The 71,524-nt window shown below is 39.1% G+C and overlaps 3 protein-coding genes across 11 annotated transcripts in view; all 3 read right to left on the bottom strand.

The window, feature by feature from the left end:
* Positions 1 to 12,604: 12,604 nt before the first annotated feature.
* Positions 12,605 to 14,833, bottom strand: LOC127631892 (potassium voltage-gated channel subfamily E member 4-like). The gene is made up of 2 exons (XM_052110288.1): positions 14,736 to 14,833; positions 12,605 to 14,368 (listed from the first exon to the last, which is right to left on the bottom strand). The coding sequence occupies exon 2, from the start codon at positions 14,346 to 14,348 to the stop codon at positions 13,794 to 13,796; it is 555 nt and encodes a 184-aa protein (XP_051966248.1). The 5' UTR covers positions 14,349 to 14,368; positions 14,736 to 14,833; the 3' UTR covers positions 12,605 to 13,793.
* A 1,495-nt stretch (positions 14,834 to 16,328) lies between these two features.
* On the bottom strand, positions 16,329 to 52,579 carry LOC127631882 (fatty acid CoA ligase Acsl3-like). Of its 3 annotated transcripts, none has more exons than XM_052110276.1 (15): positions 52,365 to 52,579; positions 45,913 to 46,391; positions 41,856 to 42,033; positions 37,509 to 37,618; positions 36,052 to 36,190; positions 34,205 to 34,355; positions 33,936 to 34,059; positions 31,281 to 31,352; positions 28,713 to 28,852; positions 28,185 to 28,357; positions 24,469 to 24,543; positions 23,684 to 23,875; positions 23,272 to 23,386; positions 20,269 to 20,426; positions 16,329 to 18,001 (listed from the first exon to the last, which is right to left on the bottom strand). In XM_052110276.1, exons 2-15 carry the CDS (start codon positions 46,267 to 46,269, stop codon positions 17,844 to 17,846), a joined length of 2,142 nt encoding a protein of 713 aa, XP_051966236.1. In that variant the 5' UTR covers positions 46,270 to 46,391; positions 52,365 to 52,579; the 3' UTR covers positions 16,329 to 17,843. The 3 variants fall into 3 exon arrangements, with proteins under 3 accessions (XP_051966236.1, XP_051966237.1, XP_051966238.1); XM_052110277.1 differs by having other exon boundaries at positions 52,398 to 52,579; XM_052110278.1 differs by lacking the exon at positions 52,365 to 52,579 and adding an exon at positions 48,928 to 49,048.
* Positions 52,580 to 61,341: 8,762 nt separating this feature from the next.
* Positions 61,342 to 71,524, bottom strand: part of LOC127631743 (sodium/calcium exchanger 2-like) — a 97,177-nt gene continuing 86,994 nt past the window's right edge. For 2 of the 7 annotated variants that reach the window (XM_052110033.1, XM_052110037.1), the window contains exons 7-13: positions 69,915 to 70,291; positions 68,113 to 68,216; positions 65,694 to 65,711; positions 64,806 to 64,930; positions 62,698 to 62,797; positions 62,313 to 62,591; positions 61,342 to 61,718 (exon numbers count right to left, since the gene is read on the bottom strand). In XM_052110033.1, coding sequence (XP_051965993.1) covers positions 61,342 to 61,718; positions 62,313 to 62,591; positions 62,698 to 62,797; positions 64,806 to 64,930; positions 65,694 to 65,711; positions 68,113 to 68,216; positions 69,915 to 70,291 — 1,380 coding nt within the window. Of the gene's footprint in view, positions 61,719 to 62,312; positions 62,592 to 62,697; positions 62,798 to 64,805; positions 64,931 to 65,693; positions 65,712 to 67,448; positions 67,476 to 68,098; positions 68,217 to 69,914; positions 70,292 to 71,524 lie in introns of all 7 variants that reach the window. The other 5 variants (XM_052110035.1, XM_052110040.1, XM_052110036.1 and 2 more) reach the window with 5 other exon arrangements.

The following is a 71,524-nucleotide window of genomic DNA, read 5'->3' as shown; positions in this document are numbered from 1 at the left end:
TCCACGGACACATCGAGATGAAATAGAAATACAGTGATGCAATAAGGTTCTACTCATAAATGGTAAATGGTCTGCACTTATATAGCACTTTTTTAACCTTAGCGGTATTCAAAGTGCTTTACACTGTGACACATTCACCCATTCACACACCAATGGCGGCAGAGCTGCCATGCAAGGCGCTATCCTGCCATTGGGAGCAACTTGGGGTTCAGTGTCTTGCCCAAGAACACTTCGGCATGTGGAGTCATGTGGGCCGGGATCTCATCGTGTTTATTTCCTTGCCTGTGGCAAAACACATTTACACACACACGCACACAATTCATACGCAAGAAGGATCACAGAATCAGTCAACAGTTTATGTTATATTTATTATGTTACTAACAAATATGAAACATTATGTGCCAATATTCTCATCATTTGTAGTGGCAAACTGAGCTCTTGAGAGTTGTTTACACTGGTAGGATATTATTTTGTGCTTGTTTGAGGGTAAATGCATGGGTGAATCTCACAAAAACACCATTGTGTTAATGCAATGAACCACGGTTTTACTACAGTGATGTGGTAAAGATGCTTTTTGTTGCTATTTACACTTCGAAAAATCGGTTTTATCTGGACATCAAACACACACACACACACACACAGTTGTGTTTCCATGTTTTATGGGGACTTTCCATAGACATAATGGTTTTTATACTGTACAAACTTTATATTCTATCCCCTAAACCTAACCCTACCCCTAAACCTAACCCTCACAGAAAACTTTCTGCATTTTTACATTTTCAAAAAACATAATTTAGTATGATTTATAAGCTGTTTTCCTCATGGGGACCGACAAAATGTCCCCACAAGGTAAAAAGTTCGGGTTTTACTATCCTTATGGGGACATTTGGTCCCCACAAAGTGATAAATACATGCTCACACACACACACACACACACATTTCCAGTCCATCAGAGTGAATGGATGTGTTACGCATCTGCATGAATTTGAGTAAAAAATGCCAGTAAGACTATTTCCTCCTGGATAAAATTGTGTATGCATATATTTTGTATCTCTACATATGCTGTATAGTAAGTCAGCATGAACAACCCAACATAAATATGTAGTAATTTCTTTCCTCTCTTCCTGATGGTGCGTTTTGTTGAGTAGGGTTTTGTGTAGTTGGGTTGTGTACAGTATGTGTGTATGTGAAGGTTGTCGGTCTCTGTATAATCTTGAGGAAAATGTAGCAGTCTGTCGTGGGACTCTAAATAGATCAACACACATTACAATTTAATAAACTTCCCCTCCACACACACACACCAGCGGATTATTGCAAAACAGCAAACAATTCCTGTCTTTTCATCTTCCGTTCCTCTCAATTATTGATTACTGTTTTCACCATTTTCATTCTTGAAATGGACTTCACATCCCATGATACCTCCCACGTAGTCATTAAAACCAGACAAGATGTTTCCTGTTTGGGGTTATATATGTTTAATCAGTTAAAATGCTATCAGTGAAATACTACATGCACGTCATAAACGACCAGTGGAGGATGAATAGGGAATGCAATGCATATTTAAAATTGTCATGCCATATACTTTTTTATTTTTTTTTATCATTTTATTATCTTCCCTGAGATCCAATTATAATATAAGTAAAGTTTTCTTTGTGCCAAAACAGTCATAATTTAATAATAAATTATAATTTTCTATCCTGTCTCTGGCCCTCTGTCTGAAACGCTCAGTTTTGAGCTATCTGGCCCTTTTATTACTTCAATGTAAATGCCCACTAGCGTTGTGTAGCACCTCAAATACAGCTATATTTCACAGCTTCACATTATAGTTTATTGTAGAGCGTAGGAGGGCGGGGCCGGGCTGTAACAACGCACGCCTGGTCCCCAATCAGCCTGATGAGGGATAAAGGCGGCGGCTCGAGAGAGAGAATGACATGCAGCTGCTCTGTGTTTATGTTTGTGTGTTTTCCGTTCAGTTTATCATTAAACGATTACTTATATTGCCAAACCGGTTCTTGCCTCCTCCTTTCCCTTAACCCGCTTTACATTTATAAAACCACATTTCAGGGTTAACACATAATGAACACCAAACACATTTTGTGTTGTGCTTCAACTGAGCAAAGCAGAGACACTGGTCTTCACATCACACATCTTCCATGTATATTTAGAACAGTGTAACAGGCGTAAAATGAGCCAAGAGGAGGCGGGAACCGGCTGAACAGTCAAAATAATGCTTGATGAAAATTTTAAAAGACATAAACATAAATGCACAAGGCAGCTGCGTGTGGCTCTCTCTCTCCCAAACTGCCGCATCCGGCTCGGCCTTATCCCTCTCCTCGTCTGATTAGCCAGACTGGGGGGGCGTCTGTGTGGACTCACGGCCCGGCCCTGCTCATCAAAAACAGCCCGTGTTTCTACCAGTCAGTGGCGGCAGAAGCAGGATGAGACCCGTTTTTGAAAGTCGCGCTTGTACCTCTCTCTTAAAACGCACATCAAAACAATCTAAGACATTCATTTAGTGCATGCTTGCTAAAGATCAACAATTAAATATAGCACAGATGGGTGCAAAAACGGTCCATGATGCCTTCAACACAGCGCAGCTAAATGAAATAGGATGGAGATCTCCTTTTTAGAGTTATAACTTGACATTGCATATTTTAAAAGAGGTACAAGATGCATGATAACACTCAAAGCAAAAATAAGTGTTGATGTCTTGCTGAAGAGGCAGTCACATGCTGATGTATTCGGTCCTTGTGACGTCACAAGGTCCACAAATTCCAAACGGGCCATTTCTGTAGGTTGGTTTACATAAATGCTCTTTTTCTATTAAGGAGGAAGTTTTTAGTTCTGAAACCTACAGTATGTTTTTATATTACAATGACCTCTTATATGTCAAAAGATCAAGGAAAACGTGATACGTCAGAATCCAAACCGAATTAATTTGGCTATTCTTTTTCAATGTGCGTGCTTATGCATAACTGCATAACATTTCCCCAGTGTGTTATTGATCAGGCCGAATATCGAGGATGCATAGGATGGTGACTCGTGACATCTGAAGTCCTAGAAGTCATAGCGGCACTACGGTGGTAGACGAAGGACATTTGTCATGTTTTCTCTTAAGAGTTACTTGCCGTAATCATTTTAAAAGTAATAAACACATGGAGGAAACGAATGTGATATAATGCCAGTAGTTCTCTTACTGGGACTTTCAATTGCACAACAGGAGGATTGCAGCAATTTCAAAGCTCGAAAAAGATGGTTCTACGTCCTTGTGTCCTTCCACGTTCGCTCTTCTAAGGTAAGACTGGTCTTTATAAGACCACAAGTCCATCCTCTGCATTCTTGGTATTAAGAGCCACCCATTTACTTCTGCCATTGTTGTTGTTTCTAAACTATTAGACTTATGGATTTAGACCTGGGAACTATAGATTGGGCAAAATATAGTAGTCCCTTAGACTTACATTGAAGGAGTGTCCCAAGCCATATATGGAGAAGACCATACTGTCCTAGATACTTTTGACTTGGACCATTAAAGAACAACCTAACAACCATCAAGGACACCTTAAAAGCCACATAGCAAAGTGATTAAATCCACTCAGAAAACCTTAGCAATGCCCTGGACAGGGCAAGCACCACATAGTTTTACTTTTTGTTCGTATCTTGTCTTCAGATTTGAAGGTAAAGGTGAATAGAAAGTGGTCTTTGTTGAGTCACTTGAAAGTTGCGGCATCAATGTGGAGTAAAATATATTCAAGGCATCATGCACTGAAGATCTTTCAGCTATGTCACACCAGTGCCTCTCATAACGGGGTCACTTTCTTTATCACAACTCAACAGACAAGAGAAACGAAAGTCGACTGTGACCGAGATAAGCCAACAGAAAAATGGACAATAAAAACTGTGTAGCTCCAAGGAGGCCTTGGGGAACAGTAATAGATAAAGCAAGAGTAGAAAGACGATTAACACTTAACTGCAACCAAAATATCTATTTAAAGCAATAGTTCACTAAATAATGAAGATTCTGTCATTATTTACTCATGCTGTTATTTTGTCTAAGTATAAAACAACATTGATAGTGACTACAGTTGTCCAGCCCCAGAAAGGATGAAAAGAAAAAAACACACCAAGAAAGCAATGAAATATAATCCATGTACTCTGAAGCCATCCAATAGGTTTTCATAAAGAACAGTACAAAATTTAAGTCATTATTCACTGATAATGTTCCACTGAAAAGATAACAGCCATACAGGTTTGGAACGATCTGAGTAAATACCATTTTGATTATTTATTTTTATAATTAAGGACATTTATAATTTTTAAAGACAGAATTTTATTTTTGGGTGAACTATTCCTTTAACTCTGACAAATCGATCACAAATGGAGAACTTGGTGACATCCACCTGACCTCTCAAGACCCTGTGGCCTCACAGACAGTGAGATTCACAGGTTATCTCGGGACATAGGGTGGTAGCCCACATAGACAGGAAACAACAGAGAACGTCAGTCTGAGAGAGAGAGAGGATGGAATGAGAGAGAAGTGTGTTTTGCTGCCAGCAATGACTCATAGGTCAAGTGTGTGTGTGTGTGTGTGTGTGTGTGTGTGTGTGTGTGTGTGTGTGTGTGTGTGTGTGTGTGTGTGTGTGTGGAAAATGAATAGTCGAAAGACAAATAGAGAAAGAGTAGAACACAATTGCGAAGGGATATTAACTAAATGACAGTGACAAACAAAATTCAGATTTTTACATTTTCAGAAGAAAATGTGAGTGGTGCAAAACTAAGGTGATCAAATTTCTGAAATGAAAAACATTTCAAGTTCAGCGTTCAATAGGTCATTGCAATTTCATGTGACATTAAAAAAGGGGACAGATCAGATTTTATGTATTTTGACCATTTGAATATGGTAATGTGCTAGTGCATTCGAAGTAGTTTTTCGCATGTTGCTATGTGGTTTTACATGTAGTTTTTAGCATGTTACTAATACCATTGCTAGGGTGATCAAAGTACTTTTTAGCATATTGCTATGCAGTTGCTAGGGTATTCTAAGTAGTTTTAGCATGTTGCTATTCAATTGCTAGGGTGTTCCAAGTAGTTTTTATTATATTGCTGTGCTGTTGCTAGGGTGATCCAAGTAGTTTTTAGCATGTTGATATACCATTGCTAGGGTGTTCTAATACGTTTTTTGCATGATACTATGCAGTTGCTAGGGTGTTCCAAGTAGTTTTTAGCATGTTGCTATGCCATTGCTAGGGTGTTCTAAGTAGTTTATAGCATGTTGCTAATACCATTGCTAGGGTGTTCTAAGTAGATTTTAGCATGTTGCTATGCAGTTGCTAGGGTATTCCAAGTAGTTTTTTAGCATGTTGCTATGCCATTGCTAGGGTGTTCCAAGTAGTTTTTAGCATGTTGCTATGCAATTGCTAGGGTGTTCCAAGTAGTTTTTAGCATGTTGCTATGCCATTGCTAGGGTGATCCAAGTAGTTTTTAGCATGTTGCTAATACCATTGCTAGGGTGTTCCATGTAGTTTTTAGCATGTTGCTATACCATTGCTAGGGTGTTCCAAGTAGTTTTTAGCATGTTGCTATACCATTGCTAGGGTGTTCCAAGTAGTTTTTAGCATGTTGCTATGCCATTGCTAGGGTGTTCCAAGTAGTTTTTAGCATGTTGCTATGCCATTGCTAGGGTGTTCTAAGTAGTTTTTAGCATGTTGCTATACCATTGCTAGGGTGTTCCAAGTAGTTTTTAGCATGTTGCTATGCCATTGCTAGGGTGTTCCAAGTAGTTTTTAGCATGTTGCTATACCATTGCTAGGGTGTTCCAAGTAGTTTTTAGCATGTTGCTATACCATTGCTAGGGTGTTCCAAGTAGTTTTTAGCATGTTGCTATACCATTGCTAGGGAGTTCCAAGTAGTTTTTAGCATGTTGCTATACCATTGCTAGGGTGTTCCAAGTAGTTTTTAGCATGTTGCTATACCATTGCTAGGGTGTTCCAAGTAGTTTTTAGCATGTTGCTATACCATTGCTAGGGTGTTCCAAGTAGTTTTTAGCATGTTGCTATACCATTGCTAGGGTGTTCTAAGTAGTTTTTAGCATGTTGCTATACCATTGCTAGGGTGTTCTAAGTAGTTTTTAGCATGTTGCTATACCATTGCTAGGGTGTTCTAAGTAGTTTATAGCATGTTGCTAGTACCATTGCTAGGGCGTTCTAACTAGATTTTAGCATGTTGCTATGCAGTTGCTAGGGTATTCCAAGTAGTTTTTAGCATATTGCTGTGCAGTTACTAGGGCAATCCAAGCAGATTTTAGCATGTTGCTATGGAGTTGCTAGGGTGTTCTATTTAATTTTAGCATGTTGCAATGTGGTTCCTAGTTGACAAAGTGTTCTGGGTGGTTTTAATTGTGTTGCTGTGCGGTTCCAAAGGTGTTTTGAGGAGGTTAATATTACATTGCTATGCGATAGCTAGGATGTTCAGAGTAGTTTTTAATCATGTTGATGTGGTTTATGGACTGTTCTGAATAGTAGTTTTGTAGTTGATAGGGTTGTCTAAATAGTTTTTACCATGTTGCTATACCACTGCAAGATGCGTTCTAATTAGTTTTGTAGCATGTTGCTATGCGGATGCTAGGTTGTTCTAAGTAGTTTTAGCATGTTGCTATACCATTGCTAGGGTGTTCTGAGTTGTTTTTAGCATGTTGCTATTTGGTAGTTAGGTGGATTGTGGAGCGTGTTACCGCTGAGACCTAGCACATATGGAGGCTTCACTCTATTCTCCATGGCATCCTCACAACACGCCCCACTGAGAGCGAGAACCACATTATAGTGACCACGAGGAGGTTAACCCAACTTGACACTACCCACCCTAGCAACCGGGCCAATTGGTTGCTTAGGAAGCCTGACTGGAGACACATAGCGACTCCCGGTGTGATAGTCAGCGTCTTTACTTACTGAGCTACCCAGGCCCCCATTCTGTGTGGTTTTAATTGTGTTGCTATGCGGTTGCTAAACATAGCAACAAGTCCCAATCCAAAGTCTCCCCAAGGCTTGCCTTGGCTATCAAGTCTAATAACTCTCACGCTTTTGCAAAACACATCTCTCCGGTTAGTCTAGAGTTTTCAGTATACAAGAGATCTTTGCCCCAAGGGCCTCGTTCACAGCAAGAGCAAGAAAACACACTAACTTTAAGACACACACTTTATCATATATGAGATGAGCGGTTTTAATATCCGAGTAAGTGCCTGTGTGTATTGATTGTCTATGCACCACATATCACAAATCTTAGACTTCCTTGTTTTGATTCAAAATCAATAACTATCTCGGTCACACACACACCATTTTACTATTCACAGTTTGCAGTGTTTTTGTCGTCATAGTGACAAAGGCGGGTGGGTTACATCAGTTGGACTGTCACAGGTGTCAGTCAGTCAAACCCTCGGCAACACCAGCTGTCAACATATGTAGCCACAGCAACAGTGCTGTTCTGGGCCTGGCAAATGCATTTCAGCCATAACTTCCAATCAGTAAGAGCACCTAATTATGGTTCATACAAGCTGAATTGGTAACACTTTACAATCATGTTAGAATTACATGTTGCAAACAAGATCATATGCTCAAAGAGAGAAAGCTAAAAAGGCAATGCAACCGTGACTTTCATATATCGGTCTAACTTTACAATATTGTTCATGTTTCTGTGTATTTACATAAGTACTGAGCAGTCTGTCTGTCTGTTGGTTGATGTACTTGCGTAAGTGTGCATTTGTTCATTTGCAAAAAAGATTAGATTTCGTTATGCATACTCTGATTAAATGCTCCTCCTTTGTGTGTGTTTGAGCTATAAATACTCCCAAACGGTGAGTCATCGACTGTTGCACCAATCTTTTCAACCGTGTCCATTCTGGCACTATCTATGCGAGCACACACACAGTACACACAAGCTTAGTCATTTAATCCTAGTCTTACACAGAATTTGGCACGCACACATTTAGACCCACAGAACGCCTTTAGCACAACCCAAACAAAGAATTAATTAGACAAGCTGTTAATTGATGCATTGAAATGAACACATAAATGAAGGACTCCATAACCTCTAAACTACGACTCTCAGCTCACTTTCAATTCTATCAGAATGATTCCAGTGCGGTCCCTGAGCCACAGAGCATAGGGTGTCACTGCAAGACAATCTGTGCAACTGAAGTGCAAATAAGAGATTGAAGAGAATGTGTCCGTTGACATGCTTTGCCTCTTAAAGCACTTGCAAAGCATTTTATTTGTGCTTTAGTGACTGAAATAGAAGAATGTAAAAAGTTTAAATTCTGACATAATGTGGGGCATCCTCAAATGAAAGGTGGAGGAGCACAAGGTCTCTAACATCCACCAGCTCCGTGATGTCGTCATGGAGGAGTGGAAGAGGACTCCAGTGGCAACCTGTGAAGCACTGGTGAACTCCAAGCCCAAGAGGGTTAAAAGCAGTGCTGGAAAATAATGGTGGCCACACAAAATATTGACACTTTGGGCCCAATTTGGACATTTTCACTTAGGGGTGTACTCACTTTTGTTGCCAGCGGTTTAGACATTAATGGCTGTGTATTGAGTTATTTTGAGGGGACAGCAAATTTACACTGTTATACAAGCTGTACACTCACTACTTTACATTGTAGCAAAGTGTCATTTCTTCAGTGTTGTCACATGAAAAGATATAATCAAATATTTACAAAAATGTGAGGGGTGTACTCACTTTTGTGAGAAACTGTATATATCAGTGACCTTGTCCTAACCATCAGTGGAGTAAAAATGTTATGTTAGAAGTAGGCCTGTTACGATTATTAAATAAAAGTCTGATCACGGTTATTTGAGATAACTGCGATTACTGTGCACTTCAAATTCCAATCACCATTTAATGCCCAAATAAAGTGAATTTATACTGAAAATGTCATTAACAGTGTGTTTGTATCTCATTCAGTTGAACTCTGTCACTGAGCCGCAGTGTGGAGAGCACGTGAAGCACTTCTCCAGCCAAACTCCCGAAAATATAAACAAACAAATATAAAATTTGATAGTGAAGCACAACATATAAAACTATAAAATCCACAGACATACAACATGATGAGAATCACGTTGTGTGAGATGACAGAGCAGAGCACTAATCCACTGTGAACCCCGCAGCACATGTAATATATATATATATATCATTAAAATCACAGCATTTCCACTTTAATCTCAGCTTAGCTTTATTTATAAAGCATTTAAAACAACAGAGTTCACCAAAGTGCTTCACAGTAATACAATATAAAACATAACATAACAGACGTGAATGAGATTCCAGACATGACTTAAAAGACTCCAACTGTTTATCCCGAAAAGTGAAGCTTGCGTCAAAAAATACACGTAATGATAAAAGCACAATGCAAAATAAAATCTAGATGCCTGAAATTGAAGAAATTGAATAAAATATATTACAACTGTATAGTCAAATGTAATATTGACTGTAATAATAATAATAATAATAATCATCAAAATATCACAAGCAAGACATGTTGCAAATAAAGGTTTGGTGCAAAAAAATGCAATGACATGTTGACAAGTTATATTTTCACTTGTTAAAAGTTGTAATATTTTATAGATTAGACACCATTTTGATGATTAAATTAAATTAAACTTTAAAAAATGTTCTGGAAAGTTCTGGAAAATATTAATTATCAAGCTATAATTATTAAAATGATTATTAAATAATAACTAAACTGACTAAACTGGTGTGTTCAATAGCACATTATCATATTGTTGCATCATGATACCATGACAACACTAATCAGTACAATCAAATATCAGGACCCTTAGCATTATTATACATGAATCATTATAATGCTGAATATATGGTTTATCATCCATCCATCCATCCATCTTCAACCGCTTATCCGAAGTCGGGTCGCGGGGGCAGCTGCTCCAGCAGGGGGCCCCAAACTTCCCTATCCCGAGCCACATTAACCAGCTCTGACTGGGGGACCCCGAGGCGTTCCCAGGCCAGTGTGGAGATGTAATCTCTCTACCTAGTCCTGGGTCTTCCCCGAGGCCTCCTCCCAGCTGGACGTGCCTGAAACACCTCCCTAGGGAGGCGGCCAGGGGGCATCCTTACCAGATGACCAAACCACCTCAACTGACTCCTTTCGACGCAAAGGAGCAGCGGCTCTACTCTGAGCTCCTCACGGATGTCTGAGCTCCTCAACCTATCTCTAAGGGAGAAGCCCGCCACCCTTCTGAGGAAGCCCATTTCGGCCGCTTATATGGTTTAATACAGTACAATTATTCAAAGGCGTAGATATATGTAGGGATGAAAGGGACATGTTCCTACAAACTTTAAGAAAATCGGAAATGTCCTGACCAACAACGGTCCTTAGTGTAATTATTAATGTGTAAATTATTGTCTTACCTCTTTTGAAAAAATGAGTTTTGCATGCAGTCCAATGGAGGATTGTGCTTATTTGGCCAGTATGCACCCACTTGAGGAAGACACCTTCAAATTTGAATGATTGTGTTGCATGATTGCAAGATGGAAGATTTAAGAGCCAATTCAGTTTTATTTTTATTTATTTTAAGTAGTAAGTATGTGCAAACTTAAAAGCAAGATCAAAGATTCTCTAGTGCACACGCACACATTCACAAACATGCTGGAGACACCTACTCTTGGAGACTGCAGCCTTAACAAGCATCTTGTCATCATGTTCATAGATTTGGATGCAAAGTGAAAAAGTGTTGCTTGTTATACAGAGATTTAGTGCACACGTGCACGCTGTGCAAAAGTTTTAGGCTCATAAGATGTTTCACAAAAGCATTTGTCTTAAGATGGTTATTCATATCTTCAGCTTTAGTGTGTCAATAGGAAATATAAATGTCAGACTCCCTAATTTCTTCCTAATTTAGCAAAGGAAAAAAAAAGATTAGAATAGAAGAACAGAGAGCCCTGCAAACAGATTTGCAAACATGTCTGTATGCACATTTATTATCAATATACTCTTGCTGTTTGTCAACAATTGTCTCATTTATGTCAGAAATAAAGTTGATATTCATGGAGGCATCAGTTATGTTGCATAATTCTAAATGGAACCTTTTTAAACTGACGAGCAAGAAAGCAGGACATTATTATTGATTATGAATAATGACGTTTAGTTACGTATTTAAACTTTAGGTGCTTGATTAGACACACTTCTTTCGGAACACATCCACTCGCACACACACACACACACACACACACACACACACACACACCCCGACCAAAACGCCCCCCTCGCACAGTTGTCTCTACGACATCCGGATATCTGACTGCCACATGTAAATTAAGTACTCCCTTTGGTAGCTGTTGCCATAGAAACTCATTAAAACCAGAGAGACAAATGAAAAATGGCAACCGACCATGAATGTTTAATATTTACCTGTACGTGTATGGCAATCCTGATTCATTTTTCATTTAGTGGAAAGTTGGAGACAGACAAAATGTTCTCCTGATAATATACATTTGATAAATGCAAGCGTTAATGAATCAGTGGAAAGAGTAGGGCTGAGAGTGAGACCGAGAGGAGAGAGAGGGCATGTGTGTCTTTCATTTCCTCCAGGGAGTGTCACACTGACCTCTCTTCCTCTTACAGTCACAATCATTTAATCAACAATAATCAGATATTTGGGAGCATGAGGTCGGGTTGTAAACAGAGACAGATGCATGTGACTCTGCATTGTATACATGTGCTTGTAATGTGTTTTCAGATAAAAAAGGATATGAATATCTGTTTTTCACATGGTTTATAACTCATGACCTCTGACAACAGAGCAAAAAATTGTTCTGGACATTATTCAGATCGGATGTTTTATTTAAGTATATCATTATACTGTGTGTATGTATATCTACAGTACTGTGCAAAGGTTTTAGGCACTTAAGATCAGTATAATATATCAGTATAAGTATATCATTGTCTTTAATTAAACCATGAAGACTAAAAGAATGTGCGTTTTTGTATCGTTGTGTGTGTGTACCGTATTGGCTGGTTTAACATAGCGACAGTTGTTTTTTTAGTTTACTCATCACTTTTAAAGGAATAGTTCACTCAAAGATGAAAGTTCTGCTATTGTATGGCTTCAGAAGACTTGGAATATAGTGCATGACTTATGGACTACTTTTATTGTCCTTTTTGAAGCTTGATAGAGTGAACAAAACAACAGAACTTGTTAATTTCTTTACTATTTCTTTAAAGCAGGAAGTCAGATTGTGTACTTGTTTTAACTTAAGGTTTCATCCGTGAGGCGTGACTCCCAAAATCGTAATATTTTACTTATAGATCATTCCAAATACTCCGACTCATGTCGGATGAACTGAGTTTTTATTGGAAGAATTCCATTCTGACTGAACATGTGAGAACTTTCCACCGCATTCCCTCGGGCGGAAGACGGATCAGTGACACTTTTGCACTAGATGTCATTTCATTGGGATAACAAAGACGGTATGATGATAATGATGTTGTTGTTGGTTGGTTATAGCAAAGTGTACATTTATATATAAGCAGAAAATCAGACCATGTAGCTGATAAAGCCCCCTCTCACTGTTCCAAGCTAAAAATCTAGCTCCTTCCCATTCCAAAGGGGAATACAAGAATGAAAAATGTTTATAAATACAGTGACGCCAAGAGACCTCACACACTCTTTACACATACACCAGGGGGTTCAGCACATATTTTAAGATTCCCTTAAGGGGCCCCTGTGGTCTCTGACTCCCTCGTTTGATAATAGTAGGCAAATGCAAATATTAATAGAAACCAATATATACCAATATACTTTTTAAAGAAACGTTTAATTTTTGCAAAGTGACACAATGAAATAAGATACAACTAAATAGACATGTAGGACAATATATACAGATCGTTATGGTTACGTGCAGGTCTACATGACAACATATAAATATATATACGTTTTTTCAAGTAGTTTCCAGGTTTATCACGACGTTTGTAGCAGTCACATTTGCCTCTGAGTCGAGGGCCGTGTTACATTACCATGGTAACCAAGGTTCTCGCTAAAACAGCCTACGATACTACTGTATTATCGCAGTACATGAATATGGAAACTGCTTCAAACACTGTACAATGCTTTCTGAAATATTTGGTCATTTCTTTTTAAATCACAGTTGTGACCGAGTTACCGTATAGTTTTAAGGTAACAACACTTGTAAAACAGGCAGGGGCGGAGCCAGGAGTTTTTCATGGAGGTGGCCGGACAGGGGCCAGTGATCAGTCTGTGGTGGGTGGTGGGGGTTGTTGGTGTAGAAAGCGGAGGCACGTGGATAATAAAACAGAGGGGATCGGATATAGTGCCACCTGGGACGGAGAGGTGTGGTGCTCACATGTTAAGTCTCCTGTGTGTTGCGGTTATACAGAGATGGTTCCACCTCTAAAAAACTAAATTGTGCCCAAGACACAAAAATGCCCAAAACGGCAATGACAAGTGGGGTGGCCAGGGTTCGTTCCATGGTGGCCACGGCCACCCCTGCCACCCTCTAGCTCCGCCACTGGTAACCGGTATTTTGGTGGGAACTAAATATGGTTACCATGGTAATTATTGGCACAGTCCCTTAAAAAAACAAATCACCATTGTTACTATATTTTAAAATAACTAAACTACATACAATTAATAAGGCATCTCCTTCATATAGCCTACTGGCAGGAACCTTTCCGATATTTTAACTTAGGCCAATGCGTAATAGTCACAGTATTGTATTTGGCGGGAACTATGGTTACCAAGGTAACGTTCTGGCGCGGTGACGAAACCTCAGGACGCTTCTTTGAGGTTTTCCCCTGACGATCCGTCGCTGTTGTGGTCCGAGACGGAGCCTGTCTTCAGCGAGCCCTCGGGTCCTTCACCGGTAACGCCGATGTCCGACTCCTCCTCGATGGCGAAGCGCACGTCTGCGGTGGAGCTGAGAGAACTCACGCTGCTTTGCTCCACCGAGCACAGCGCGCACGCGAGAGGTGCGAAAACCTTCCCGCCCTCGAGCGCGCAGCCAGTGTGCCGGCCGGCGCACAGCATGAACGGCACCGGTGTGGAGCGCAACGTGTGGAGGCTTAAACTTTGCTTATTTTGCCCCGCGCCCCACTCGCGCTGCTCCTCCTCGTGCAGACGCGTGAACGCATTTGAGCGCTTCTTCTCGCGCCGCTCGGTGCGCATGTAAACAAGCATGATCCCGATGAGGAAAACTCCGTAGAAGGACACCACGATGACGATGTACAAATACGCGTTACCGACGCTTCCCCCGGGCGAGGAGACTCCGGTGGTCTGCTGCGGCGAGAGCGCGTCCGGCCCAGTGACGTTGCGCGCCAACTCCATTGCAACAGTAACAGAGTTACCTGTAAAACAGAGAGAACATTTAAAACTTCATCCACTATACAACTAAAAATATTTTAAAAACAATGTAATATTTTTTACGTATAAAATATTTTTAAATCGTTTGTAAATTGTTATTAATGTACTAAGGAAGCAAACCCGGTCCCGTCAGACCTCTTTTTCATTAACATCAACATTTAAGTTTAGAAATGACAATTCTCATTAGTAAATGTACATTCATTTTAAATATTTATTAATAAAATTTGATCCATATGTTTATATTTCTAAAGCATTATATACGTATTTAAAACTATTTTGCATGCACAAATGTAAAAGCGACACGCGCGTGCGAAACGCATGTTAATAATTCGTTCAAACGCGTTTACTCACCGGCTGCTTTCACCTTTGGAGCGCGACAGCTCGTTGCACTTTTATTTGCGGATCTCTCTGGATTGTAACGGGACTGTCAGCTGTGTCCCATTTAAATAACATATCCCATGAGGGCCGTGCATGGACACGCGCCAGGGGGATCTATGACAGATGTTGAGGGAGTCCAGATCCTCACGTCCGTCCCTCACAGCACTTGAGTCCCGGCCAGAGATGCTTCAGTTCACAGCCACATTCTTATGACGTTTAATGGTGTCCAAGTGCGAACCTCTGCCAAATGTGCTAATTTATCATAACATATCCAGACAGTTATGTTAGAACTCTGCAGGCATGCTTTTGGAAACCCACTCTAGGACAGCAAGCCCCTAAGAAAAATCTAGAGCAGCTTGCATGAACCATTTCTATATAGATTGCAGCATTTATTAATTGCATAACATTATTATTAACAATAAAGGTAACATTATTAATGAATGCACTTTAAAAGCTGGGTTAAGCTCAGGGGTGTAGATTCCAGGGGGGGGGGGGGGTGGGGTGGGGGGAATGTAACCCCCCAATAATAAAAACAAGTACAACCCACATGTATAATCTTCTCACTGTAACCCCTCCAATGTTCAAGCCAAATCAACGCCCTTGGATAAGCTCTCCTCTACATCCCACTGACATACTTTTCAAGGGTGTCTGGGTTTTGTTTAAGCCCCCAGTGACAGATTGTTATTGTTAGAATCTACGCCAGCCTCATCTGTCTGGGAATGGTACGTGATGGGTAGGTGTGGCACTGCTGGAGAAAATCTAGAGCCACGGTATGCAAGCTAATGCCTGAACATGCCCGTTAATTAGGCTCGACTAACAGAGAAATGACGTAAAGCTTGTTAAGAACTTGATCAAATCAGGAACTCTTGGGCAGTTCCGTGTCTGACGCCACATTGCAGACACAACAGCATCATATGGGCGATTCTGTGATAAATTAACCATCATATGCATCACATTTTAAATTTATATCGACTATGGTGTTTTTACAATCACAGGTCAAAGCCATAGTTTACCCAATTCATTCATTTACTCACCCTTATGTCCAGGGCTGGACTGCGAAGAGAAATCGGCCTGGGATTTTACTTGGCATTCGGCCCCAAAGCTGTTGAGCGGGGGTGGGAGGGAGGGGAAATATCACGGCACCATTTTGTGGTCCGTTCTGCATAACGCGGCGGCCCATTTTAGCTTATCGCAAACCATTCGTGAACGTTTTGCGGCCGACCCACTGGCCTGCTCCGTTCTGTCGATGGACAGTCCCCCTGATCGGCCCCCAAAGTGCATCGGCCCACCGGGAAAATGCCCGGTGTGCCAGATTACCAGTCATTCCAAACCCAGATGACCTCCTTTCTTATGCTAATAAATTTGATGATACCTTTGGTCCTTTTTAAAGCTTTAAGTCACTATCAACTGCCATTGATTTGAAAAGGCCCAAGGCCCAGTTGCAAGAAACCCTAATTCTAAGCATGTTGCCACTTTGCAACCGGCCCCTGATCCTTAAACATACACCCAAAATGTCATTCATAGATCATATGAGATCATCTAGAATTGAACAACTCTTAACTGGTCTCACAGATTTCTTTATTTCTAAATGAAACAAATAGTTTAACTTGTTCTGATTAAAGTGTACCATCATGAAGCAATAGTGATCTGTGGGGTTAACAAAGAAGAAGCTGACATTATCCTTAAAATCAACTGAGTTCAGACTGTTTAATGCGCATAGAAGAAAGTAGATCTATTATCCTGTCCAGCAGGACATACAGTCAGCCACAGAATCGTCCAATCAGCAAACATGCTAGGAACTTCATACTCAGCATCAGCCAATAAACACTTACATTTGAATAAAACGAATCACAGTAACAATTACTAGAATGATGCTTAAATATAATGATATTCCAAATCACTAGTTCATTTGCATATGCTGGCTACTCAAGTCTGTTTACACTCAGTATTAAATTAAAGGGACAGTGCAGCCAAAAATGAAACTTCTATCATCGTTTACTCACTCTCATGCCATCCCACATGTGTACGACTTACTTTGAAGAATATGTCAGGTGTGTTGGTCCATTCAATGCAAGTGAAATGGGTGTGAAACTGACCAAAATATGATTCCTTTTTTCCTGTACATCTTGCCATTGCAGTCTCTAGGCACGCTCATGATTTCAAGCTCGATTACTCTTCCTACTGGTGTGCTTGATGTACCATCTACCACTAAGTGTAATCAAGCTTGAAATTATAATTGCCAAGGAGACTGCTGATGTCAACATTAATGGTATTAATGTGACTGGAGGAGTTTTATTGGTTACTTTTATGCTGCCTTTATGTGCTTTTGGAGCATCAACATTTTGGTCACCATTGACTTACATTGTACAGACCTACAGAGTGGAGATATTCTTCTAAATTCTTCGTTTGTATTCTGCAGAATTAATAATAATAATAATAATAATATTTCCCTACAATTACATAACGCTTTTCTAGTCACTCAAAGCGATACACATCTGGGACGGCCTGAGAGTGAGTAAACGATGAGAGATTTGTCATTTGGGGGGGGAACTATCCCTTTAAAATTATGAAAAGATCATTGAAAAGTAAAAAAGCGACCCACAACTTGACAGCATTGTCAGTCTCATGGCTTTGAGCAATTCCTGATTTGTTTGGACAGACAAATGCTGGTGAAAACTTTAAAAAAGTGTCATAAACAAAGTTTTAATAGTCTGAAACTTTAAGTGAAAGCATTGGCCACTACTTACTGTATACCTACTACTATTGTTCAAATAGTATATGAAACAGAACCAATTAAACATTTCCAACCTAGAGCAGTCTGGTTTTTTCATACAAGTCTGGAGGAAGTAAGCAAGACAGCTCACATCATTTATAGCAGTATGGCTGGGTATGTAGTGCTGGTTTGTTTGTTGAACATTTTTGGATATCATTTGAAATACTGCCAAATCATCTTGTTTGTACATTGTGACACGTCCTTAGAAATCTCCATCCTGATTGGAGGCTGCTATGGTGAGATGTTACTTTCCTTACAGTCCTGATAAGTGACAGTTTCGTCTGGTTGGAGTCAGCAGTGATTTGGTTCTACTTGGCACCGTACATCCGCTCAATGTCAGTCAGGTAGTGAGATTTAAGCTCCTTGCGTTTGAGTTTAAAAGCATCTGTCACCAGGCCGGTCTCTGGGGTCCAGGGCTCGGCGCTCAAGCAGATCTTACGTGGAATCTCAAACCGCTCTAACTGGGCTGTTAAACACACAGGGGCCGGAAATCCATTATAATCAGAACTGAACTAAAGAGTTGTAAAACAGCATGACATGTATGTGAAAATATATGACATATTGTGTATAATATATAAAGATTTTTGCATAGAAAACCTTGTTGTCATGTTTAAAATAGGAGACTAAATTACTGAACATTGGGGTCAATTTGCTATTAGTGCTCTACATATAACTTATGTGATAGAAATGTCCCAATATTCTCTTTATAAAACTCTGACAATGCAAGAAACACGAATACAGACATGCACACAAAACAAGCCGACCAGCATTTGCATAATTAAATGCATCAAATATGCTCTTTAAATCAATATGAAAGGGCATTTGCAACCCATAATGACAAAAAAAATTTTATGGCCATCATGCAGCAGTTTTTGCACCCATTTGTTTTAAGGAAATAATTTATCTGCTATTTAAAGGTCCTAGATCATATCTAATTTCAAATTGTAATGTTTCGTCAGCCATTGATAGGCTACATCCGATTGAAGAGACTGTAAAGGCCTTTGCACACCAAATGCGACGCGATTATGGGAGGCGAATCGCCGATGACTGGCCCTTTCACATTAAAAGCGAGGCGAGTTATCGTCTTTAGCTCATTCACGACTTTATAAATGTTGGTGCTAATTGACAACCAATTTTACCCCAGTAAGGTAGATGGCACAAAGCACCTTTCAGCAATTTAACTAGCTGATCGAAAAACTTCCCTATCTTCCCTCTAGGCGTGAATGTGCTAACAATGAAAAGGCCATTCTTCTGCATCACATTTGGTGTGATAAGGCCTTTACAGTCTCTACAATCGATTGTAGACAGGCTGACGAAACGTAAACATTTTAAAATCAGAGGGGGCCTGGGTAGTTCAGTGGTAAAGATGCTGGCTACCACCCTTGGAGTTTGAATCCCAGCATGTGATGAGTGACTCCAGCCAGGTCTCCTAAGCAACCAATTTGGCCCGGTTGCTAGGGAGGGTAGAGTCACATGGGGTAACCTCCTCGTGGTCGCTATAATGTGGTTCATTCTCGGTAGGGCGCATGGTGAGTTGAGCGCGGATGCCGCGGTGGATGGCGTGAAGCCTCCACAAGCGTTATGTCTCTATGGCAACGCGATCTAGACGTGCTCTACGTGACCACAAGGACTTAAAAAGCACATTGGAAATTGGGCATTCCAAATTGGGAGAATAATAATTTTTTTAATCAGAGGACCTTTATACAAATCTATACAACCTTATAAAATCTGCCGCCAAAAAAAAAATCAAATGTGGCGCTATGCTGAATAAGATATATTGTGGTGCAGAAGATGTCATTATAGTTCTTTGATTTGAGACAAATGAAATCACGTCATAATAAAATATTTATCTTGACCTGTGTATTTCTTGTCAAAAGCAAGCACGAGACAAGCAATGAACAAAATTTTATCGTTGGCATGGTTTTCATTTCTGTCACGTGGCACTAGGTAGCCCCGCCCACATTAACATTAAAGGCGTTTTTATTGGCTGTGATTGTGTTGCTTTTTGCAGCAATTTCGTTTTCCATTTTGCGCAGGTAGGTGTGATCAGATCTCTTCTGCAATGTTGCATATTGCTTTTGATTGGGCCGTTGGATAATTATCAAGTACATTCAAAATTTAAATTGGTTCTTCGTTTTCTGCGATTGGTCGGACGATTCTCACCAAACCAATCAAGAATGTTTCCTGGTCATATTTACCCCCAAATCAATACAAAGATATGTTTTGCATTAAGATATTGGGGCCTATATTTAGGACCATTAAGATAATTTGCATTGTGACATTATTGTCAGAACACTTAAGCACATTTTACCCCCGAATTCTCATTACCGTAACACATCCGGAAATGTTACTTTTAGTATTCCCATTTGTTTTCAATGATGATTCTCTCTTGCAGCTAAAAAGATGCTGATGTACAATGATATTTTAAAATGACAATCAGTGAAAATGAAAGGCCGTACCAAGGGATACTATGAGGATGTATACATTTATTAAAACATTTTCCACATTGCGGTAATGAAAATATCTTAATGACCATCTTGTTTTGCATTACAACGAAAATTGGGTGGTAAAATTTGCGCAAGTGTTATAAAAAATCTTTATGGCCATAAAAATAGGCTTTATTTTCAATATGAAAAATATATTTGGTTTCTTTTGATTTTGGACAAAAAAAAAAGGACAAGAATATTTTCTTCACTGGTTTCATTAGAATCACCCAATTAGATCATGGGTCACCTGTCAGTGCTGCGTCTGTGATGACCTTAAGCACCTCCTTCTCAATGACAGGGTTGTTACAAAGCTCCTCCCACGAACCTCTGACACACATCCTCTCTGCCAGCGCCTGGAGCTGCTTCTGATTGGGTACCACGAAGCCAATTACAAAAGACTCATCACTGGAAAACAGGAAGAGGAGGGATTAAATACGATCTGATACGGTCAATTGATCATGGCTGGTAAAAACAAATGGTTTAGCTAACAGCTATATTTTAGGATATTTCTGAATGTGATCAATATTTTCAATGTTAAAATACTTTGACAAGTGGATGGCATGATTAAAGATAGAAGAGTAGAAGAGATAATTGTAAGTATAAGTAACTATTACATCGCTGTTTTTCAACTTTTTCTATATAAACATGCGCTAGACGGACATCTTTGCAAGTTGTGCTGCATCTAGTTTTGTAGCACATGAAGAAGGTATTCGGTGTCAAAAAGCCCCTAAGGCACATGTTAGTAAGGCTGTTGAAGGTGTTTTGATTGGTGTAGGTTGTGGTAGAGGTCGACCAATAGTAGATTTTGCTCATACAGATAACTAAGGTGGTGGGAAAGGCCGATAACTGATAAATTGGCTGATAGTTTTTAAAATAGATTTTTTTTATAATTCTTATTCTTTCCATGATATGACGGGCACAGACAAAGAGTCTAAAAAATTAATAAAATCCCAGATGCAGTTTATTGTTCAGCCAAAATCCTAAAAATAACCAGAAACCAATTATTTGGTGCATAAAGCGGGATTTTAAGTATAAACAAGCTTGAAAAACACTCTTATTTTGAAATTACGGAAAATATCGGCATAGGTTTTTGCCAATAACGATAGTTCCAAAAAGCAGCTATCGGCACCGATGAATTGGTCAAACCGAGATATTGTCAACCTCTAAGTTGTAGATTGTGCTTTGTGTATTTTGCATCCATCTCATATTATTATCGTATTTTTCAATAGTTTTCCAGTGTAAACGTGCTAGATGGCTGTTTTTGCCCGCTGTGCTGTGTCTCACAGTGTCTCACAGTTTTTCCAGCATCTCACAGAGCGCCGTGTTCTGTAGACATGACATCTGCATACTGTTCTATATGTTGCACAACGTATAGCTTTTTTAAAGCACCAGAACATGTTAGTTAGGTAGTTGCTAAAGGTGTTTTGGTTGATGTAGGTGTAAATCGTCCTTTGTGTTTTTCGCATCCGCACTGTTTTTCAATCGTTTTTATAAGCAAACATGAGCTAGACAGACATCCTTGACTGTTGTGCCACATCATGCTGTTTTTTCAGTGTCTTGCGCAGGAGCACAGCATATTTTTAAACACCCTGTGAAGTTAAAAAGATGCGTTTTGAGAACTGCATTCTGTTCTATCCACTACGCTGGGTCAAGCTTTAAGCACAATAAGGCATTGGGTGTCAACGGCCTTTATGACACTAGTTAGTTAGTTGTTGTTGATGGTGGTGTTTTGGTAGGTGTAAATCACGCTTTGGTGTTTTTCTATGCAAACATGAGCTGGACGGATATCTTTAACAGTTGTGCCCGTCATGCAGTTTTTTTTTCCCAGTGTGTTGCGCATGTTTTGTCTAAATGGGGCAGTGGTGGCTCAGTGGTTGAGGCTCAGGGTTACTGACCAGAAGGTCGGGGGTTCAAGCTCCAGCACCACCAAGATGCCACTGTTGGGCCCTTGAGCAAGGCACTTAACTCCAGGTTGCTCCGGGGGGATTGTCCCTGTAATAAGTGCACTGTAAGTCGCTTTGGATAAAAGTGTCTGCCAAATGCATAAAATGTAAATGTAAATCTGAGGCCATGGTTCTCAGCAGGTAACCGATGGAGTACGTAATCCGGGTAGGGAAGGAGGTATTGCCCCAAGTGAAGGAGTTCAAGTACCTCAGGGTCTTATTCACGAGTGAGGGGACAATGGAGCGGGAGGTTGGCCAGAGAATCGGGGCAGCGGGGGCGGTATTGCACTCGCTCTATTGCGCCGTTGACACGAAAAGAGAACTGAGCCGGAAGGCAAAGCTCTCAATCTACCGGTCAATTTTTGTTCCTACCCTCACCTATGGTCATGAAGGCTGGGTCATGACCGAAAGAACTAGGTCGCGAGTACAAGCGGCCGAAATGGGTTTCCTCAGAAGGGTGGCGGGCTTCTCCCGTAGAGATAGGGTGAGGAGCTCAGTCATCCGTGAGGAGCTCGGAGTAGAGCCGCTGCTCCTTTGCGTCGAAAGAAGCCAGTTGAGGTGGTTTGGGCATCTGGTAAGGATGCCCCCTGGCCGCCTCCCTAGGGAGGTGTTTCAGTCACGTCCAGCTGGGAGGAGGCCTCAGGGAAGACCCAGGACTAGGTGGAGAGATTACATCTCCACACTGGCCTGGGAACGCCTCGGGGTCCCCCAGTCAGAGCTGGTTAATGTGGCTCGGGATAGGGAAGTTTGGGGCCCCCTGCTGTAGCTGCTGCCCCCGCGACCCGACTTCGAATAAGCGGTTGAAGATGGATGGATGGATGGATGGTGTTCTGCAGAAGCACAGAATTTTTTTGATATGCCCAGTCAGGTTAAAAAGCCGACCTCAAGACACCTGCATTTGGTTTCATTTGAAGCGCAAGGACGCATATGGTATGAACAGCCCCTAAGGTACTTGTTACTAAGGTTGCTGTTAAAGGTGTGTTTTGGTTGGTGTATGTGTAGAGTGTGCTTTATTTCAAGTCTGTCCATGCCAGTTTACAATAGTTTTTCTGTGTAAACGTGCTAGACGGATATCTTTGCCCATTGTGCCACATCTTGCTGTTTTTTTCAGCATCACACATTTTAGACACCGCATTCATTTAAAAAGTATGTCAACATTTATGTCAAAACATGTTTTGAGAAGCTTTGCACTGTCTCAATTTTTTAGCATAAGAACACTTTCGATATGAATGGCTTCGAAGACACTTGTTAGTAAGGTTGTTGTTGTTTTGATTGGTGTAGGTGCAGATTGCGCTTTCAATTGGCACCTGTTGGCATATGCACAGATGTTATCAATGAGAGGGCAGTTTTTCAAGAAGGCCTCCACCTTTCCCAGAGACACGTATTCTCCTGCCTGTAGCTTCACCAGGTCTTTCTTTCGGTCTAATACACACACACATACAAAAACACAAATATACAAATTAGCAGATTCAATCTCTTGTTTGTGGGACAGGAAGTTGCCCTTTCTCTCCCTGCTGGTTGCACACTGTTATCTGCTTGCTTTTAGTTCTTATCGCTGGCTTTACAGGAATAAGTCAACAGTGATAGGTGTCATTTACAGGAAGTACAGTAGTAAAACATGTTATCGTAATGAAGATGGAAGTTCCATTCAGTCACTTCTGACAAATCTTTCTTTACGGTGTTCTGCCCTATATCTCTTTATCAGTCTTGCTCTCTCACCAATAATCTTCAGGCAGCCGTCTCCATGAAACTCCCCGATGTCTCCGGTGCAGAACCATCGCTGGCCTTTCTTGTCCACAAAGAAATCGTCACAGTTCTTCTCCTTTTTCTTGTAGTAACCCATGGTTACATTGGAGCCACCAATCAGAATCTCTCCTCGTGGGCAGGGCTTGTCTGTGGACCGATACCCACCTGGATACAGAATGCATTGTTTGTGATGTCATAAAGCAGCGGAAAAGACTAGACTGTACAGAGTTAAACTGTAGAAATGTTCTTAGCCACATAAACCTTACTAGACAGAACTACTGTACAGTAACATATGCGCTGAAGTAGTTAATTATATATATATATATATATATATATATATAATTGTCGAGTTTATTGCTTTTGCCACTAAACACCACCACTTGCTGTGGTAAAATCACTGTAATGTATGGTGCACTGTAGCTTATTGCTATAATTATAATCATCTAAATGTTTTGGCATGTTGTTGTTTCTAAATAATAAATATGGACTACGTAATTCATGTCTTGTTAATATGTTTTCATATAACAAATGTGAAGTTACGGTGTATTATTTGCAAAACGGTGTTGAATTTCCTTACAAGGTTGTAAATGATCATAACTACTCCTTTTTTATCTTTCTCTCTTTTCTGTTATTATGTTCAGCCTCTTTGCTGTTATAAATGATCGTCGTCCACTCCTAGCTTGATGGATAGATAAACGTCTGTGACAGTGTTTTTACAAGCACAGATAAATGTGAGTGTGTGTGTGTATTATACTGACCCTCTATCCAGTCCTTCAGTTGAATTTCACAGCAAACCAGAGGAGCGCCAACTCTCCCTGTACTGTAATCCCAAACTACACACACACACAGACAATAAGATCACTTAAAACAATATGTGCTTTGCTGAAAGGGCACTGTTATGTAATTTATTCCACTGCAGAAAAAAAACAGATGACTGAATCGGTTTCTTCGATTAAAGTCACCATCTGCTTGAACTCTTCCACCACTGATTCCTCTGAGAACATAAACCTCAATCATTTTACCAGGCAACTTTCTGTCCTCCACAAATGCTCACAAATGTTTTCTTGTTGAGAAACAGAACATGGAGTTTTGACATTAGCCGTGGGTGTCAGTGACCTTGTTTAATTTGACTGGACTGTCGTTAATGTCTCTAATGATGACCTGCCATCATAATTTTGTATGTGTACAGTGTGTTTTCATATTAAAGGAACGTAATACAAGTTAAGCTCAATCAATAGCATTTGTAGCATAATACTGATTACCACAAAAATTTGTTTCGACTCCTTTTCTGGGTTAGAGTGTGGCACATACAATGGAAGTAAATAGGGGCCAAATTTTGAACGTTACAAAAAATATTCACTGTTTCAAAAGTATAGCCACAAGACATGAACAATATGCATGTAAACATGATTTTAGTGTGATAAAATCACTTGCTTGCACTTTCTGTATAAAGTTATAGGCAATTATACGTCTTCGTTGCCATGACGACGTAATCTCAACAAAACCTAAAATCCTCAAACAACTATCAAAATTACGATTTTAACAACTTTACAGCTCACATAATAAATGAGTTGTAAAAGAACAATTAATGTAAGTGCTTTTAGAAAAATTATCATCTCCACATTTCTGCTTTTAAACCCTCCAAAAAATTGGCCCCCATTCACTTCCATTGTAAGTGCCTCACTGGAAGCTTGATTTTTGCTTTTTTATTTTTTTTTTTACAGACGTTTGCTTTCAAATGTCCACACACTTTTGTGCATGAGCCGTTACTCCTTTTACACTTATTAAATGATGTGATTATTAAACCACCAATTTAATTAATTAAATACAGTCTGCATGCGCTGCACGCTTCAGCAATGACGTGAATGTGTGAAGCTGCTTATAAGATGAAAACACAGACTGATCAAAACACATTTGAGCATCACACGCTATCTTTGTTGCAGTAGAGAGCTCACATTTACTGTAATGCACGCAGTGCCTGCAGACTATATAATTATATATAACCAACAGGACGTGCGAAACTACCATCAAATACACAGAACGGAAAAACTTAATGTCAAAATAAAAGCTTGTCGGGAGAATTGAAGAAATTGTGACAATAATAATATTTAATTTTAATAGTAATAATAATAATTATCATCATAATTAAGCAAATATCTCACAAGCAAGAGTGCCATCAAGAGTGCCAAAAAGTGAAGCCAAAACGTCTCGATCGCCCCCCAGTGGCTGGTCCTAGTATAGGTCATAAACCCCGCCTCCCCATGTTATTCAACGGGACGTGAGACCAACTAAACTATTAAATTACACTTCACATATCTTTTTTCCAAAGATAGTTTCTGTCATTTACTGTCGTTTCTATCACGTTGATGTCATTTCAAGTGTTTGTTTTCAAAATAAGTTTGTTTTTAGTTATGTGATGCTATAAAAACACTGCTGTGACATCATGATTGACAGCTGTGATTGACAGGTTCTCTGAGCGAAGTAGTCACTGAAGCACCAACGGAATTTTTTTCGGGATCTTCGGAGGACTGAGGAGATTGGAGCTTTAAATGTAATATCTAAATTTCTATAATTAATTATTTCACACCGTCATAAGTCAAAAGTCAAAAGTGCAGGGGCGTGTGCTCGCGATTGATTCAGCGAGAGTGAGGGCGGGGCCTTGATTTCGCGGCTTTACTTCCTGCTCACTACTGCGCAGGTCTGGTCCCGAAATCGCAACTGCACAGACTCAAGTCCCAAGATGTCAGCGCCATATCGGGACACTGGCGGCTTCAGTTCTCACCAATGGAAAAGAGCGAAGGGGCGTCGGCCATCTTTTTTTACAGTCTATGAGTGCCATTACTGAATAGAAGTTTATCAATCATTTTTATTTATAATAATGTTATAATGTACAGTAATGCTCTGTTTTGCAGCATTTTATTTGACAAGAATAAGACTAGTTTTGTGTTTTAGATTAAGCTGTGAGGATCTTTATTTATTAGACTAAATAAATGCAATACTATGTTGAAAAGTAATTGTTCTATTTTCGTTTGATTAAAGTTGAATGAATTAAATCTTCAAGGAAACATGCAATTTTTTTAATTTATTAGTTACATTTAACTTTGTTAAACAGGCCGAGGGAGTGCGTTCAATAGCATATTACCTTTTTAGTGGTATCGAAATTAGTATCAAGAATCGTGAAATTTTAATGGTATTAGTATTGACTCCTGAAATGTCGGTATCGTGACAACACTACACGAGAACGATCCAACGATGAGAAGAAACGGTAACACTTTTTAATAAATATTTGTTCTATACTTGTAAACATTAGTCAAAGAATGGGGTATTATGACCTAACAATGATTTTAAAAGCATTTCTTTATCTGCATTAATGCTAATTTCTAAATATACTATTGTTCATTGTTAGTTCTTACACCCCGGGTCTGCCGAATGCTCGATTCTGATTGGTTGTCAGACATTAAAAGTGCTTAAAAGCAGCACAAGCCTCCGATACTAGTTCTAAAGTGACGTTTTCGAACTAGCAACGAAGGATTGGGCTGTATCAAAGCAAGACGCTGAATGCGTGGTGGACGAAAGTAGTTCCACTCACAAGAGTGTTTTAGGGACTAAAGATAATTGTGTTAGTATATGCTGAAATGAACATTAACCAAGATGAACTAATTCTAACGAATACAATCTTACTGTAAAGTGCTACTGATAAAACTGCACATAAACTAATGTGTATTACTATGTAGTTGAGTGATGTTTTGAGTTTGCGTTTTGAATCACTTTTATGGTGATTTAATGGCGTTTTTCTTCCTTTCTGGAATTTGACAGCCTAAAGCTGCGTTCACACTGCCAGCTACTTTGTCGCTGCATGTCGCGGTTGAAGTTACGGTGGCGGTTAGGTCGCTAGTGGTGTGTATGCAGTCTAAACAGCACTGTTTCTTTACAATTAATATAACTATTCAAATATTAGGGTCACGTGAGCTCTACCATCTTTTTTTGCATTGGCTGTCGCTCCCAAAAGTCGCTCTTCATTGCATAAAGTTAAACATTTCTCAAATTTGTCGCGTTGCTGGACACGCCCATATCCGGTCGCCAATGGTCGCCATCGCTCGTGTTGCCGGAATTCGGCAGCTCTCATTGAAAATGAATGAGATGAGGTCGTTTCGTCGCTGCGTGTTGCTGGCAGTGTGAACGCAGCTTCGGTCAGCATCAACTTTTCACGTATGTAAAAGAAAAACCTTGACATTTTGCTAAATACCCCCATTTGTGTTCCATAGGAAAAAGTAAAGTAAATGATAACAGAATTATTGTATCTTTTTTTTTTTTTTGGTGAACTATTCCTTTAAGTGTTTAAATTATCATTATTGTGTTTCTAACACCATTTCAGATGTTTATTAGATTAACAGGCGCGCAAGAACAGAATGCAAAAATTTGCATAATAATGTTTGAAATGATAAAGGTGCTGATGCAAAGGTATTAATCTCACGCTGACTGATGGTTCCAGCGCCGCAGGTCTCCGTGAGGCCATAACCTTGACCCACCGGACAGCAGAAACAAATGTTCATGAACCGCTGTGTCGCAGCAGACAGAGGGGCTCCACCTGACAATAACACCCGTAAACGCCCACCTAACAATGCCCGAACCTTCCGGAAGACCAGCCTAGAGAAAGAGCGAAAGAGAGAGAATAAACATGCTAAAAAAGTTTTTAAATGACTTTAGTGCATTTGTTTTGTTCATTTTCAACTTGTTTCCTTTTAAAAGTTTATTGTAAGATCGAGGTGTTGCAAGCCAGACCCGAACCTGCATTACCCGTGCGAGCACCAGAAACCTGTACGGTGACCTCTAGCCCACAGCTTCAAAAGTAAAATGTGAATTTATAATAAAAGTTAACTTTGTGTGTATTCTCAGGAAATAACTGTGTGTGATAGTATGGCAATGAGTGTATAACACACATAGTTATGTGTGTGTGTGTGTGTGTGTTTGTGTGTGTGTGAGAGACAGGAATGGAATATACTTGTCACACAGTGGGGTGGTGTATCCCAAAGCAATCTGTTCCATCTTATAGTTGTAGGCCAATAAAAATAGAGTCCTCCGAAACAGGCTCATTTCTTCCAATTTCAGCATCACATTCTTATAGATCCGATCCATTATTTCCTACACACAGAGAGATAGAGAGAATACATGAGCATAACTGATTACATACGTAAACAGGAGTGCAATTTCTCTGAAGCACACTAAATCACACATATTTTGGGTAATGAGTCCATGTGATGCACAATTTTTGTGTCCGGATCTTAACGTAGAGTATTCAACATCTAATCTATGATGAATATGTTCAAATATAACATGAAAATGAAAAAGTTTATTACTTTTAATTTCAACCTTCCTTTTACCTCTTGGGTATCCTTATTTGTTACAGACTCATTTTGTTGAGTAGATTTATTTTTTGATCCATATTAACCTTAATGACAGGACCAAGGATGAAAATATCAACACCATGTTTTTGGAAATGTACCATTCATATGCCATGCATTATGGACATGTACTATGGTAATTCCATGTTTTGGGGCATGTACCATGGAAATATCATGTTTTATAGACATTTGCCAGGATAATACCATGTTTTTCGGACATGTACCATTCAAATAGCATGTTTCATAGACAAGTACTATGATAATACCATGTTTTACGGACATGTACCATTCAAATAGCATGTTTAATGGACATATACCATGGTAATACCATGTTTTATGGACAAGTACTATGGTAATACCATGTTTTATGGACATGTACTATGGTAATACCATGTTTTATGGACAAGTACTATGGTAATACCATGTTTTATGGACATGTACTATGGTAATACCATGTTTTATGGACAAGTACTATGGTAATACCATGTTTTATGGACATGTACTATGGTAATACCATGTTTTATGGACAAGTACTATGGTAATACCATGTTTTATGGACAAGTACTATGGTAATACCATGTTTTATGGACATGTACTATGGTAATACCATGTTTTATGGACATGTACTATGGTAATACCATGTTTTATGGACAAGTACTATGGTAATACCATGTTTTATGGACAAGTACTATGGTAATACCATGTTTTATGGACATGTACTATGGTAATACCATGTTTTATGGACAAGTACTATGGTAATACCATGTTTCATAGACAAGTACTATGGTAATACCATGTTTTATGGACATGTACCATGGTAATACCATGTTTTATGGACATGTACCATTCAAATGCCATGTTTCATAGACAAGTACCATGGTAATACCATGTTTTATGGACATGTACCATGGTAATACCATGTTTTATGGACATGTACCATTCAAATGCCATGTTTCATAGACAAGTACCATGGTAATACCATGTTTTATGGACATGTACCATGGTAATACCATGTTTTATAGTCAAGTACCATGGTAATACCATTTTTTATGGACATGTACCATGTTTAATGGACATTTACCATGGTAATACCATGTTTTTTCGACATGTACCATTCAAATGCCATGTTTAATGGACATTTACCATGGTAATACCATGTTTTATGGACATGTACCATTCAAATGCCATGTTTTATAGACAAGTACCATGGTAATACCATGTTTTATTGACAAGTACTATGGTAATACCATGTTTTATGGACATGTACCATTCAAGTACCATGTTTTATGGACATGTACCATTCAAATGCCATGTTTCATAGACAAGTACCATGGTAATACCATGTTTTATGGACATGTACCATGGTAATACCATGTTTTTTCAACATGTACCATTCAAATGCCATGTTTCATAGACAAGTACCATTGTAATACCATGTTTTATGGATATGTACATTCAAGTACCATGTTTAATGGACATTTACCATGGTAATACCATGTTTTATGGACATGTACCATTCAAGTACCATGTTTTATGGACATGTACTATGGTAATACCACGTTTTTGGTGTCCCTTGATTTTCATTTAAAGACCTTGAAGTATCATGAAAATGCCATGGTATTAAATATAGCGATCATTCAGTACCATAGTATTTCCATTTTATACCATAACTGTACCATGAGACTACCACAGCATTTTTTTGTAAGGAAAGAGGACACTTTCTAATCGAGTTACTTCTTACATTTTCCATTCAGTGAGATGGAAGGTTGGAAAAGCTTTCTGAATATTTGTTCAACGTTCCCTCAAGATTACTCTGATGTTCTCCCACTATCCATGTCAACTGCTGTGTTTATGCAAGTTTGCTGTGCTGTTTCACTATCGTTCCAATGGGACTTCCACTTCACAACCGCTCCAATACAGTGTCTGTATGTGTGCTTATACATTTACATTATCCTCTGACAAAAAACAAACAAACTTGAAATTAAACATAATAATTGTGTATCTAAAGTTTGTGTGTGTGTCAAAAGGATAGCTACACTGGGCTTTCTCACGTTCTGTTTACAGATTTTAATTGTTCTGGACAATCACATTTGCTGACATTCAACCCCAGAGAGAGAGAGAGAGAGAGAGAGAGAGAGAGAGAGAGAGAGAGAGAGATTCAGTCTTACTGGCACTGCTGCCATTAGAGTCGGCTGCAGGACTGTAGTGTCTCCTTTGCTTCCCTTCTTTATCTTTGTTGACTATAAAGTAAAAACAAAGAAAAGACAATGTATTAAAAGCCTCAAACATATCTGTAAAATTCAGTTCATGAATTGTGTTTTCCATCATCTGGTCCCCAATGTACTAGCATTTTCCATTGTGACATCATCTGACATTAAATGCTCAATTTTTACATCACAGAGCATGATATAATGTCCCGAGTTCTTAATAGAGCACAACAGTCTGGTTCTGGAGGCAAAAATCCCATAATGTTTTCTGTTAGGAAATGGATTATTTACAATAACTCATAAGAGAGAGACTAACCGTGAGCTCAGAGACTGTTAATTGATGGTATATGCTTCTGTTGAAGCCATTGCAGTCTGCTTTATTTAAACTTCATGAAATTGTGTCAAAAAAAGTGCACCAAAAGAGCTCTGGAGCAAACTTCCCACTTGCTCTCTCTCTACTTATATATTCTCAAACTCTCAAACATATTTGTATATATCTACATATTTTAAATTAACATCAAATGCATTGTTTCTATAATTATAATTAACAACTTCAAATCAATAGTTTTATATTTTTTCATCATTTTTTATTTTATTATGTCATTCACATTGCTTAAATGTTCCACACTCAATATAAGTAAAGCTCAATCGACAACATTTGCAGCATAATATTGATAAAATTTATTTCAACTCTTACTTTTTATTTCAATTCCTCCTTCCCTACAAAGCAAAAATGTGGATGACAGTGAGGCACTTACAATGGGAGTGAATGGGGGCCAATTTTATATGTTAAAATACTCACGGTTTCAAAAGTTTAGCCACAAGACGTAAATGACTTGCATCTAAACATGATTTTAGAGTGATAAAATCACCTGCTAACCTTTCCTGTTGTAAAGTTATAGCCAATTTTACATCCTCGTAACCATGACGATGTAATGTCAACAAATCCTAAATACTAAAATGACTGTAAAAATGTCATTTTATACAACATTAAAGCTCAAATAATACATGTTTTAATAGAAGAGTTAATGTAAGTGAAAAAATTGGCCCCATTGACTTCCATTGTAAGTGCCTCACTGTGACCTTGATTTGTAAATAAAAGGAGAGACGAGTCGGAATAAATATTTGTGGTTATTAACATTATGCCACAAATGCTGTTGATTGAGCTTAACTTGTATTGAATATTCCTTTAATAGTCTTGCAGTTCATTCCCACATGAAAGACGTTAAGTACACAGTCTTGTACCGTTGTCTTTCTGTCCGATTTTTAAATACTTTGTTGCTTCAAATCAAAGTTTGTAATGTTGTGATTCACCTCTGTGCTGGTTGGTTTGGTTCATTAAGAATTTTATGAAATATCAATGGAAAAAAATAAGGCAGATGCTATTTATGTGCAAATAATGGTAGATACTAATTGCAATCTGGTTCACATAGTGTCAGATACTATTTGCACCCATATTTAAATACTAACATACAGAATATGGGCATCACTGCAGCATCCGACAGACACACTATGTTAACCCCTACCCCTAAACCTAACCTTACTATAGTAACCATGGTTTCACCATTGATGTTTTGTACATTTACAGTAACCACAAAATTAACCATTGTTACTATATTATCACCATATTACTGTACTCACACCATGGTTAACTCTATTGAAAATATGGTTTCTACCAAGTCATACAGTGATGCAATCTACACACAAGCGATGCCGGGCCGCGGCCGCGGGAACGAGTGCAATCGACCGACCCCGCCTTTGGATCAAACTCTTCTCAGCACTCCTTGACATCCACCGTGACCAAATCACTGTGATGAAATCAACATTTATATACATTTTTAACTATTATTTTTAGTATTTCTTTTTCACCACTTTTGTCCCCAATTTTGAATGCCCAATTCCCAATGCGCACTAAGTCCTCATGGTGGCGTAGTGACTCGCCTCAATCCGGGGTGGTGGACAAATCTCAGTTGCCTCCGCGTCTGAGACCGTCAATCACCGCATATTATCACATGGCTTGTTGAGCGCATTACTGCAGAGACCTAGTGTGTGTGGAGGCTCACGCTATTCTCCGCAGCATCCACGCACAACCCACCACGCGCCCCACCGAGAGCGAGAACCACATTATAGCAACCATGAAGAGGTTACCCCAGCGTGACTATACCCTCCCTAGCAACCGGGCCATTTGGTTGCTTAGGATTCGAACTTCGACTTCAGCATCTTTACTTGCTGAGCTACCCAGGCCCCCTATTTTAAGTAGTATTAAAGGAAATATTAAGAGTGGAAAGAGGAAATAGGATGGGAAAAAGAGTGGGACAAAAGGTGGATTTGAACTGCGGTCGCTAGGACAACAGTACACATTCACACACCGGTTTTACACCCCACACCACTGCAGCGACATCTATTAGGTAGTATTTCGAATATTTCTGTGGTTCCACCAGACTATTGGGGTGCAAACAGACACTCCAAAAAAATTATGGGAAAAAGTACTTCCAGAACCAAGACAGTTGAAAAAGTGGACGGGCACTGTTGCGATCTCTTGGTTGCTTATTTGGGACATCACTAAGCAGTGCTTTCATCTTCAAAGTTCAACATGAGAGAGTGTGTTTGCATCACCTGGTCTGCAAGAGTTTGTGGGGAAGAGTAGCCAATTCTACACCCATGAGCCAAACAAACGATCTCAGCGCTCAACTCTAACACATGAGCCAAAGGAAGGTAACCAATGTACGTGTCATTCTCACTGCAAAAACAAAAATGCAAAGTAAATACAGCAAATGTAATTTTGACTGATGTGAATGCACATGGCTGCACATGCACAGTTGAGTCAGAGGCATGACATGATATAATCACAGGATGCTAGTGTGTCTACGGATAGGTTTCCATACCCGAGGTTGGGAATCCTCTCGGCCACGCCTGTAATTCCTGCAGTTATATTGCTGTGGGAGATCATGACTCCTTTCGGTATTCCTGTAGAGCCACTGGTGTACATTATCACGGCCACATCAGACGCACACGGCGGCTGTCTTTGCCTTGACGCTGTGGAGAGACAGGCATTGAAGTTACTACAAACAAATTACGTAATGTGATCAATGGTGCATTCATGCCATGTCAAAATGACCGTAATTATTCCGACTTGTAAAAATGCTCACGTCTTGGTAGAACTTGTAAACTCTGACTTGAGAGTCGAGACATCATGTAAAAAGAACCAAGTTGGCAAGGGGTCTCAACAGTTAAAGATAGTTTAGATATATTTCCTATTTACATTCCATTTTGTTATAGCCAGTGTTACTTGAAGCGCTTCTTTCTTAAATATTTAGACAGAGCATATAGAGGTGAAGTAATGTACACATTAATAACACACGGGCTGGAGCCTGGGAGGGTTCATTATTGCAAACAATGATATCACTTATTATGCTTATTATTAAGGGGAAAGTGGCTATGAAAATAAAGTTGTATGAGTAACTATGAGGAAGTGAGTGACAGAGGGGGCGGGGTAGTGTTTAAGTAGCAGAACAGAACGTTTTAGCTTTAAATACGAGTGTTCTGTTTGAGGTTTTACAAGATTTTACAACCATAAATGCATAACATGGGAATTAGTGTGTGTACGTTTGTGTGTGAGAGCGTGTTTTGAGTTAGCGGACAATGCGATTTAGTATTAGCATGGTGACACAGAACAGAGAGAGCGAGTAAATGTCATGTCGAGCTGAAGGAGAAGGATCAACTCAATGTCATGTGAAGTCTGAGGCAGTGTGAGAAAACACAACCCCATGCACACGCGCACACACACACACGCACACACACACAAACACACTCTCTCTCTCACACACACACACACACACACACACACACACACTCTCTCACACACACACACACTCATCTCTCTCTCACACACACACACACACACATACATATACACTCACACACACACACACAAACATTCACACACTCACACACACACACACACACACTCACTCTCTCTCTCACACACACACACACACACACACACACACACACTCACTCACTCACTCACTCACTCACTCACTCTCTCTCACTCACTCACTCACACACACACACACACACACACACACACACGCTCTCTCTCTATCTCTCTCACACACACACACACACACACACACACACACACACTCACACAATGTTTTGCAGAGCTACTGTCGCACTACTGGAAAACATAGTTAAGATAGTCACATCAGTACTCCCCACTAGTGTGTGACAAATACTGTTCCTTCCAGCTGTTGAGGGGGTTACTCTTTACTTCACAGAGCATTATAAAGAGGAAGTACACTAGAGAGTGAGAAAGTCAGTGACACCCTGGCCTCAATTTGACACAGATGTGGGATTTCTCATTCACATGACCTGAAGTGCCCTCACACATACACACACACACACACACACACACACACACACACACACACACACACACACACACACACATGTAGTGTTTCCATGTTTTATGGGGACTTTCCATAGACATAATGGTTTTTATACTGTACAAACTTTATATTCTATCCCCTAAACCTAACCCTACCCCTAAACCTAACCCTCACAGAAAACTTTCTGCATTTTTACATTTTCAAAAAACATAATTTAGTATGATTTATAAGCTGTTTTCCTCATGGGGACCGACAAAATGTCCCCACAAGGTCAAACATTTCGGGTTTTACTATCCTTATGGGGACATTTGGTCCCCACAAAGTGATAAATACACGCTCACCATTCTCAGGCTGGGCCCCCAGTCTCTGTACAGCATCCATGCTGTGCACACTGATGCCTCTAGGGTATTCAGAGCAGCCGCTGAGTTTATCATCAACAACAATAATGTGCCGTAACTTTGGAACCTTCAGCAAAATATCCTGTGTGTAAAAATACAAACAGACAAAAACATTAATAAAATAAAAATTCCATATTCCAGGATAACATCTACCTTAAAGGAAAATGAGAATTCTCTCATCATTCAACTCAAACTCATATGACTTTCTTCTGTGGAACACAAAGAAAGGTAGTTTAAAGGATGTATTAGGGGTTTTTGTCCATTCATTGCAAGTCAATGGGGTCCAAAACATTCAAGCTTCAAAATGGACAAAAAGGCAGCATAAAAGTAATCCATACGACTCAAATGGTTTAATTCTTTAAGTCTTCTGAAGTGATACGATCAGTTTGAGTGAGAAACAACAAAATAAATCTGCTCTTATTCATCAAAACGCTTCCCTTCCACCCAGCTCTCCTTTGCATGTACAAGAGGTTTGTTTAGCTGTCCTCGAACTTGATGCTCAACTGACACGTGCATGATACAACCAATCTTATTGCTTCAGAAGACATGGATTAAACCACTCAGTCCTATATATTACTTTAATGCTGACTTATGTCCTTTTTTGGAGCTTGAAACTCTTTTGACCCCATTGACAAAAACATTTGTGATTCACAGAAGTCATTTGAGTTTGCGAAAGCATACACACTATTATTTTACTATAGTATATAGTCTCACTCTTTTTGTCCAGTTTTAAGACACATCAAAAACGTCCATCTAGTGCATGTTCACATGCAAAGACTTCCATCTAGTGCATGTTCACATGCAAAGACGTCCATCTAGTGCATGTTCACATGCAAAGACGTCCATCTAGTGCATGTTCACATGCAAAGACGTCTATCTAGTGCATGTTCACATGCAAAGACGTCTATCTAGTGCATGTTCACATGCAAAGACGTCTATCTAGTGCATGTTCACATGCAAAGACGTCCATCTAGTGCATGTTCACATGCAAAAACCTGTTCAGGGTGAATGGCCCCTGTGACAGGGTGCAGGGCTGGGCCGGGACATGATGCTGCACACCCGGCCCCTAATCAGGCTAATCAAGCCTCCGAGAGGGATAAAGGCCGACTGGAGACTGCAGTGCGAGAGAGAGAGAGATTTACGAGCAGCTGTCCGACACCTTTGTGTGTTTGTCTTTCTGTTTCAGTTTCATTTTAAACTATTATTTATATCGTCAAGCCGGTTCTCGCCACCTCCTTTCCATGAATCCCTTTTACTTCCCTATATTTTTGATGCATGTAGAACCAGTACATTTAAATGTTAATTCAGATTATTACCACATTAAGCATTTTTCATTTTTAGGTTTTCCAGTTTACTTATAATCTGTTTTGACCGCAGAAATAACAGCAGTGTCTGATCACCTTGAGTTTGGTTTCCAGAAGTTCTTTGCTGGTGATAATATAGGAAACTTCAGCTTCATTGAGTCCATGAATAATCGCAGGACCTCCCAGAGTAGAGTAAAGAGTTACCACTGTGACACAAACACACAGATATGAAATACTTGAGAGCTTCTACAAAACATTCACTTGTTCAGAGAAACAAATGAGGTTTTTCCTTTTCAACAAAAACAATAAGAGCAGAAGGTGCAGTGAAGGGGGTCTGTTATGAATGGAAGCCGAAAGACCATGCAATATTATTTTCTCATTAACTATGATCTTGAGACCATGTATTACTTTCTTGAACTGTCTAGATAAGAAAATCAGTTTTTGCAACATATTTTGTGATCAAAAAGAATTCTTTAAAGGGACAGTAAACTATATTTTCATTCTAAATCTAATAACACTCTTCCATCTCATTTGAAAGTCTTCCAACCAAGATGATGGATTAGAAAGTCGACGTTCCAAAATTATGCAAGTTGCAACTTTTGTTATCTTGCGACTAAGACAATGATTAATGGTCTGAAGATAAGACAGAAAAATAAACAAACCTTGGCCTCTCTGGGCCTCTGTAGTTTTGGGTATTTGTGTTGCTTTTCCAAGCACTTGACCAGTCGATGCCAGCAGTGTGCCACGTGCGGAGCGTTTTGATACGGAATATATTTCCGCTGAATTAAGACAATCAAAGCGTCAGAGGGCCTGATATTCCAAGTTTTACAGAATGATGAATCAGCTCATCTTTCCTTGTCAGGAAATAAAAAGGTCACACTGCAGTGACCTCTGATCTTTGAATCTTTGAATCTTTGGGTTGGAGTTTCCCTCTTTTAATCTTATTTGAAATATTTTGGTCTATTTCCTCAATTTTATTGTTACTAGAAACATAGGGATGTTTTGCCCATAATTTCTGTTTTCCAGCTCGTATGCCTTCTCATACAAAAGATAAGCAGAGATAAATTAACAAATAATATATAGGGCTGACAATTGAACAAATTTAAATAAATCTGTTAAAATAATGAACACAATAAATCATGTCCCCGGACCTTAATAAGAAATATTTCAGAGGAGCAATTTAAGCTTGAAGTACCATCTGTTTTCAGCAGGGGGCAGTAAGTGAAACTCCAGCTGTGCAGGGGCGGAGCCAGGAGTTTTTCAAAGGGGTGGCCAGGCAGGAAGGGGGGCAACCTTTGTGTGCACACATGTTAACTTTGTACAGAGATGATTTTACCTCTCAAGAACTAAATTGTGCCCAAAAATTACCAAAGAAATGACTAAAACAGCAATAGCGAGTGGGGTGGCCACGGCCACTCCTGGGCACCCCCTAGCTCCGCCACTGCGGCTGTGGAGACAACAAACCACACTCAGGCTGAGTTCGGAAAGCCATACGACCCATATTACTCTTACTACTTTTTGCCATATCTATATACTGTATGGCAGAAATAGAAAGAGTGGTAGTATGCCTTTCAGATCTCAGACTCAGAACTGCTTGACACTTGTGACAGCACAAGATGAAGACGCATTTTTGCGTTCAAAAACAGCTGGAAGGAGCGCAATTCAAAATGCAGGGATCACGAGACGTGTTTTTCTACGTTTCAAACTACTTTTAACTTGACACAGTGATGTTTATGACACAACACAATTAAAGTGAGACGATCAACTAAAGCAGCGTCCATCTGGTGCATCGGAATGATTATATTTAGAATATAAATGACTGTAAATGTACAATTATTTAAATGTAACTATTTATTGTGTTTAAATATTGTGAAGCGACCTTGAGTTTTAGAAAGGCACAATATAAATAAAACATATTATTATTATTTAATATTTATATATAAACGTCATCGGCTCAATTATTTAAGGGATAACTTATATCGGTTTTGAGCAACATGAGGGTGAAAAAATTCCCATTTTTCTGTAAACTATTCCTTATTATTACGTTGTTAATCTGTAATGATTAATAATGTTATTTTTCATAGATTGTGCTGTTACTCAGTTACTCTGTTTTTTGGGGGGGATGGCAGACACTGATGCCCCTGTCTAGAGAGAATATACTTATAATACATTAGCAAAATAGAATTGCAGAAATAAACACCATTTTCTTTAAAAATACACAAAAATATTTCTAAACAAAAAAATTACAGTATGCATCATCAGTTGCATTGAGAAGGTTGTCAGTAGATTTTGGAATAATTGGAACTACATCATCTGTTAATCGGTCATGCGGGCTTGGGTAGCAATAGATGCATATTATCTTACAATAGTCAAATATTGGCTGATTAATCGGCCTGGCCAATGGTAACATTGTGATAATTGTGAAGTTGTTACACTGTCTCTCTAGTGTGTGTGTGTGTGTGTGTGTGCGCGCGTGCGTGCGTGCGTGCGTGCGCGTGCGTTCTTTTCAATAGGATATACATCAACATGCTTGTCAAGCAATTGCATGGGGTCTTTGATCATCATGAAAATAATGTCACAATGCAACAACAACAAAAAAATCATAATGATGTGGACATTTACTCCATTGTACCTCTCATATACTGAATGCAGTAACACACACACACACACACACACACACACACACACACACACACACAGTTTGTCTGACTTCTGCACCCTGGTGTTTCTGTCTACATCAGATGCTCACGTACTGAATCTCATCCGGTCTAAGTGCATGTGTGGAGCGTGACTGTGCATTCAAATGTAATGTTGCACTTGTTGTGTTGCAAACATGCTTTGTCTCACATGTTCAAGCGTTAATGTGTATGTCAGATGTGTGTATGTATTAGCATACGTTTTTAATGTTTAAGCTTGTTTATATACAGTGGGGATTAAATATCTGTTTATTTGCAGGTTTAAATGTAAAAATCTCAAAGTTTTAGGATTTTTAGAGCTTAAAACAAAGAAATATTATCACATATTTTTGTATTCAAGATTTAGAGACACATTTGCACTAGTGGTCTCAGACTTTTGAATCTTTTGTATGTGTGTGTCTGTTGTTGTTTCCGTGGTGATGTCCTATCTGTTTATGTGTCGCGCCCTCAAGCAGTGACGTAGACTGATGATGTCACAGAACACAGCTCACTGACCCTCTGTGCTCTTAGTGCAGCCGTGTGCGTGCGTGCATGCGTGTGTGTGTGTGTGTGTGTGTGCATGCGTGCGTGTGTTTGTGTGTGTGTGAGGGAGAGAGAGAGAAACATGTAATTGAAGGTACATGTAATTGTTCAAATTGGTCTGTTATATACTTTAAGTATGTGTGTAACATTTATCCACATGATTTTTAATTAATTTTTATGGTTGCATTCTGGCTTGTGTTTGTCTGCCCTCATTATGAACTTTTCACAGTTGTGCATGCTGCTGCTACTGATATCGGACACACTTGTACATCACACACACACACACACACACACACACACACACACACACACACACACACACACGCACACAGCATTCAGAAAGTATTCTTGGAAGTATTCTATAATTATGTTATGTTACCGCCTTATGCTAAAATGCTTTTTTCACATCAGTCTACAATCCATACCCCATAATGACAAAGCAAAAAAACATTTTTTGATAACTTTGCAAATGTATTATTACTTATAAAAAAAAAAAAACAGGTCAGGATTGTGTCGAAGCACAGATCTGAGGAAGGCTACAAAATATCTTTGGCTGCATTGAAGGTTCCCAAGAGCACAGTGGCCACCATAATTCTTAAATGGAAGTTTGGAACTTCCTAGAGCTGGTCACCTGACAAAATTGAGCATTGGAGAAGGGCCTTGTTAAGAGAGGTGACCAAGAAACCGATGGTCACTCTGGTTGAGCTCCAGAGATCATGAGGAGATGGGACCCGCACCAGCCGACTACATGACAGCTTCTTCCCCCAATCAATCAGACTGTTGAACTCTTGATCTCTCATGATCACTATACATTAGCACTGCATTTTATTCATCTTAAAACCTTATTAACTCACACCGGACTGTCATAAATATGAATATATTCTCTCTTAACAACACACTGGCAACTGACTATCAACCGACAGCCTGAATGTCAATACAGTACAATATAACCATACTTTTTTATTGTATGTGACACCACCTATGTTGCTCGGAATTGCACCCAACACTTTCACCCACTGTTGCAATTGTGCGTATGGTTGTGTGACAATAAAAGTGATTTTTTTAAACTTCAAAAGATAGCCATGTATGCTATTTTTGGTCATTTCTGAGTTGGCTACACAGCCAACTCCAAAATCATAAATGACCACAAATTGTTCTTGATAAGAACAGGGTTCTGTACTGAATCTAAGGAACCTTCATTTACAAATGTGTGTGTGTGACTCACATGGGAAGTTGTACATGAAACAAGCCTGTGCTGCTATGATCCACTCCGCCCTCGTCTCGCAGAAGATGGCAATGTTTTTAAAAGGTTTATGCCCCAGAGCGGCCAAACCACTCCCGAACGCCCTCACCATTTTATATATCTGATCATATGACATCCAGCGATACTCTCCCAATATCACCTACAGAGAGAAAGAGAGAAAAAAGTTCCCAGGTTAAGATGATGAGAACATCGTTTCTGTAGCATCTCATTCCTGCAGTTGGATTAGACTTCATAAAATGATCAACAGCTCCTCCTATTGGTTTATACCATAAATCACAACCAATGTAGACATGAGGCAGAAGGCTTGAGGATAGAGAGTAACAGCGGTTTAATTCTAAGGGTCAGAAACAGGATGTAAAATGGTCACCTTGCAAGACACCTTGACTTACTTTTAAAGGGTACTTCATGGAAAAATCAATAAATGCTATGCTTATAAATTGTAGAGCATCAGATGTTTTTGTTTCAGATGTTGCTGGACTATGGACCCTTTTCACATTTCCTGGTTTGGAACACGGAATTAAACTGTAGCGAGTTAAAGTTCTATAGCCGTGAATGGGAGAGCGCACAAATATTATTTTTGAATTCCAATATGCTCCAACATTAAAAGAAAAAAATAGACTAGTGAAATAAATAAAGTTTTGCTAACTTAAAGAAAATCAGTAAAACAGAAACAATTACATATTGAACAATCTGAGATGCATAAAGCAGTCTTTAACATCTTGCCCAACAGCAGCACATGTTTGTAATCTGTAGTTGAGTAACTTCTGTAACAGAGGAGAAAATGATTCCTGCTGCCAGTGAAGTGTGTATGAGCGCTGGACAATAGGATTAAGACCAGAACTTAATCATTCAAATGCTGCAGGTCAGTTTTTGGCAGGCTAGCGGATTTAAATTGGTCACATCATGGAATCCTTCATCCTTTGAAATACAATAAAAGAGTTCCATTTATTTAAATAGTAATAATTCAGAATTCATCAAGAAAATAACAATGAGCTCATTAACATATTACAACCATTATTTAAATATTAACATGGCGTTGAGGTATAGAAGTTTTAAATGTCATTCCAAAGCGGAGTGACTTTCTCTCTTCTGTGAAACAAAATGTTTAACCAACTGTCGAAGCGTATTCAGAACGTTTATATTTGCAATTCCCATTCGTGGTGCAGAAATTACATACTTCAGCTTTATTGAATTCATTTGAAAAATGGATTGCTGAGTACTGTAGGCCAATTATGTTTAATAATATGGAAATAAACAATATGTTGACTTCAGGGCTGAACTGGGAAGTGAAATCGGCCCGGGATTTTACATAGCAACTGGCCCAAAAGTTGAGTGGGGGGTTTTCGCTGTCCTTTTCTGCATATCGTGGTAGCTCATTTTAGATTATCGCGGGCCATACAGCCCGTTTCGCGGCCGACCAACCAGCCCGCTCGGTTCTCCCGATGGTCAGTCCATCCCAGATTGGCCCCAAAGTGTGACGGCCCACCGGGAAAATGCCCGGTATGCCAGATTACCAGTTCAGCCCTGGTTGACTTCTTATGTCACATTTTAATTGCTTTACTCGTCTGCCACAATAATGTAAGCCATTTATATCTTTTGAATTATATTTATAATATATATTATATTGATAAATATTTTATCATTACATATTGAATTATTGTTATGTTGGGGCCTTTCACTGAATATTTATATAAGAGATTAATTCGATTAATTCATCAGGACATCATGTAATTACTTTGATTACAAATTTGAATCGATTGACAGCCCAAATGTAAAGTCTCCTAAAGTACAAGTTCAAGCTTGTACTTTAATGTTCACTTCTGTTATGGTTGCATTTATTATTATATCTTTTCAATAAATAGCAATTGAACTGCATAGTTTTGGGCCCTGTTGTTAATATTTTCATAATGTACCAAGTTAGAAAGGCTTCCTTTTAAATTTCCATCATTAGCTGAGAGATAATCTTTGTGATGTGTAGGCAAAATTTATATTTGAATAGAAATACACCCAAAAATGAACCACAATCGAATCAAATCGTATTGGAATTGAATCAAGCTTGTGAATTGGAATCGAATCAAATCAGGAAATCTGTCAATAACCAGTCCTGAGCCATCCGATAGCTTTGTGTCAGAAACAGAACAAAATTTAAGATGCTACTTGCTTCCACGTGTCATTTGTGCTTGTGCACATTCAAACAATGTGGCGCATGATGATCTGTGATGAGATATGTGAGAACCGATGGCATTGTCAATCATTGACACCTCTGAAATTACCATATTTTAAGAGCTTTAGTATGGCTTTGGATGACTCAGAATTTAGTGCAGGAGTTGTATGGATTGTATTTTATCCTTTTTTTTTTAATCCTTGCCAGCCCATAGTCACTGTATACTTTTGTTGTATGGAAATGAGCAACATGAACTTCCTTCAAAATTATTTTTTTTCCTTTCTTTATTTTGTGTACCACTAAGACAGTCATACAGGTTTGGAACAACACAAGGTGAAATAATTGACAGAATTGTAATTCCTGGGTGAACTGTACATTTAATTCCAACGGTCAGAGATAGGGTGTATATATGTTCATGTCAGACTAAATTACGATCATTTTTTTTTTAAAAGGGTAAGATCTTTGCAGAGGTGGGTAGAGTAGCCAAAATCTGTACTCAAGTAAAAGTACAATTACCACCACTCCACAAATAACTACCATAACTGGTAATCTGGTAATCAGAAGGTTGCTGGTTCGAGCCCCACAGCCACCGCCATTGTGTCCTTGAGCAAGGCACTTAACTCCAGGGGGATTGTCCCTGTAATAAGTGCTCTGTAAGTCGCTTTGTATAAAAGCATCTGCCAAATGCATAAATGTAAATGTAAAGGGAATTGTGACTGAGACAGAAAGAATACAGAAAGTCACACAGGTTTGGAACAACACGAGGGCAGGGAAATTATGACAGAATATTAATTTATGGTTGTACTATCACTTTAAGGACGCTTGTCAGATTTGGCCGAATCTGTAAATTAGAAGAGAAGATTTGAAACGGTGAAAAACGTGAACGATATTCCACAGGCCATCGGCATTACTAGACCCTTTTTAGGCAGGCTTTCCCCCTAAAATTAATCTCAGCCCAACTAAACAAAATCGGTGACTTTGCAATCAGCGTGTAAGTGTTTTAAACAGCTGCAGCCGCAACGCTGCACTTGTTTGAAGTGCAAGTTGCTTTGGTAGCTTTTCCCTGCTGTCAAGACTGATGTTAGCGTGAGCCAATAGCATAAGAGTGTGGGCTATGAAGACGCATATCATTAGTTTGACCCACTCAACGATTACGCCATCTTTACTCATTGAATTCATGAACGAGTGAGGATCGGCGTCTTTTGACTGATTGACAGAGAGGAGGCACGTCGCCCGTTTAGTTTGGTAACCTCGTTTAACAAGGAGAGAAAGGGGCTGCATTAATTAAGAGTAAAAGTTACTAATAACATTACAATGACATCAGGAAGCAATTAAAACCCGTAATTACTTTTAGGCTATGTCATACTGTAAAGTTCCGCTGTCGTAAAAGTCCCATTAAAAATCTCTCAATAAATCACGCATTTATTAAAACGCATTAAATTAAAACCAGTAATGTAACGAAAGGAACGTCGCCCATTGTAACAAAGTAAAAGTAAATAAATGCATTAGAACTTAACTTGAGTAAGAGTAAAAAGTAGCCGCTATTAAACCTACTCTTAAAAGTACATTTTCTCCAAAGATGTACTCAAGTAAATGTAACGGAGTAAATGTAGTGCGTTACTACATTTACATTTATGCATTTGGCAGACGCTTTTATCCAAAGCGACTTACAGTGCACTTATTACAGGGACAATCCCCCCGGAGCAACCTGGAGTTAAGTGCCTTGCTCAAGGACACAATGGTGGTGGCTGTGGGGATCAAACCAGCAACCTTCTGATTACCAGTTCAGTGCTTTAGACCACTACACCACCACCACTCCACCTGTGGATCTTTGTAACAGACAAAAACACACACCTTCTTGAAGACTCTTCCATCCTCCAGAATCTCATCCTCCTCACTCAGCAGCTCTCTGGTGCCCAGACAGTCACGATCAGGATAGCGGCATACTGACGACTCAAACATCCGATCGAGTGTGTTCACACTGGGCTGCAGACACGTGGCCAGTGCTCTCAATGCTACAACATCCCGGTAGGGTCCCGCTGGATGTCCAGTCACAGAATGGGCTTTCACCTTCCGTGTGCACTCGGAGAACGATTCCGAGTCGCGCGATCTCAGCAACAGGTTAGGCAGGTATGAGATGAGGGAATACAGCCAAACCACCAATCTAAATACGATGACCACTACTGGGCTAACATTCTGTTTTAACTGCATATTGACTCCTGGAAAGATGAAGGACGTGTTGGGATTTCCTTCTCTTCTGTTCTATCTTTCATTTACGATGTGTCAGTGGTGTTCAAATGTCTTGGCAGTCAATCAGTCTTCCGCTGCATGCACTGAAACACACAAACACATGAGCCTAACTTGATTAGAACATTCCAGCAAAGATGTGGTGTGATTGTTCATCCCATGGAAATGTCACAATATTGACCCTATTAAGCCCGCCTATACGCCAACAAAGAAAGCGTGCAACCAAGCAAAGAGAGACAGATTAGAATAGGAGAAATGGAGGAGTGTAACAACTGGTGAGTTTTTGCTTTCAGCCAAGATTTCAGATTTTAGCACAAATCCAAAAGTGGGGGAAAGGTGACATCTAACTACGTATATGTGTGTGTGTGTGTGTGTGTGTGTGTGTGTGTGTAAATGGGACAACATGAGAAGTTTTTCTTGATTAGTACTACAAAGCAATCTCTAAAAGAAATACTTCACCAAAAAATGAACATTGTGACTTATTTACTCACCCTTATGTTGTTACTTATTCAATGGAACACAATACGAGATATTTAGAAAGACGTAAACGGTCCACTTTTACATTTCAACAGTTCATGGTGCACTTTTTCAGAAATTGAAAAGATGATTATAATTGTAAAGATGTTATTGCTTTCTGTTTTTCGGGTTGGGGGGTGGGGGGTTATGTCATTGACCTGTTTGGCACTGTCCATGGTGCTGAATGCATCCAGGTCCGTGTGTAAGACCATATTAATTCTGTTAATATGGTTGAAGTGTTTGACATGTAGCCTGTAAATCATAAACGAGGATAAACATCTACCCCAAGCTTTAAAAGCATATTCTAATATTGTGAAATAAGGCACTAAATCAGGGATTTTAAAAAAAGTCACCACAAGCACAATAATAAACAAAGGAGAGGTACAGGAGTTTACTGTTATCTTGCTGCGAGTGCTGTGACATCACAATACTTCATTGTACATCACAATTTCTACAAGGTAAAATTCGACAGTAAAACACAACTTAAATGACGTCATAAATGACTGCTGTTTATGTGTGATATCACAGTCATTGGCAAGGCAGGAGAAGTCCTCTCTATACGAACACAGAGCGATGACGTATGAAACGAGACACAGCCACTGTATGCATGTAATGCCACACTGAATAGATCTACAAAAGCTTGTTTAGCAAATAACATTCATTATTGACACTGTGAGGCCAAGAAAATTATCTTTCAAACCACAAACATCTCATACATTCTCAGGGGACTCATAAATTACTAAAAAAAATTTTTTTTGTTGTAATCATTTAAATCACCTTCATATCATTCTGACCCTGAATATCTGTCTTCTGTGAAACACAAAATAAATTTTTAGGCTTATTTTTTCCCCCATACAACTAAGGAAAGAGGATGGTGATTGATTTATACTACCTAGCTCAGAAATTACTTAAAATTGCCATTTTGGTCGGTCCTCGCATAAAGTTGTCATATGGCTTCAGAGGACTTAGAATATAGCACATGAATCATATGGACTGCATTAAAACCAGCTGCCTAATATTGTGTAGGTCCCCCTCGTGCCACCAAAACAGCGACAACCTGCATCTCAGAATAGCATTCAGAGATTATATTCTTCTAATCACAATTGTACAGAGCGGTTATCTGAGTTACTTCACATTCCGTACATTCATGCAGATGTACCAAGAGCTTCAGTTAATGTTCACATCAACCATCAGAATGAGGACGAAATATGATCTGGACTGTGATTTGGAGTGTGGCATGATTGTTGGTGCCAGACGGGCTGGTTTGAGTATTTCTGGGATTTTCACACACAACAGTCTCTAGAATTTACTCTGAATGGTACAAAAAACATCAAGTGAGCGGCAGTTCTGCGAATGGAAATGCCTTGTTGATGAGAGAGGTCAACAGAGAATGGACAAACTGGTTCAAAGAGACGAAGTCTACGATAACTCAGATAACCGCTCTGTACAATTGTGGTGAGAAGAATATAATCTCTGAATATAGCGATGCGGGTTGCCGCTGTTTTTGGCGGCACGAGGGAGACCTACACAATATTAGGCAGGTGGTTTTAATGTTGTGGCTGATAAGTGTATTACACATTTATGTTGCTATTTTTGTCTTTTTTTTTTAGCTTTGCAGTTTTGTTCTGTGGAAAACAGAAGCTCGGACATTCTGCCTAAAATATCCTTTTGTGTTTCATGAAAGAAAGAAAAAAAGCCAAACAGATTTGAAATGACATCAGAGTGAGTAAATTATTTTTATTTTTTGCTGAACTATTCCATTAAGTCCTCGCCAAAGTCTTTTTAGCAAGTCAGTTCACTCAGCGGACATCTTTGGAACGCTATCTGGCAGTTATTTGTCTATGTAAACAAGCTGCATACAAGTGCAGCTCCTATATACATGAATGGGGAAAGACTGAAATCTCGAAAACGGTCGGTCAATATTACAATCAAAGAACATATTTCAAATCAGCAGTAAAATCTAACAACACTGGTATCATATATTGTGCTTCTTTACCTCAGGTCACTAAAAAAAACCCGAAATTTTCCCAGCTTGTGAATACCATGCTCATTCTAGATTTGCTTGACTAGTGATGTCCCTATCTTAAAGGTGATTGGCTCTTTTACCTTTAGGTTGGGACTTCCTTTCTACATCTGTTAACCGTTGCGCATTCCAATTTCTCCCGTTTGTATTAATAGAAGTGACCCGTCTCTGCTAAATAGTCTCTGGTTCTCGCTTCACTGAACGTTAAGTGAACCACAGCAGTCTTATAGTTTTAAGTAGACGCCCAACATGGACATAGCAAAACTAATGCAACAAATAAGATTTGCACAACGCCAGTTGAATAAACAGTGTGTTTGGCATTCATAATGAAAATGGTTGTGTGCTTTTGGGCAATGTGTGACGAATTGCTGGGCATGAGGACAAAAGTGACAATTGCTTCCTCTCTGGCCAATGAAAGAATCTTTGTCTTACACCACCAACACCCATATAGGACTGAAGGAGGGGTTGAGCGAGAGACAGAGAGATTTTTCTTTGTGTCATGTTCTGTCGAATAACACTGAGAATGTGTCAGTATTACTCTGTGCTCAACATGAATGCATCTGTGGAACTCAACTGTGTGCAATTTCCAGTCTAATCTCATGATAGTTATGCTACTGTAGCAACATTTTAGCAAAAAGATATTCTTTGGTTTCTTAGCTTATCGTTTCAGTTCCGAGATGAAATGTCCACTGTGTGGCACTAAAAGCGAGTTAAATGTCCAATCCTTTAATACTCTAACGAGTTGTAAATCAACAAACCTTACCTCCTTACCCTAAACTCTAGACCAAAACCTAACCGATAGTGTCAGAAAAAGTAAAGGTGAGATGAAAAATACAATTGCTGAAGCAACCACGTCATTTTGTGGTGCTTTTATGACACTATCGGCTCATGTGTCGAGTCACGTGCTCTTTAGGACTCATACCCCGGCCATTTGCATCGTAACTGCAACGCTCTATCGCACAATTGGAACGTGCCTAAACTTCTTTACACTGGTGCCGAAATCCGAGAAGGAGGGATACGCCGTAGTAGAGTTCTCGCCACTACCATCCACCCCAATGGAGCAGCCGCGGCCATCTGCCGGGGGACGAGGAGCCTGGCCGCCTGGAAGCAGACGACGGCCGCCAACCGCGAGGGGAGAAGGGGCTCCTAACCGACCGCCTGGAGCGGTCAGGGCCGCTGCCAGGGGTGGAGGAGTACCCTACCAGCCGCTGAAACGCAGCGGGGTCTGAGACCGCCGACCACGAGCGGGGCGGGGCTCGCTGCCGACCGCCTGTAGCGGGAGAACCGCTGCCAGGGGTGGGGGAGACCCCTTCTGTTCCCCAAGAATGCGGCGGGGCATTCCGTCCACCAGGGGCTGGAGGTCTGCCTCCGATCCGCCTGGAGAGGCGTGGCTGTCGTCCGTTAGAGGGTGGAGGAGTGGCCGAGGAACAAGCTGCGGCGTATCGTAGAACTAGCGAGTAAGAGTTTTTTTTTTTAAATCTCTCTCTCCTCTCTCTTTCTCTCACGGCCGCTCCGCGTTGGCCTTTTCCCTCTCATTTAAATGTTACAGTGTTTTTTGGGGGGGTACTACACTGTTACAGGAAGTACCCCCTTTATTTAATTATTTCTGTTTCCCTCCCCTTGTCCCCTCCCTTGTCCAGGTAGACGGGGATGACCTGCCGGCAGACAAGGCAAAAGGCACGCCCCTCCCCAGGGAAAGGGGGGTGTATGTCATGCCGGGGGCTCCCCTGCCTGAGAGAACGAGGGAGGAATGTGGCAGGTCGGATTGCGGGGCCGGGTCGTGGTTATACACACCCGGTCCCTTATCATGCTAATCAAGCCTCCGAGAGGGATAAAGGCTGACTGCGGAGGATTGTGCGGGACATGTCCGTCATGTATGTGTTTGTGTCTTTTTAAGTTTATCATTAAAACTATTTAGACTATTAAGATATTTTGCATTGTGACATATTTTCATCACAATTAGGCACATTTCCCACCCCAAATTCAAATTAATATAATGAGAATTACATTTTGGTTTTATTTTTTAATCACAGTAGGCTACTGAACTTGGGAGGGGGGTTAAATGTGACTAGTTTATTATGAAAATAATGTTACAATTCCAACCAAACTTAATCGTCCAAAAAATGGCTTCATTATATATACAAATTTCTTTCTATTTTTTCTTTTGATTTTGAGGTATAACACGGCCCATACATTTGATATTTTTTTACGAGATTCACCTGCTGTGCACTAGAAACTCAAACACAAAACACAATCATAATTAAGCAACAGTTCATTCATGGGAAAAGTAGGGCTTAAAGTGACAGTTAAACTCGTTGTGCAGGCTGATACGGTAAGAGAAAGACAGAGCAGAAACCTGCAGAACTGGACTGGCACCATTTCAGGAAATCAAAGCACTTTAAAAACAACACATGCAAACTCAAGGCCCTGATAATGCAGTTAGACTAAGGAAATCAGCTATTAATGCAAGGACAAAAGAGAGAGAGAGAGAGAAATAATAATAATAATAAAGTAACTTTACAAACTTGTGTTCACAGAGACTAAATCTCATGACATCACACTCTCTGACTCATGTCCCACAGCAGTGTATCAGGCCATATCCTGCACAAAAGCTTCTCTGTGTGCATTTCCTAATCATATTTTGGTACTTTATGCAGTATCCCAGACTTTCTCTCTTTCTAAAAAGTCTGAAAAGTGCCAATAAGGCATTTGTATTAAAACAAATAGGTTTAAAGCTACCATACAAACAAGTCTGGTCTATTGAATTGATTTGTCTGTGGCGATAACTTCAAATAACTTGACATGCCTTGCATTAGTTGTAAATATATATATTTAGATTTTCCTCTAATTATCAGATTTTACTCCTGAAAGAGAGTTAACCTCACATTTGGCCTATCTTTAATAAATCTCAACAACGTCTCAAACTGTGCTCAGATTTATACCGATTTCTGCACTCAATAAAATATTTTAGCCTATTTTTAAGATTTACACACTTCCATCAAATTTAACGGTGTAATGTTTAACCAAATTTAATTAATAAAATGTAATAAATTGTATTTCATTTGACTAATCATTACTCAATTCAATTATGGATTTTTGTTATATAATTGAAATGCATAAATCTTAAAATAATTTGTATGTATATATGAGCATATATACCAAATTCTTCTACAAACAAATGACAGCTTAATACTCTTACTGAAGAAACACCTGAGACAAAGTGTAGTATGTAAATGAATTGTAGTTAATGCCTCTTGATAGGTCTCTTGGGCTATGACAGATCAATCTCTAAAACAAGCAAGTTTTCCTCAGGGTTGTCCTAAAGAAGGATTTTGATTCATTCATTCAATATAAAAGCACCATTAAATGATGAACACCTGCATGAGTCAGTGACCCTGAACTATGTGTGCACTTAAAAGACTCACAAACCTCAGGTTATATCAATATATACAGTCAAATAGACGGAAATACAAACAAATGCATTCATCCTCATGTTTCTATCACAATGACAAAAGTGTACCTTTAACGCGTCTTCAGATGCGCACCCGCTCACCTGTACAATTGACAGCGGTGTCTCGCGAGCTGCTGATAGTTGCTCTCGTGCTTCAGCCCGGAAATTACCGGTGTGCTCGCAGGCGTGGAGCGCGGAAATTTCTCCGAACTGTAATTGGACCCTCCGCGTTGGCGCGTGATGTCATGGTAGCCGTGGTGCGAGGTAACGCCCGGTCGTTTCGCCGTGCTGGTTTCTGACGTCATAGGTAGGTCTTGCAGTCATCATCGGTCCCCCACTCGAGTGCGCCACCAAAGACGTTTTAGGGACCCCCAGAGCTTTATATACAGAGCCGAATCGTGTTTACGACCAGTAGACTTGAATATTTTGTCATCTACATAGTGTTTATATATATATATATATATATATATATATATAAACTACAAGCTGGTCATAAGAACCCACGTGACCAAAGTAATGAGCCATTTGCCGAAAGTTCTCTGAATGTTGCAAGGAGGGTTGTTGTAGATTCAAGGTGAGGATTAGAGCTGAAACAACACAAAACCAGTGTTTCCCAACTCTGCATTCCTGTCTGAGTTGCTCAATTGGACAGAATAAGGTGTTACACTGAATGTGGGTGTGAGATGGTGTGTTAGGATTTGTTTTCTTTGGCGTTCATGAATGGGGTATTATAAGCATACTATAAGTTGATTGGCTTTGAAATGTTATCTGATATTGATTGGTAATTCATTTGTAAGAAGGTAGCCTATTTTATGCTCGAAAGGTGATATATTTGTCAAAAAATATAGTGTAAGTAAATGTTTAATGCAACCACCCAGCAAATGCAGAACGTTCCCCTGAGTTTAGCATATGGTTCCCGTTTGGATATGTTTTGGGGAACCAAAGACTAACTTTTTAGGAACTTTCTCTGTATGTTTTTTTTTTTACTCACCAAAAACTAACGTTCCCAGAACGTCAAAAATGGTTAGGTGGGCCCTTTAAATGAAAAATACAAAAAGATAAATGGCGTTGCATCATTTGAATATACACTATGGTCTATTTGAATATCATTTGAATATACACTATGGTCTATTTTTTCTCACAAGTTTTGTTTTGTTCACAGCAAATTTGCCTGAGCTTCTTGGCGTGAATTATTATTATTATTATTGTAATTATATGCATCTAAATTATGCAAGTTTTTATTAGCTAGCTTGGGCATGCTACATTTTGAATATGGTTTAATACGTGAAATATGCAGTCTCGGTGGCCATCTAGTGACTGATTTATAGAGTTACATTGGATCCCCTCAGAACAACAAAATATATTTGTATTAATAGCGGAAAATTGATCCCGTTATAAATGTAACATAGGCTTCACATAGGCAACATGATATCACACGTCAGTATTTTAATGATAAATATTTTCCAATACTTTCAGAGAACAGCCATTGAAGCGTCAGATAATTCCTGTCACCTCGCGATTGTCGTCATATTGCCGCCTATTTTCATTTTTGGCGCGAACTGGCAGTAACAAGCATACAATAACCTACACACGGAGACATGCTCAAATGAAAGACTTTTGATTAAAACTTTAAGGATTTTGTGTCATTAAGCAGCCCAAACCCATCCATCTGGAGGTAAGCAACTAAAAGCAACTTTCTTACAGTTAAATGTGTCTGAACATTTTCAGATTTGGTGAAAATGTTCATGTGGACATTGTATTTTATCATTGGTATTAGGAAAACATGAATTTCACTCAGAGATGAAATCTTTAATAATAATAATAATAATAATATTAATAATAAAAACAACACTCAAGGACAGAGAATGTTTTAAATAAATAAACTATATTCAGTAAGTTCTGCTTGATATTAAGTGTTTTTTCTTCTTGAGACACACTACAGTACACATCATGCCATGTTCTTCAAAACACATCTCCTCCACCATTTAGTGTCCTTTAGACTCTTTTTCTTCCATAAAAATAAACAAACAGAATGAAAACACACAAACATGAAAACTTAAATATTACGTATTAATTCTAGTGAATTATTACAGTATTTGATAATAACATCACATCTTTTTTTCCAATTCTGACAGTAAATCAGTAATTGTTTAAAGTAATATATGGTCACCAATAAAGGTGCACCAAAACAGGGCAGGGCACAAGACCAGTTTGGTAGGACGCAAACAACATACAAACCTGTGAGGAAAAGACAGATATTCACATCAAGAAAAGTAAAAGCTTTTGTTCACATTTCTTTAGGCAAAAAGGAAATAAAGTTGTAACAACCTTTTTGTCAATAGGTTACCTTCCCCGCTTCTAATTCTATCCCAACACGAGAAAGATGAACTTCGTACAAACAGGTACATCATGCATTTTTCACATTAGAGGCACATGTACAAAAAACCAAACAAAAAAAAACAGCAGAGCTTCACATTTACAGTAATGAACACAGTCCAACAGCTGGTTGACATTAGAAATGCAACATCACCACCAGAATATATGAAGACGTGTATCAGAGAATGCCATGGTGGCATTTCCTCAATTAACATGCTTTCACACAGTCACAAACAAGACAGTTACAACTAGAGTGTAATTTATTCAGTTATCATGAGTTATTAGTTAAAGCCAAAGTCTTTTTAAATAAATTAATAAATAAAATATCCTTTGGCCCAGTGCACAAGAAACTGTTTCACAGGGACTGTGACATATTTGTAATTCATTATAGACCGACAGACAGGTAGACAGGTAGACAGATAGATAGATAGATAGATAGATAGATAGATAGATAGATAGATAGATAGATAGATGAGTGACATATTGCCTAATTAAAGTGAGCAGCATAGAGACCAAAATATGCTGCAACTAACAAAAACTGCCATTGGATTCTGAATTATCGTACAACATATGGTGATGTCTTTCAATCCAGTTAAACCCTACCAAGGATAGTTCAATATCTTGGAAATAGTTATCAAAAACCATTACTTCAACAACTATTGAGGTTTTTATCAATTTCAGTACACTTGGAAGTAGAAAAATCACCTTCTGAAAATGTCTCAAAGTCGTATTCCAAAAAGTTGTACAAATCTTTCGACATTAACAATGTCATAAAAACAGTAAACATCTGACATTCAGGGCAATAGGTGATTTCGATAAACTGACTCCAGCTAAGTTCATACAATAGTTAATAACATTGATGATTAAACTAAGAATCAGTTTGGACCATCACAAAATTGCTCCACCCCACAAACTCAAGACTCTCCATTTCATTTTTCGGATTTATTGCACTTTCTTTTTGTAGCGTTAAGAACACGCCAACATGCACTAAAGGAAACCTTAAAGCAAGCAACAGGGTCTAGATAGGCACCATGTATAATTCAAGGGTTTAATGCAATGCCAGTGCATGCACGATATCACGTGCAAAGGGGATGTTAGCATATTGCATGCTTTGTCTCAATCATTTTGGTTTCTGTTGAAAATAGAAACATTATTAACACTTAATACGATACAGTAACAATGCTAATTCAATTATGTCTCTTAAGGCAATAATTGGGTGAAACGGAAACAAGGAAATAAAAGACGTAACAGGTTTATTATTCTAATGATCTAGGTACTAGGATATACCCCTACTTTAGGTTTTTAGATATCGAGATAAGTATGAATATCTCGTTAAAAGTTATACAGATGCTTTGTCTACTTATAACCTAATGATTTAACAGTCCGTTTAAGTTAGAGAATTTCTGATGGCTGAGCTGAACATACATAAAACAAAAATGTATGCTTCATTCTTGCCAATCAAAATCAAATGTTATGCTTGCCAACGTCTAATTTCTCTCTGTTGAATTGTAAACAAAGGCGCGAACAGTGTTCAGCGTAAAAAAAAAACACGAAAATGTGAGGCAAAGCAATTCACTGTTTCTGTAATCCTTTTCGGCAAAGCATTTTCCATCAACAGATCACAGAGGAATTTCTTGAAAAGAATAAGACATCCTGATCTGCTATTGATTACATAAATTCTGTTAACTGGATTACAGACAAAATACCACAAAATATATTTATAGGCAGCAGAATCTGTCCTCCAATGTAAATTAGCACATACTGTCCCTTTTAGTAAGGTAAACATCTCATGAGCACTCATGCATGCCTTCCGAGTCAAAGCATGCCGTTATAGTTCTGCCAATATGTACTCCATTAAGCAGTTCGATTGACTAGACCACAGACAAGTCCAGCCATGAAGTATAGCAGAAGAAAACAGGTTGCACCAAGAAGAACGTCACACTGCACCTCTTTATACAAACATCTACACACCGGACAGATGAGTTGACAACATAAAAATGTTTAGAATCCCCTCAATGTACATATACACACAATCCTGAGTGCTCTACAAGTAAACAACATTTTATTGTGAATCTGTTAGGGACCAGCTTTCAGATTTAAACATAACGAGGACCAATCAACATTCAGCCCCAAGTATAATGAGTCTGTTATGGACTAATCAGCTTTCATATGAACTCCTAATAGCTTTGTAAAGTATCAATCAATAAGCATTTAAATAGATTATTAATATGTTTTACAACAAGAGGCCCCAGACAGGTTTACACAATGTCAAGAGAAACTGTACAGTAACATTTTGGGATGAATCTCATGGCAAGAACATGTCTAGGTCATATTTCACTCCAAAATAAAGAAATGAAAAATTACATTTCGCAATGGCCTATTAATATGTTTGAATTGTTAGATTATGTGAATTGTAATTTTTGACCGTAATATATTGTAGATAAAATATTACTGTTGTCATATTAGATATATTTGTAGGCATTATCTAATGCAGTGGTTCTCAACCAGGGGGTCGGGACCCACTAGGGGGCCTCAGCACACTTCCAGGGGGGCCTCAAAATCTCTTAAAATGATTTCAAATATGATAGATTATTATATGTTTTATATAATTATTAAAATGCAAATCATGTATTAACCCTTCAGCTGCTTGCTTTTTATGAAGAATATATAGTTCTAGACATTTCTGGAATCACAAGTTTTGGGCAAATATCTTAAAATAGATATATCTTATAATATAAATATCTAATGGCCTACACTGGGGGCCTTTGAATATTTTCTCCGACAATGGGGGGTTCTTGGATTCAAAAAGGTTGAAAACCACTGATCTAATGAGAATATCCATTAAAATAATTGCAATGACAAAAAACAAATACTTTAGGATGCAATATAGTTTTGAGAATTTGGGTGGAAAATGTCATAAAAATAATAATACAAATAATTTTGGGGTAAAATGTGGCCTGGGTATGTTTTACATGAGATTTATCCTTTGACTGTAGTGTTTTGTAATGAGAACTGTAAAAGTCACTGGATGCATAAATGAAAGTGTACACTTCAATTCTTGGATCGTAATAAAATTTACACTTAAATCATTTTTCTTCCTAATAAACCGCTAGTCACATAGACTAAGACAATAAGCTCTCACAGTTTGTTTGAATGAGAATGAACCCCATTCAGCCATTGCAGGCAAAGATGGAGACATTATTTCTAATATACTTCGAACAGCAGTAGGAGGTGTTGATTTTTATAACACTGCTGTGGTCAAATACTAAGAGAGGAAAAGAGTTTCACATTAATTCCCAATAGGAAGCAATGCAACACACCTGACTGTTGGACAGTCTCAGAGTGAGAAATATGGAAATGGCAGTCAATGTTTTCCTGTGGACTCTTTATAGCCAGACTTTTAAAAGTGGACAGAGAAATAGGTCCATTGTCTTTTGGCAACAGGAGGTGTATAGGATGAATGTTGTGATGAGAAATGCATGTCAAAATGAGATGTGTTCCATTTCAAGAGATCCAAGTTATCATTGTAATGTCATAAAGAGAAGAATTCTATTGTGTGAGATGTTTTCTTTTTGATTAATTACAGAGAAGTGTAGTTTGCGCATTCATGTAAAATTAGGCGAAATATCATCTTTGAACACGATTTCTCTAAGCTAGCAGAGTTTCAAGAGTCTCAACATTTAATTAAATATGCCAATTTCCTTTTCAATCACTTAATACTTTTTAACACTTCTGTTCATTAGCTATTGCTGCCTCAATCCCATTCTAGCCTAAAGGCAGGTGCACACTGTGCGATTCTTTTTTTTCCTGTCCAAGACAAATTTTGTGGATCGTAAAAGAGGCAACATGGGCAGTCTTGGATTGCATTGTGCGTAAATTGCTTGTACAATGAGTCTTAGCCTTTAGTTGACATCTGGTAATGACAATATTTATGCAACACAAAGATCTTATATATCATTCCCTCCACGTTATGAGCTTCCTATCAAACATTTTTGATCAGGCCACAAAATTCCCTTTCACGTAGCCACAATGTGTATATTTTCAAGCACAATCTTAAACTGATTATGCTTAATAAGCCAGCACTGTGTGTGATCATTTAAACACATTCAAAGGTTTATTTCATCGGGGTAAGGCCATAAATGGTTTAAGCAAAAACCAATCAAAACAGGTAGATTTGTTCTCATTACCCCGATTTTCCATCGCATGGAAACCTTTAAAACCTTTACCAGCTTACCCAATGTGCACAAGTGTTGTACGCATGCCTGTGTACGTTTTGATGTTAAAAGCAGAGAAATACCAGATGATTTCAAGTCTCGTGCAATGTCTAATTTTATGAAAAAGCTAATTTTTGGTTGTTGTCAACATACTGGTGTGCATGTCTTGGACGAATTTGCCCATTGGCCTGTATCCCTCCTGGCTCCCTAATAATCACCTGTATATATGAATTGGCAACATCACTGCACTCTCCTCTCCACCAATAGTGTGGTGGTGTTCTGTCGCACTATGGCTGCCGTTGCATCATTCAGGTAGATGCTGCACACTGGTGGTGGTGAGGAGATTCCCCCAATACTATGTAAAGACAGCGCTTTGAGTGCCTAGAAAGCCCTATATAAATGTAACAACGTATTATTTGTATTACCTAAATGCACTCTTTGAGTGCACAATCTAACACGGATTATGCTTAATGAGTCGACAACGTGTTTGGTCATGTAAACGCCTTAAACGATCTTCCTTTATTGGAGTAAGGTCATAAACTGATTATTTTTGCCCATTGCCTCAATTACGAGTTGCATGTAAACACCTTTACCAGAGTTCTGACCGGTGTATCCAATGTGCGCAAGTATACTGTGCATGAAAGTTAACACTTTGATGGCAAAAGCAAATAAAAATCTGAAGAGTTCAAATACAAATTTTCTTGCGTTATCTGATTTTTTAAATAAGGTCATTATTGGTAGTAATCAGCAGGGACAAAAAACGGTTCAAGGCACGAAAACAAAGGCTGAAATGTTTAGCAGAACGTAACTGAAAACTGGAACAAAGTGATTGTCAATTGTTCCGGAGTGAAAATGTTATTTTTAAATGCAGATAACCAGTTGTAACAGGTTAATTTTGTTACAATAATTTTTTCCATTAAACCAAAGGCGAAATAGTTTAGCACAGTAAATATTTTAAACTACACCACCAGTGAATTATTGTTAGATATGATGCATTAATACAGATTTGAAGCCACCTGGTTTTGACTAAGAAGCAGATCTGTAAATAACATCATACTTAACTGTTAATTAACTGCTTGTTATGATTTCTATGCTGATCACCACACAGGAAAAAAAAATGTATTGCTTATTTTCACTTAATTTGGTGTGGCAGTGGCTTATTTTAGGCTTGTTTTTCCAGACCACCTTGTTTCTCTTGCGAGATCTGGCAACACTGCAATTGGTGTTTCACCCACCCCTTTAGCGCAGAGTACTGTCATTTTAAAAAGAACATTATTAACCGTTCTTTTATTTTGTTCTAACTGGGTAACCTTTTGGAAAACATGCTGCGGTACTTCTGATCCAGAATGAAAAAATTGCTCAGAACGAACTGAAATGAAAAACATTTAGTTTTTTGTCCCTGGTTATCAAACCATTGGTGAGCATGGGAAACACTTATTGCAGACATCAGCGCAACAAGTGCTTGTACGGTACCATTTCAATTTAATATGTCAATAAGGATGTCAGAACCGTGACACATATTGATGATATGAGGCGCACCATCAATGCTGTCAATCGTGACCAAAGTTAGGCAAGATGTATATCGTGCAGTCTGACATTGATGATGTGATATAAGAAGATGCTATTGTGCAGTCATTCTTAGCTTTTATCTAAGATTTCAATAGAGTCATATTGTATATTGATAGGCAACAATCGTAAAGGACAGAAAAAAACAAAAATAAATCGCACAGTGTACACCCGGCTTTAGTGCAGTAATACTAGAACACCTTTGACAACTTTGAAGTATTTAATATAGCCTACAAATACTGATCTGTTATGTTATGCAGCATTGTTGCACAGCTCAAATTGCGGCATCATAATATTTAGTCTGTTTGTTCTAATGAAAGCTTTATTCTTAACTCTATTTTATTGTGTCCTTGAACCATGCAAAGCCCTGTAATATAACAATGTCCAAAATGATTGCCCACCTTTGTATGGGAAACAAAAGTAAACTATTCTGGCCATGAGCTTGAGAGGCGAAAAGGTAAAAATGTAACTATTTTACAGCAGTGCCCTCTCCTTTGTTTTAGTACATTACACTGCCTTTTGGCCTCCTTTGCTACATGCTTTGCTTCTTTTTCGTGAGCTCCTCTCTCCAACACAATCTCTTATCTTATCTCTGTTCCACCTCAGTCCATGGACCAACCTCTCCTTGTTGGTTTCGACTGGGGTACTTGGTCACCTCAATTTGAATTCTCTTTTTTATTAGTGCATTCAACGGTTCAATAAAGACGTGTTGTGTTTAAATTTGTGTCTGTGTTTGTGTGTACTTAGCTTCTGAAACGTGTACCGCAAAACTAAGACCCTCACACTGGCTTCCAGCTTTAAAATCACCCTAAATTTGTTTGGAAATATCAGTATGTTATGTAAGAACTGTTTGCTGTAGTTGCAGCTTCCATTTCTCCTCTGAGTGGTTTTCAGAAGCCCTCGATGTGGCAATAGGCCTCTAGGCTGGAGAAGAGAATATAGAGGAACCAAAGACCCAGAAAGAGGAGGCTAGTGAGGAGGCGTGGGCCACGTGGGCCACCCAGTTCTCCGCCAATAGATGGTCGACGGCGGAAGAGTAGTACCGCCATGCTGACGAAGGCAAAAATAGTGAACAGGGTGACGGAGAAGGCCAGTGACCCAGGGTCCACATAAAATCGCTTGCCTTGTACGGCCCAGTAGATGGCAGCTACGGACCAGGCCACGCCGATACCCAGAAACACATTAACGGCATTGCTGCCAGTGACATTTCCAACGGAGGCATCTGCGTACTGATCCTGAGTAGCAGCGGCTTTACTGGCGAATGTGTCTGAAAAAGGGAGATAGGGAAGAAAATTTTGAGATTAGTGGTAAATCAATATTTTTTTAAATGAATTAAATTCTTTGTAATTTAGTGTAATTTACTATTAGTGTCTGATATATATGCTACAGCAGGGATTTTCAAACTGGGGTCAAGATGCCACAAGAGGGCACTTGGGGGTCTGGAGAAAATCTTAAAGAAAAAGAACATTTGCTAGTGTTAAAGTGAACATGTTAACCTAGAGTTTTACCAAATTTGACATTATTACCATTCCATTCTTTGTTCTAAAGACTGGTTGAAAATCATGAGATTTATACTCATTCTTTATTATTATTATTATTATTCACATTTTAAAATAATAGTAAAGCCATAAAACTATGAAATAATGTAAATGGAATTGTGGAAATTATATAGTGGTCAAATGTTATACAAATAAAAACTATATACGTTTTATGTTTTGTATGAAGTGTAACTTCATTCAAGTGTGTTCAAACCTTTTTCAGGTAGTGTATATATGGGTCAACATTGACCATTAAAAACCCCATATTGCTCAACCACTAATAGAGATCATTATACATCATCCAGCAGAAGCTTGGTACATACCTGGGATAGAGGTGCCCAGAGCCACAAACACCACCGCAGTGACAGTGTCACGCAGGCCTACAGTGCAGCCGAAGTGAGACGCCACATCCCCAATGATTGCAGTGAGGACCCCAATTACAATGATGGACACAACAAAGCAGGCCCAACCGTTCCAGTATTCTGTGGGCGGAACGAACGCAAACAGAACCTTCCAAAAGACTGTCAGGAAATGCATGGCGTAATCGTAGCAGGACGGGAGACGTTCCTCACGACCCTCCTCTTCATCTTCATCACCGTCACCTAAGGATGCCACACACAATTAACACACTAGTTGTAACCACACTTTCTTTAATACCATAGCACACATGCACACAATCACAAAAAATACAAGGTGTGTTAGACAGACCTGCACTGACGGTCACAGCCTCGACGAACTGCTCTCTCCAAGAATGAGTGCCAATGACCAGTGCCAGGTTAGTCTTCTTGATCAATTTATCAACGGTACTCTGAAACACAACACAGATCACAAACTGTGTCTCTTGCTCTCTTTCCAACATGTGCACAATACACTTCTAAAGCATTGGAAGACTTCCCTTTAAAGCACAGGCATTGAATTTATCTCCATGCTTTCACTAGTCTTGATATTATCATCATGACAAATTTAATGAGCTTGAGAACAGTTGTTCTAGCAACATTGATTTGATAAATGGCACTCTGAAAAAGGGTAGGGAAGAAGCTTCCCACACTAAGCATAAAATAGCATAACATAGCATAGTGGATATAATGTACATTTCAAATTCACAATGGTTTACAAGTCGCCTTAAGCATGGTTCAAACCAGGCTGATCTCAAGTCCAGCACACCTGCCACACTGCTACAAGCTTCATAGGTCCTAAAGAGACACACCAAGCTGAGACTCAGCATGAAAAATCATTGCTGAAACGTTGCTGTTGTTCTTGCAGGATTGAATGATTGAATTTTAACTATTTTAAAATTTCTCTCCGGTATTGTCTAATGACTTAGGATAAGGAAGCAATTCATAAATAAAAAGTGTCCGTTAAATTGACTATTAACCACTATGTGGCATGTCTCCGCACTGTTCAGGTGTTTTTGTTGATGCTTCTTTAAATTTAGTTTCGATGTGACGCATTGTAAATTCAAAATGGCGGACAGGAAAAATGTCTGACCTTGGGAAAAATTGGTATTGTTGGACTCTGCATGACCCACGAAATCCAAAGAGAGCTCAATTATTATTTTAGGCCCAATTATTTGAAAAGTTGTAAACATAAATGTCAATTTGTTGAATTTATTGACCAATAGGTGGCGCTGTCACCAAACATGACATGCACCCTCATATCATGGTCCTAATGAAGCATACCAAGTTTCAATAATCCAAAGCATCTACGAGATATGGCCTAAAATATTGTTTTGCTTTGACTGTGTTAACTTTGTTAGAGACTGGACAACATTTGTAGTAGAAGAATCTGAAAAGTGGTTAACAATGTATTTTATGATATTGCATGGACATAAATTGAAAATACTGGGTTCAATCAATTTGGCATAAGGAGCAAAACATTTATTTTAAGGTCACTGGGTTTAAAATTTGAGGGCAAAGGAAAAGTGACATTTTTATGTCATGGTGGCGCCATAGAGTTTGACCATGAGGCCCCAAAATTGGCCCTATGACTTTTCAGACCACCCATAATCATTGTGCCAAATTTTTACATTTTCCTATGTACAGTTCTATGGACTGCCATAGACTCCAATGGCGGAAGAAGAACAAGAAGCAGAAGAAAACTAATGAACACAATAGGGGCTTGGCCCCTAATAATCCATTTTCATCCACTGCAATATAAAAATAACATCATGAAGGAGCAATATGCAACTGGGAATCTGACCAGGCCCAGACAAAATCTGTAGCCGTTTTCACCTTTTCTGTGCTGAGGGAATTTTTTTTTTCTAAATTTGCTACAGAATGCCTTTAAATACAGTAGGTTAATAGTACTACACTCTTAGTGATAGTTGAAAGCATGATCAAATTTGCCAAAATATTTAATAAACAAACACGCAAGGGATTGGGGATTATATGAATTACAACATTCCAATTACAAAAGGAATTTTGCGGCCGCATGTTCCATGTGGGCCTACCTATAGGCCAGTATCACCAATAGAAATGCATTTTCATGCCTTATACCACATGACCTTTATATAGAGCTCTGTGATGCCTCCGCTGATCACTGTTCATGGAGTTCAAATCAGCATGCACAGTTTCACCATATGGCCACATGTCAAGCTTTTTCTAAGGCTAGAGAACAGATGGAGTAAAGGTTGGGCATCTCAATTTTGTTCAGCCTTTTGGCAATATATAATACTGTATATATGTTCTCTAATAAGGCTTTTACTGGGTTTGTTTTATCAAAGGGCTCATCATTTCGACCAAACAGCCATTTTAGCTAATTAGATTAAAAAGCATACCTAATTTTCAACATCGAATTGAAGTTTTCAGATGTGATACCTTAAATTCGTAGGATTCTTCAATCACCACCTCGAGTCGGCTGTGCTCCCCCAGAATGGGCTTCCCCATCTCTGCTATCTTCCTCGCCTCCTCCTCCTCTGCATTCAGACCTCCTTCTGGATCCTCTGAGAGAGACAGAGACGACACAGGAAGAGAGGCAGACAGAAGAGACAGGATGAGATATAACAGGCAGGAAATGGAGGGCATACCCCCTTACCTGTCAATCAGAAAGAGAACAGCTCAACCAATCAATAAGACACTACGGATGTTACAGCACACTTACACACAAACGAAACAGCACGATTTTGACCTCAAGCTTTGAGAGATGAACCAGATGTAAGTAATGCCTGAAGTTATGCTTTGGCATAATTAAGCATTACTTAGAAAGTTTAAGCTCTTTATTGTGAAGACTTGACACATTAACACTTTGAAATGTCCAAACATTTCAAAGTTTATGGCAACCGTACCGCTTGTGTTCATGTTAAGAAGATAATGCCATTTGGAAAGTCTTTTCATATGCATCCTTGATGAACTATTCCTTTGAAATATCTTTAAAAAAAAGTCCACCGTAAATGTAATTTCTTTCAAAGCATTTAAAGAAAATTTAATTTCAAAGAGTCTTGAAGCACTTCAGTTTCAATCCAACTCAAAGGTCTACTCCATTTCTCAAGGTCTGTTCACTTTGTTGATTTCTTTTAAGCGTTTTGAGCTTTTCACTTTTAACAATAAGTGTTTGATTCCTCTCTTCAGATCATAACCGCATCCCTCACAGGTTCAGGAAAGCTTTCAGCACATTCTATCCTCTCAGCTGTGACCACTGGAGTGTTTAAATGAGGGTTAGTATGGACACATGTCAGAGGTGAATCACAGGTTTATCTGTAACCTTACCTTGGTTCAGCAGCAGGGCTGCGTGGTGTAAGGAGGGACAAGAGAGATGGAGTTAGTGCTGGAGATGAGTTCACTCCATTAACAAACACCACACACAAACACAGACACAGACTTCTACATGTATCCCATTGCTATACTGTATGTTTTGGAACCCACTTGTGCTGCGTTTAAAGGCCAAAGTATACATTGTTTTTAGTGTTCTGGTACTTCTATCGCAAATTTCATAATTTTTAGCATCATATGTCTATGTGCAGTCCAATTTTTTCCGCATCTTTGGACGTCGTCAGTGCATGCGCCTACTGTTGGCTGTTCTACAGAGAGTCACAAGTAGTTGTACTACACATGCGTCGAATGCATGCATACAGGCTTGTGGTCAAAAGAGTGTATTTTGAAAGGCTGATCAGTGAGGACTTAATAGTACACAAGATGAAACAGCAAGTAACGTACAGCCTTAATTCGGAAGGCCTTTCCAACATCCTTAGAAATGCAAAATAGAGAGTCACTTGCTGTTGACTAAGCTAATAGAATTGAAATTAGTACAAATCAGGGGACCTAAAATGGCTTGTGGCTTAGCAGCACGAATGTTTATGTGGCTCAACAGAGGATTTGGCTTTCTGAGCCGATAAGTGCCCACTTGAGGAAGTCTCCTTTGTGTTTCTAAGAAAATTGTTATTAGCTGACAACATTTACCACCCAGTAGGAAAAACCCTGACTGTATGACATCACACAGACATGGTGGCACCCACAGAGATTTTCCCAATTTACCACTGCATGTAATTGTAATCAATCAGTTTTAAGCAAATTATATGTGTTAATGAGTCCTACATTAGGACCGTGTGACAGTCTGTGCATTAACAGTCTGATACGTATTGCACACAAAACTGGAATTCGCTTTCGCAAACAAATAAATCCTGATCTGATTGGCTAGTTTGATGGAACTTGTGTGAGTAAGAGCACATGGGACTTTTTAATCAGTCCTGTTCACAAAGTTCAGAGTTGATACGACTAATTAATCACTGGATTCGCCAGTGATTAGTGACATCAAATCTTTTAGATACTCATAGTTTCGTTTGAGGCATGTAACAGCAAATAATGTGGATTATGCACGAGCAAAACTGCATTTGCATTATGTCTGAAATAGTCTGTAATGAGGTTTTTTGTGCTGTACTTTGACTTTCTACACATTTCCCAAATGTTTTTTTTGTGTGTTTTCCATACGTTTCTGTGCAGATACTCGTAGAGTCTGATGCACCATTATTTAAACTCTTTTTTCATTCATTATGGTAAAATTTCACAGATACTAACACAACTGGCACATATCAACAAAAACTGTGACTGATCGCTTTAAATGTAATTCAAAGGTGCACTCATTAAGATTGTAGCTGGCTCTTACTCGTCCCATCGGTCCCAGTAGTACTTGAGGTTTAGGACTGTAATCTGGCACCCATCATCCTGGATAACTGGAATGTTGTTTGATATGTGCTTCCGCTTTACACCGAATATGTTTGTTTATCTTCTGTTTTGTTACTTTTAGTCTGTGTTTTCATCCATTTAATACCATATAAATCCCTATTATAGACATTCTTGTATTTAAGCCAAATGAATATTTCGTCTCTGGACTGTGACCGGGGCAGTAGTGACTCTCGATGGTGTTTGATGTGACAGCTGCAGGTAGCAGCGGTTTGTTTCATTACTCCAATAGGGACCTCTCGTTTGGACTTTTTACATTTTCACTTGCACTCATTCTGTTCGGACTTTCTGGTGGATCACACCATACCATCACTCTGGACTATACTGTTGACTTGGGCACCATTGTTGCCTGTAGTAAATATATTGTGTTATTTGTTTTCTTGTTTGGTTTGCTTGTCTTGTTTGCATGTCATTTTATATTAGAGCATTGGCTGAAAGCACTTAATAAAGTGAAGTTGTTTTCATTATTGTCATTGTTAGCGGAAATAACTCAGTCCATGGACACAGTTTGTCATGTGCTGTCAACATGGCAGTGCCCATGAGGGGGCGACCTGCTTCTTGTCAAATTAAACAGATTTTATTGGGTGACTGATATGACTGGAGAAATGTCAACACATTTCTAAAAAAAAGAAATGCTCTCTATTTATATTTATTTTTATGTGTAAAACTCCTATAAATCAGTGCAAGCTATATTCTCTATTGATAATGGTACACCTGAAAAACAAATGCTGACATTGACATTTTGTTTCTTTATAGGTCATTTTCTGAGCCTTCACAACGATTCACGGTTAGACAAATGATGTAGGAATTTCCCATATCTGACGTTGAATGGAAGCACAGGAATGGGAACACAGCATTGAACACATACACCAAATGAATGGCCAAAACCCCATTAAAGCTAATCTCTAGTTTGTACAGTGCAACATTACACACACATACACACACACACCTGATATTCCTCTCTTCAGCCAGCGAGGTTCCTCGAGAACGATGAAGAAATTCTCATGTTTCTCATACTCTTCATCATCAGTAATCCTCACCTGGATGGTCTGACTGCACACACACGCACACACGCACGCACGCACACACACACACACACACACACACAAATAATTAATGCTGTTTCTTCTGGGGTTACAAACATCAGTGCTCCCCCTGACATGAAATCACATTAAAAGAACTCTCGTGCACGTGCACACACACACACACACACACACACACACACACACACACACACACACACACAGCTTGCATAAATCATGGCAAATGCCAGCATTTAAATCACTTCAAAGGATGGCATGTCAATATTTAATCACTTTTAAATTAATACACACATTCATACACACTAATCCAGTCTAACACACATCTACACTTATAAAATGTGAGTAAAAAACAAAACAAAAACATACTGCTTTGAAAGAAATTGGAGGTATTTTTGTTTATTTTTCTAAACAGTACTGAACATTTTTATGCTTGAGTGTTCGATAATCGATTTGCAGGATTGATCTTTAATTACTGTTGTTTAAAAAAATAAATAATAACTAGATATATTCATATATGCACCAATCAGCCACAACATCAAAAAACCCATGCCTAATATTGTTGTCAGGGGCGGACTGGCTATAGGGAGAATGGGGTATTTTAGGGAGAACAGGGACTTATGCCGATCGGGCTGCGACTTGCTGGAGAGGGCTGCAAAACGGTCATCATGTGGCATGACCAACAATCATGCCGCGGTCCAAATCACTGAGATAAAATGTTTTCCCCATTCTAATGGTCAATGTGAGCATTAACTGAAGCTCCTGATCTACTGTATATCTGCATGATTTTTGCACTGCACTGCTGCCACACAATTGGCGGATTAAATAATCATATGGATGATTGTTGGTGCCAGATGTGCTGGTTTGAGTATTTCTGGGATTTTCACACACAACAGTTTCTAAAATTTACTCCGAATGGTGCCTAAAACAAAAAACATCCAGTGAGGGGCAGTTCTGCAGACAGAAACGCCTTGTTGATGAGAGAGGTCAACAGAGAATGGTGATTTTAATGTTGTGGCTGATCGGTATATAACATATCATTATGTGATTAGAAATGTAATATGCATTAATAAATGTGTTATAATAAAATTATGTATTAATATATTATATAATATAACTATATCTATTTGACACAAAAATACATAAATATATATGTATAAATATATATATATAAATCCATAAATATATGAAATATATTTTATTTAATTATATACATTTGCATATATATTTATAAATATATCTATATATAGGTCTCTCTAAAATTGTTCTGGGGTTGGATTTACTACCACTGGCTGACAGAGACATACGGGAATAGCATAACATTTAGTGCTCATGAATAATGTAGAGCTCTCCAGGAAAAAGGGAATAGACTCCAGACAGGAAGGAAGAGTTCATTTGCAAATTAACTTGCTGACACTAGACACGCAAGCATTACTATTACTGTGGTTCATACTTAGAGTTAAAGATTTGAAGAAAAAAAAAACACTTTAGGTACTTAACTTTTGACGCATAAGTCGCCCCACACATTTTGTGCTGCACACATGATATGACACCTTATATTGCGGCTCATTGATAAGAAGTGTGCTGTTACTTCTGAACAAGCTTCCACAGCAACACAGTATAAAAACCTAAAAAAAACATTAGCAACCACAGAGTAACACCCTGATAACCACCCACAAGCACCATTTCTTTCACACAAACACATACTTACGTTGTCAGGTCGTTGGTGAATTCCAGCTCTCCTTGTGTGTCCTCGTAATCAACACCTCCCCCCTTGGCTGTTCCGGGCTCCGTGTGGTACGGAATGATGACGGTTCCACGGGCGCCAGAGTTCCGGACCACCTTCACTTCCATGGTTCCCACACTTTCGCTCACTCGAGCCAGACGGTCCGTAAAAGTGAAGATCCCTGCATGGTCATCATCCAGGATGGTGACCATGGTCATCAGCGGTTCCACCAGCCGGGCCTTGGGTTCCTGCTCTGTGTTGTCACTCTCAAACATACCCTCCGCATCACCGACACGCAGATTCAGCAAACGCACAAAGAAATGTTCATCCTCCTCGAAGATGTCATCATCGATGATGCCCACCTAGAGAGACAGAAATACTTTTCAAATGGGGGGGAGATGGCGCCAGTATGCTTGTCAGCAGGCAGCCGTCCTGTGTTTACGTTTCATGTATTGTCTATAGTTGCTCTGTTACTTTATCTGTTTGCACAAGGAATTACCTCGCTCTTAGTTTACGATCGCGAGTCCCTTTTAAATATTCAACACTCTTCGGCAGATCTCTGCAGTTGGAATCCCCGAGGCCAAAATGCTCCCGATCCTCCGGTTTTGACATTGCTGCCGGCGGATATCTGCTGCATTCCAGTCTGCTCATTGCATAAAAAGAAATGCAATAGGAGACGAGGGAAGCGCGGTGGTGTCTTGGTTCATTTTAGGAGATCGCACCACACCTTTGCTGTGAGAAATGCTTGTCTTGTTCCAGTTTTTCCGGAGCATTCGGAACAGACACTAAAGTCCGAATCAGAGAGACTTTACAGTCGTAGTAGGAGACGAGTGAATTTCGCCAATCACCGTTCCCTGGGTTATGTCCCGCTGTTGTCACCTCAACCTCACGTTTCTCCTTCAAACTAATCTACCACTCTGAAGATGGCTTTATTTAATGTAAGATTTCTCCTTAACAAGTCTTTCTTAAATAAATGACTTTATTTCAGCCCATAAGCTTGGTCTGAATGAGTCGTTTATTTTACTCAGTCTGTTTTAAATTCCACTCATAGGCAAGATCACACATTGGATCTGATTTTGTCATTTGGCTTTCCAGTTTCAAATGTGGTTGTTGCAGACGTTTGTCTTTCAGACCACAAGCCTATCATGTTTGATATTACAGTTTCTGGTATTGTCTCTTATCTTAAACCATCAGGTTGCTGTGTTCGTTCTATCAAATCTACCACATCTAGCCATTTTTCAACTGCTTATCGCTCTTCTTCTTTCTTTTGCACCATTGAGTCTCCACGTCCAGACATGGGCATAGAAGAATTGGTCTCCTTGTTCAACTCTGTACGCACTGAGATTCTGGACGTTGTAGCTCCTTATAAATGTCACACTCCTAAACCCAGGGCACAGCCCTGGTTAAACGAACATACTCAGGTGCTCAGACAGAAATGGAGGAAAGCGGAAGTGGAAAATGAAATTTTGAGAGACTGTATGATCGAATATCAACGTTCTGTCAAGGTATCCAAGCATACATTTTTCTCTGATTTAATTTCAAGAAATTCACATAACCCTAAACTTTTATTTAGTACAATTAATGCAGTATTAAAA

This window comes from Xyrauchen texanus, chromosome 38 (genome assembly GCF_025860055.1).
Source record: "Xyrauchen texanus isolate HMW12.3.18 chromosome 38, RBS_HiC_50CHRs, whole genome shotgun sequence".
Classification (NCBI taxonomy): Eukaryota; Metazoa; Chordata; class Actinopteri; order Cypriniformes; family Catostomidae; genus Xyrauchen; species Xyrauchen texanus.
This window is presented reverse-complemented; position numbering and strand designations above follow the sequence as displayed.

Excerpts from the sequence above, each read along its gene's own strand:
- LOC127631892 (XM_052110288.1), bottom strand. The coding sequence starts at position 14,348 with ATGGAGTTGGCGCGCAACGTCACTGGGCCGGACGCGCTCTCGCCGCAG.
- LOC127631882 (XM_052110276.1), bottom strand. The coding sequence starts at position 46,269 with ATGCAGTTAAAACAGAATGTTAGCCCAGTAGTGGTCATCGTATTTAGA. Across the intron at positions 34,060-34,204 it reads GAGAGGATTCCCAACCTCGG|TGAGAATGACACGTACATTG; the intron begins GTATGGAAACCT and ends TTGTTTTTGCAG. Across the intron at positions 28,853-31,280 it reads CTCTAATGGCAGCAGTGCCA|GAAATAATGGATCGGATCTA; the intron begins GTAAGACTGAAT and ends CTCTGTGTGTAG.